The 72,089-nt window shown below is 38.9% G+C and overlaps 2 protein-coding genes across 4 annotated transcripts; one reads left to right on the top strand and one right to left on the bottom strand.

Annotated features, from left to right (window-relative positions):
• Positions 1 to 479: 479 nt before the first annotated feature.
• On the bottom strand, positions 480 to 8,350 carry LOC146384262 (chondroitin sulfate synthase 3-like). 2 transcript variants are annotated; one of them, XM_084936186.1, is made up of 3 exons: positions 6,878 to 8,350; positions 6,085 to 6,368; positions 480 to 5,003 (listed from the first exon to the last, which is right to left on the bottom strand). In XM_084936186.1, the coding sequence occupies exons 1-3, from the start codon at positions 7,320 to 7,322 to the stop codon at positions 3,429 to 3,431; spliced, it is 2,304 nt and encodes a 767-aa protein (XP_084792312.1). In that variant the 5' UTR covers positions 7,323 to 8,350; the 3' UTR covers positions 480 to 3,428. The 2 variants fall into 2 exon arrangements, with proteins under 2 accessions (XP_084792312.1, XP_084792311.1); XM_084936185.1 differs by having other exon boundaries at positions 6,758 to 8,349.
• A 4,968-nt stretch (positions 8,351 to 13,318) lies between these two features.
• Positions 13,319 to 71,393, top strand: megf10 (multiple EGF-like-domains 10). 2 transcript variants are annotated; one of them, XM_084936183.1, is made up of 25 exons: positions 13,319 to 13,571; positions 19,682 to 19,817; positions 24,378 to 24,479; positions 26,521 to 26,621; positions 27,789 to 27,881; positions 38,679 to 38,925; positions 40,990 to 41,110; positions 41,337 to 41,473; positions 44,293 to 44,505; positions 45,390 to 45,564; positions 48,584 to 48,704; positions 49,462 to 49,625; positions 50,023 to 50,125; positions 50,977 to 51,123; positions 52,452 to 52,586; positions 52,739 to 52,867; positions 52,982 to 53,110; positions 56,947 to 57,075; positions 58,980 to 59,108; positions 60,191 to 60,418; positions 63,773 to 63,879; positions 63,989 to 64,112; positions 65,263 to 65,307; positions 65,386 to 65,595; positions 66,970 to 71,393. In XM_084936183.1, exons 2-25 carry the CDS (start codon positions 19,699 to 19,701, stop codon positions 67,134 to 67,136), a joined length of 3,375 nt encoding a protein of 1,124 aa, XP_084792309.1. In that variant the 5' UTR covers positions 13,319 to 13,571; positions 19,682 to 19,698; the 3' UTR covers positions 67,137 to 71,393. The 2 variants fall into 2 exon arrangements, with proteins under 2 accessions (XP_084792309.1, XP_084792310.1); XM_084936184.1 differs by lacking the exon at positions 24,378 to 24,479.
• Positions 71,394 to 72,089: the final 696 nt, after the last annotated feature.

Raw genomic sequence — 72,089 nt, 5'->3', positions numbered from 1 at the left:
AAATAAAATAATTAAACCGCCCAAGTATAATTGCACAGCTTTTTATTATAATAAAAAGAAATAATAAAAACTCTTACTCTATGCAATACTGTACTAAATGCCACTTTAAATCTTGTACTGCTCTAAAAATTTGCACTGCTGCTCACTCTTGCCACTTTATCTCATGTGCAATCACGTTGTCCGACCCCACCTCAATACATGAATATTGAGGTAAGGTGGTCCATCAATACATTTCTATTTTCTTTTATTTCTTGGAACTGTAATTTTAGTGTTATGTTGCATTATAATTTTAACTTGCAGTGCTATATTGTACTATGCTGCTGAGAGACTTGTCTTCTGCTCCTCTAACACATTTCATTGCAATGTTGACCCTGTGCTAACTTGCTTATGACAAATATAGCTGAACACTGAAAACTAATATCAAAAAGGTGATTGAATGATTAAATTTAATTAAAATGAATAACTACATAAAGCATTAGTGTGATTAATGAATTTAATACTCGAAACTGACTGACTGTACTGAAACAAATGATCAAAGAACAAAAGTAAAATTTAGTAAATGCTGGTTTCTACAAGCAGTGCTTTGGCACAGGATTTGAAAAACAAAAACATTCCAACAAACTAAATTTGGGTCAGAAACTTGGGTCACATTTGTTTTAGTCCAGACGCAGTAATGACACACAATATTATCTCTGTGATTGATTGTAGATACAAATTCATGCAAAATGGCTCATGGCTAACAAAGCGTCCTTCATTTAGCCCAACAATTTTCTGTGGCAAAATACAAAGAAAACATACAAAGAGAAACTGCAGCATTATCAGAATGCACCATCAGAAGAACATCCCATGCGTGAAAGACGCCAGCAAAAAATAGCTTTATTACAGGTGCTAGAGGTCTGCCTGAACTGACAGGAACAGGGGTGCCTCAAAATATTTATACTAGAAAGTGCTGCATAATCAGTCAACCAATCAAAAGGCTTGGCCAAGAACTCACCAACTTCAAAAACCAACTGTGTGGAGCTGTGACATCTGGTGGAGAGCTTTGTTTTGCCACCAGTGCAGGCAGAGCCTTTTGGGGCACTCTTTTGAGACCGTGCAAAAACTAGCAAGTTAAACTAACTGATGTAGTGGGCAAAGGAAGGAAATAGAATGACACTCAAATTTCAGTTGGTTCCAGATCACTGTCTTGAAAACTGAAAAGTTGATTTGTTTTTCATTTGTGTTTAATTTTAGCTTTTCTAGAGTCTGTCCTAATGACTTCTGTAGTCACATTTAACAACAACAAAAATAAAAATAGAATCAATAAAGGATAATCACACATATTCTATTAAGAATTAAAAGTCAATCATTTACACTAAGGATAATTACAATAAAAATGGTCAATAAAACAATAAAGATTTTTCAGAGCCAGCTAAATGAACAGCATTCAAACTTTGCATTTCCATATGAACATCATTAAATCAATGTGAAATAATTAAAAATTGAATTTTCAACCAACCCTGTACTAGATTTACCTCAAATGTCTAAATGATTTTAAAGGTCATCCAATCATTGCTTAATCAGTCAGGGGAGAAAGCCTATATTTAATTCAGAAACAGGACTTCAGTCTAAAACAAGATTTAGACATTTGCTTATATTTTACAATCAAATCTCATTTTTATAATAAATACTACTGCTTATATCAGCTCTAGAGTTACAGAGAGCTATAAACTTTATGCTGAAATTGATCTTAAACTGTACAAAAGTTAAAATGTCTGTTTTGAAATGCAAAAACTGTTTGGTTAGCATAGTACTGTAATTCTTCATATTAATAAAACAATACCTCACCATCTGGCTGCATGGAAAACTTAAAGTGCATTATAACACATAATTATCTAAGCTTATAAATGCTGTGTCTGAAATTGTAAGATGTTTTTGATTTGTTTTGCAGAAAAAAAATCTTCTTTTGTACATGAATAAGAAAGTATTGTGAAAGTGGTTATCCTGCCTTTAACTGAGTATTTTATTTATTGGTAGGTAGTGCATTCCACTTTCAAGCCTTTAGATGCAGCGTGTCACTTTACCTTTGGTTTAATCACAGAAATTATTATTTTATTTATTTATAATGTAAAAATATAAGTGTGAAGGAGGTTCAGGGGGTAGTGCCAGGGAGGCTGGCAGGCCAGCTGAGATCAATTCGTTAATCACTCTCTCCCTATTTCAGTGATACTGGGACTTGGAGGTGGCAACAACTGGGAAGCTGCTGGGGCAGCAAAGTGAAAGGCACAGTTGTACATAAACGCACACAACGTGCAACGCTGAGTGTCTCGGGTCCTTCTAGTGTTTACAATAATTTTTAATTTATAAAGCTATAATATCATTTTTCATTGGTATTTGATTTAAGCTGTGCCTACATTTATTGTATGCATCCTGGGTAACTGAGAATGAGGTTCTGTCTTAGTGCATCTTCCTAGGTTTTGATTGAGTAAAATGATGGCAGTGAAGCTGCTGAATTATGATACTCTACAATTAATGAAAGCAACATTATATTTAGACTTGAGACTGGAAATAAGACAGCTGAGCAGGACTTATTTCTAAGTCAGAAGCATACAAGAAATGTGGACAGACAGTAACTACACGGGCTCAGCTTCAGCTTCTGCACGAGCCTATTTCTAAACTGCAGTGGGAGATTAAGGTAGATTAGTTTAGATCAATACAGCAGTACCAAATCCCTCACCTAAACATACATACAGATTGTTTAGCGTAGCACACCATGCTGCTCAATGAGAACTTATGGAGAGAAACAACAAATTATCTAATTCACTGACTCACTGAGTTGTAGGCAACATAATTGTTGTAGGCGACAATTATGCTACAGACTCAAACTTGTAGCAAAGTAAAACATCACTCTATGAATAACTTCCAGCATTTACAAATCTCACTTACCATATCAATAATTTCTGTTGATTTCATTTTCTGATAGTACTTTTTAATTGCCAAGTATTTTGAATAATGCAACTTGTTCTTTGGGTCATTTAATTAATTCCTCAACTTACCCAGATAAGCAAGTAGTTAATTTATACCGGTATAAAAAGGAGACTTGTAGAGAGTGATGCATAACTGTACAAATAACAATCAGCTACATTTAGCTATTACATATAACAAATATTTCTTTTTCTCATTTTTTCCAATTTTCCAGCTGGTTTGGAAGAAAGTAAAGAAGCAGATAGTTGGCCTTGCTTCTGCACTAAATTGGGTGCAGATCTGTTCTATCTCCTTTTGGTGTCTTCAACATTGGTCTATCTCCTGCTGGTCAAGCTGTGTCTAGTACCATTTCATTGGTTAGAGTACACTCAGTTTTAGAGACATGACTGCCTTGGGCACCACAGTGCATAGCTATCTGCGTTTAAGCAGAACAGAAAGTAGAGGAGTCCTGGAAGGTTGAAGTGTCAGGATGAAGTTCTGTTATAGCCTACCTCTATGTGTTTCTCAAGCCACATCTCTGCTAACTGCACAGCTGATGCAAATGCACTTGCTCTTGACCCAAGACACATTTTATATTGCTTCTGTTCAAGGCTTGAATTGCAATTGATAGGATGATAAATGTGGACAATTCCTGGTTCTTGACTGCGTAAAACCTTTAAACCAGAATTAATAACCTTGGTGTAGAAGTCTACATCTTCCAACCCCCAGCCTAGGATGGATGTATCAAAACCTCCAGCTTTTAGTAAATCGCTCTTAAAAACACAGGTGGTTCCAAAGCCATAATCACGCCAAAAGCCACTTTTCTTGGTGAGCACAAAGTTGTTTTCACTTGGGGCTTTTTCACCGTACACAATCTTAGGGCTGTATTGGCTAAAGATAACAGGAAAATAGACCTGTCTCCCTTGAATAGCATTATCTCTGCAGCGCTGCAGAGCATCACCACTAAAGATTAGATCAACATCACAGAGGAACAGTAAAGTGTCATTATCAAGCTGTGACGAACCCAGCTCTAGAGCCAGCCCTCGTGAAAAATTTCCTGTCATGGGGATTACAGACATATCAGCTTTAGGATACTTTCTCTTATAGTCCATTATTAAATGAATATGCTTTTTTATATTCTTATTGTTTACATTGTCCACCAAAATGATGCAGAGCTGAACATTTTGTTTAGGTATCAAACACACTTTCTCAAAGTTCTCCATAAACCGAATAAAAGTGCCATAGCGACCAGACAGTGGGACAAGAATGCTGATCTTTTTCTGGCTTTGCTCCCACATTTCTCTTGTTGACTCATAGAACTGGAAAGGTGACAAGAACTTCAGAGAGTTGGATAGGAATGACAGGGATTGGGATTCAGAGTTGATGGCAGCCATAAGTTCTGAAACATTTAGATCTTCAGCTTCACTAAAGAAAGGTCGGCTGAAGGACTGTTGAAGGTAAGCATGCCGCCTCACAGGCAGAGTTATTTTACGTCCCTTGTGTTTTTTGTACAGAAGCAACAAGTCTAAGACGTATTCTGCACCATGTATTGGATCCACCCTGTAGTAGCCATACTGAATCTCTTTAAAGTCAATTACATGGCCACGTGTCTTTGAATTTTCATTAATCATTTCCATGACCTCTAGTATAATATTGTCTTCAAGGGCAGTCCGAAGCAATTTTCCAAGGCTTTGCCTAGCCATCTTGTTTTCAATGGCAGAATAAATATGTTGGCCTGTCAGGAAATCCCACTCAGTGACATCATTTCTCTCACTGGGCACATAGCGCATGTAGGAAGGTGGAGACCCCAGCTGTTGGTCCTCCCACAGTATTTCTGTATCACTAAGATAACTCATATGTAGGCCTTCACGATGGAGTAGGATCGTGCGGTAACGGAGCCTTGAGATCTCACAGCTGAGCATGTAGTTGTGGAGCCGGTACTGGTAGGCAGGACTTTTGTTGGGATGGAGCGTAATGGCATTGTGGATCTTGCGACTGTGAAGTTCTTCAATGAAGCCTTTTTTGTTGTGTTCATAGTTTTCATAGAACAGTTGCTGCATCTACGGAAAGAATTTAAAAGTAATAAGAGCATGGATGTCCAAGCATCAATACACACAACATTGTTGATTAGAGCTGGATGATATATATCATTAGCAATTCAAATTTGTTAAACAACAAGACAATTATTTTTCTTTCACGAAACAAAATACATTCCATGTCCTAATTGCTTGCTGGCCTTGGTATCTGGGGATTGGTCTGCCAGGGTCTCCGTCCTGGCTGCCACCCAGCACTCATTGCACCTGACGCCTATGGTGCCTCATGCGGGAAGCGGGCCTCCGGAAGGGGGGCCTATGTCCCTTTTTCAGGCTGGGCCCAGCTGGGCTCCATGGACTAAAGCCGGGCCCTCGGGCACCCTCTTCGGTCCCAATTTCTAGTGCGGGGATCCAGCAACCCTATCCCGGGCAGGATCAACAGTTCCCTCAATCCTCTGCACATAGGGTTTTTTGAATTGCTCTTTGTCTGTTCCCTCAACCAGAACTAATTTGCCATAGGAGACCCTACCAGGGCAACACAGCCCCTGGTATCCCTGGGACACACAAACCACTCCACTACGATAAGGTACCATTTCACAGAGGGACAGTACAGTTGGGTGACCTCCAAGAAAATATCAATTAATATCTGTGATATCTGTGAATATATAGGAAAATACTGACTGGAAGGATCACTCACAGATTTTAGAAGTCTGACAAAAAAGAAATAATCCAATATGCTAAGAACAGGGGTGGATCTACATGGGGGTGTGAGGGGCACACTGCCCCTCTGCTGTAGAGGCCCGCCACAACTTTTATGTCTTTAAAATACTTGTAAAAACTAATAGTCTAAACCTACCTACTCAAAAAATGTCTTTGTTTTCTTAGAAGAATGATATAGCAAATAGTTTTAAAGTGTTTTTGTGGATATTTTGTTGACTCCATGTACATATAGGGGATTTTCACATACCCCACTGAAGAAGTGTGTGCCACCCTGCCTACACCTCTGCCCGTCCTTTGCCTCCCCATGTGAAGTTTTCTCGATCTGCCACATGCTAACGATCTGAAACACAATCTCTCACACATACACACACGCAGATTCAAGTCTTACCTCATAAGACCATACACACTGTGTGCCTCCAAAGCGTCGTACACAACGCCCTACTTCCACATCCTCATGGGTGGTGTACATCTCCCTTAGACAGGTACTGATGTGAGGGACCATCCTGCGTAACACCTCTCTACTAAAGATCATCCCAGGACCTCCCATGCAAAAGTTTTCTCCGGGTTCTAGAGCCAGTCGTCCTAATTCTTCAGCTGTGCCCAGCCCTGTCTGGCCAAGGTAATGGGGCTGACTGCTGTTGAGTGACCGCAAGAACAATTCCAGCTTCCCACCTAGCAGAAAGTGAGTTGTAAGAAATAACTGTTATCAAAAATGGTAAAATGTATGTATTCTAGACATGTGTATGTGTGCATGCTTAAGTCTTTATCTTACTTATCTCTCAAGATAAAGACTCAAAGTATGTAAGCATGTAACCCACTGTTTTTTTATTAAAACACTCTTTTTACACTTTGTAGCTGGATGAAAAATATTAACATCTTAGCAACTTGTGCTTGTAGATTTGGTTGCCTAAAATGAGACTACATTAATTTATCTCAGTAATTTCAAAGAGATGTTGTTTTCACTAAAGTGACACAATATTGCATAATGCATAGCATGTTACATTTTACTGTGACAAATAAACAAACTGCACTGGCATCAAATTCACTCCCAAAATAAGCACCTCTTATATAAACATCATCATCTGCCCGCATGAACCACTCGAATTTATCCAGGTAATGGTCATGGATGTACTTTAGCATCATGAATGATTTCTTCTGTGGTGGATAGGAATCATCAACACCTGCCAGTGAAACCACAGGGAGGGGAGCAGGCGCGTGGACGGTCCCAGACCCAGCGCTCGAGAAGAACTCCACCTTCCCGGGTATAGAAGCCGCCCATGTCTCATACGCAGCCTGTGCTCGAGACGTCAGGTATTTTTTGGCTGTCATCACGCCAACATAAATGAAACGCTTTGGTTTGCTTTGGGTTCTGCCTAAATGTCCACTGCTGTTCTTCGTACTGAATAACCTGTTCTCCTGCGGACTGTCCACATCTTTGACTGACACGGACTTCCCGTGGATGTCAGCACCTATAGCAACGGCGGAGTCACTGTAGTACAAACACATGGCAGATCTTTTCCTTTTACTTTCCAGAACCTGAGGTAAAATGAGCCAAGAGGACGCTGTGAATCCGAGAAAGACTCCGAAGATCACGGTCGTCCACGATCTTCTGGACTTAACAGCCATTTTCGTATCCTACGAAGAGTACAGTTCTGCGGTTAACGGGGACCAAATGTATGATTGCTGACGCTGTAAGGGTGGTGCTAATCTGTGAAGCATGCTATCCCTATGGAGCACGAAGTTTCCGTTTTAGTAGCATAAGTCACGGAGCGGGGCATTTCCTTCACAATATTAAGAAACATGTTAGCCTGTCCCCAGCCGTCCCAGGACGTCTGTACTGAATATTTGTATTTTAGTTTCTTTGGGGGTTAAATTATTTTGTCCTCATCTGGGACCGCTATCTTGTCGTCCGTCAACAAAAACAAATCGACTTCCAGTCGTATTTCCTTTCAGAATAAAAGCAAATGTCCATAAACTTGCAGCAATAGTTTTCTTGTTTGTTTGTTTTAATAAAAACCAACTGATTAACCACGACATACAAATTACACCGGTGTATAAAACCTTCAAAAATTAACATTGGTCTAAAGAGTAACAAATATAACAAAATGTCAATACTTTTGTTTTGAAAGTTTCCTTTTCTTTAACAACTTTTAAAATGATTGCCAATACAAAATAAAAGCTTTATCACCGTAGACTGACGAATCATACAAATATATATATATTCTCTGGTATTTGACGTGCATGAGCATTATAAGACCTTACCACGCCACAATTTTATAACCATCTCTTCACAATAAACCCGCAATATTCCAGTTGGTTAGGCTGAAAAATAAACGCATTATCAGCTGTGCTATCGCGCAGTCCGTTTCATTCGTGCGGAACTGGTCGGTTAAATGGAATGGTCGAGGCGCAGGGATCTGGTCTCATTTCAGCGGATCTGGGCTAAAGCAGATCGGTTAAATGGAAGAGTCGCGTCATCTCCGTTTACTCCAATGGACCTTTTTTCCTTTCTTTCTTTCTTTTAAACTGCAATTGCGGATCATGGAGCCTCGTAATAGTTCCGGTGTTCCAGGTGGTCCCAGCTGGTTTTTATATTAACTGGTTAGATTCGTTTACATATTCCACTCTCAGTGTTTCAGATGTTGGATCCGCAGATTCGTCATTTTTACTGAATGGGCTTCTGTCTGTCAGTGTGTCGTGCGGTTTGACAAGATTCATTCCTTTTAAATTCCGTTTGGCATTTTTAAATTAGATCAGTCAGTCTGAGGGAAAACACAAGCTGCTGCAGCTCTGCCCTGACGAACAAGCTACATTTGCTGATTTTGTGCAGAATTTTGCCATAACATCACGTTATATAGAGTAGCAGCTGCCCACGTAAAAATTTTTACATCACCAAGTAACTTTTGCGTGTTTCCTGAGTCAGTCAACTCGTTGGCTCGTCTTTTATGTTATAGAAAGACAGAGGTAGGAGACAGAGCAGAAGATTTTTTGATTTAAAAAAAAATAATAATAATTTCATTGTTGCCTGAAGATAATGTTTGCATGAGCTGGAGACCTCTTGTCAAACCGCATGACACACTAACAGAGAGAGAGACAGAGAGAGAAGACCAGGATCAAACATCTGGAACTCAGAGCATGGAATATGTAAACAAATCAACCAGTTAACCTGGAACACCGGATAGGTTTTCTGTATTTAATCTAACACCTGTGGCTCTCACAGATTTAAATATATTAATCTTTCCACATCGAAAGGAGCCAGTTGAGGTGGTTTGGGCATCTGACAAGGATGCCCCCTGGGCACCTCCTGGGTGAGGTTTTCCGGGCATGTCCCACCGGGAGGAGGCCCCAGGGCAGACCCAGGACACGCTGGAGAGATTATATCTCTCAGCTGGCCTGGGAATGCCTTGGTGTTCCCCCGGATAAACTGGAGGAGGCGGCTGGAGAGAGGGAGGTCTGGGCTTCTCTGCTTGGGCTGCTGCCCCCGTGACCCGGCCCCGGATAAGCGGAAGAAAATGGATGAATGGATGGATGGATGGATAGATAATCTTCCTTACTGTATTGGATTGATGTACAAAAATATAATTATTAAAATATAGTCACTTTATTTTCCACTCAGATTATGCGATTTTGATTAAAGTTTTTGTGTTTTGTTAAGAAAAGCCAAGCACTATGCCTTCCCATAGCTTTTTCTGTCAAGCTATTGACAATCTACAGAACCAATGCAGATGGAGAAAATGATTATACATGTTCAGTTGTAGAATCAAATCTGTGAAACATACCAAAACAAACAAAAAGAAGTGTTTAATTTTTGTTTCTTCTTATAGATTTATTTTATTTCCACAGGTACAAGTGAATTATGAAAAAAAACACTGAAAGTCTGTTGAATGTAGAGTCCATTGTTTTTGAGGTTATTTAAAAGACAAAGGAATGCTGTACTCATAAATATACATAGATTAAATGGTAAGTAGACTGTTTCTCATATAGGGCTTTGCTACTCTCCCGGAGCACTCAGAGCGCTTTATACAGGATGTCACATTCACAGAAGCACATTCTTCTATGCTTTTAAGTGTTTTCGAGCTAACATTCACACCCCGAAAGATACATCAGAGAGCAACTTTGGCTTAGTATCTTGCATGTCCCAAGGATATTTGGCATTCAGCCATGGATCAAACCACCAACCTTCCTATCAGTAGATGTCCTGTTCTACCACCTGAGCTACAACCACCACAGATCAGCATGCAATTACATCATCCAAGAAAATGATGCACCTTCATAAACTTTGAATTAATCCATTAAAAATACATAGCAATGTGGAAGCCGCCACATTGCCCTGCAGTTCTGAATACAGTGGAAGAGATGCAATCACTCTGCATATGTAGCACACAGTACTATTGTTGCAGTTACTTGTTGTTAGTAGATTAGACCCTACAATCTCTGGACAGCTGAAAATGAGTCAGAAAAACACATGGATATATTTTTCGTCATTATATTTTCTGGTCATTTAGATATTTCACAGTAGTTTTTCGAGGTCCTAGCACACACAGGGAGTGTCATGGTCCTGGGTCGTGCGACCCAGTGTTTTGAGTTTTAGTCTATTTTGATGTTTATTGTTTGTTTAGGTTCATTAAGTTATTCTAGCTCATTTGTAATTATATTACCCTTGTGTTAAGTCTCCCTTGCCCTTCATGTGTTTATGTCTGTGTGTCTTATGTTGCCAAGTTCATGTTGTCGTTTCTGTCATCTTCCCCTGTACTCAGTCTCCCTGGTTCGTGCGTCTACCTGTCATGAGTCATGTCTGCGTGGTTATGTTTAGTTCATGTCATGTCTAATCTCCATGTTTCCTGTTTTACTTTGAACGTCTGTATTCAATGTCAGTGTATTTAGTTTCACTTCTCCTGTCCTGTCTTTAGGTTCATGTGTGTCAGCTGTGCTCCCATGTGTGGTCACTTCCCCTGATCATCCCTCATGTGTATTTAGTCTCTGTGTTTCATGCAGTCTGTGTCGCGTCGTCTGTGTTCCCACCTCCATGTTTTCACGGTCAGTCTTTGCAGTTATCACCATAGTCTCTGAGTCTTCTTAGTTTGTCACAGTACTAGTTTTCCCAGTTTAGTTATAGTCTAGTTTAGTCACGCTATCCCTGCTGTGTTTGTACACTTTGTCTTCAGCCATAATAAAGGCTCGCTTTCTGTTAAGTTCACTCCCGTCTACTCACTTGTGTACGCACCTGGGTCCATCACACACACCACCACACGGCCTGTCTCCGCAGACCGTGACAGTGAGATGTTGATGTTTGTTTGAAAGACAGCATGGAATTTAAATCGTACTGTAAGTTTGAAAAAAAAAGAGTCACAGGATAGTTTTTTTTCTGGAAAAGAGAAACACTATTCATCTTACTGAAGTTAAATGAGTGTAATGCCGTAATATTTACTCTCTTTACTCTTTACTCTTGCTCTTTAAAAAAATTTTTTCTAATGCTTGTTTGACTAACTTTGCAATCCTTCCCTAATACAACAAAGTGTGGTATGTAAATATGTTTAAACCAAAAATTGTGCCATTAAACTATGGGCATTCCTGACTATGATTATTGATTAAAATGGATAATAGCTGTACTGCCACTACCTGACTACAGTTCATTACTCCGTATTTATATATATATATATTTATTAAAGAAACAAAATCAGTCATGATAAGTATAGATGTATAGTTGACTAGTTATAATAAAAAAGCATTATGACAATATGTGAAATGACTATTAGTTAGAGAGCCTATCTCAGCTGACATACAGCAAAGGCAGGGTACATCCTGGATAGGTTGCAACTTTATAACAAGGTTAACACATAGAGACAGACAACCTTTAATAAAATTATTTAGCTACAAAATTAGATTTTTGCTTCTAGGATGGGTTAATAACATACAGCTAAGTTAAATTTTAAAGTATTACCTAACAACAAGCTTAGAGACTTGCCTTGCACAGCATAAAAATTAACCCTTTAACTTTTCTGAATTGTTAAATGATTAAAGTAATATTATTAAATTCAGATTTTTCATGTCTAGAAAAGAAAAATATTATCAAATACTGTTGCAGGGACTCTGATTGTGACGCCATAATACGACCCATGCCCCTGAAAGTACAAGGTACTTACAATGTAATTATGTCATTGTTTCCTGTAAAAACCTGACTTGCCACTTGATATTAGGCACAATTACAGGATACTTACGCCTTAGTTGCATGTCTAACAGTGTCATTATTTCAGTGTTTCCTGTAAAAACCTGACTTGTGACGGAAAATTACATGTGGTTATAGGGTACTTACACCCGAGTTGCAGGTTGTATTAACACATGGTAAACATCCAGGGAAAACAGGAGCTGCGCAAATACACAGAAAAGAAGCCAAGGTTTCACTGTGTAGCTCAACAATTCAGCAAAGATTGACTGCCAGCTGAATTGCCAGAGGGGGAACCCTGGATTAGTCATGCCCATAAATGCAGACAACAACATCAACAGACAGAGAGGGAGTGAGAAAGAGAGAGATAACCAAAATGGAGAGACAGAGGGAAAACAAACTGGGCAAAACCAGCCAGGGAGAAGTGAGGGGCTATCTGCTTTAGAGCATTAGGCTGTTATACCTCATGTTGAGAATAGCGTCCTTCTTTCTCCACAAAATAACTGCAGAAAACAGCTTCTGTGTTTACTGGGAAATCTTTTAATTTGAGTTGACAAAATTCCTTAGAACTATAGCAATAATTTAACCTGAAACATAAAAAGGGAAGAACAAACTTTGATTTCCAAAATTGAATGTCTCATTACTCCAAATGATATCTCCTGAAAAAGAAGACGTAGCTATTTTAAATGACCAACTTCACAACCTTTATCTTTATAAAGGCAAAAGCTCATATGTGAGCTCTAGAAGGCAATGGTTAGCAGAGGGAGACCAAAGCACAGCTTATTTATTTTGTCTAGAACAACAAGAAGCACAATTTCATTCCTTCTAATCTGCAGCTTATTGTTTACTAGCAGATTACTGTTTTGCCTTTTACAGCAAACAATGCAATTCCATCTACTCACAATGAGGTTTCCTTTATTTTATGATTAACGTTAATATTTATTTTGAACACATAAATAAATGTGATGCTCCACTCTGATCAATGTCAAAATGCATATTTAAAATCTAAAAAACCAACAACTCTCTAGGTTTAGGCTGTTTAAGTGTTGAATTTTAAACATAATTCTCTGATTTGCTGACAACAGAGACTATATGTACAATTTATTGAGCAAGAAATTTTACCTGGGGCCTTATTACATTAAAGCTTCTACCACTGGGATATACTCCCTGTTATCTTTTGGAATAATTTTATCAATAGAATTAAATTTAAAAGAAAAATAAATCATTTTCTTTTTTTTATTTCAGTATATCGTGTAATTTTTAATTATGCTATTATGAGTCCTTGGTTTGTATTGTATATTCTGTTTGTGTTCCTGTTCTGTGTAGATGAGACGTACTCATCATGTGTTTCTAATGGGATGGTGTTTTGCGGCAGGTGGCAGCAGAGTCAAAGTGTTGCTACCCTCAGAAAGATGCTGTTGATGCCGCATCAATGACGTCACATACTTGGTCACCAGTATTTTGACAATGGGAAAAGTTTATCGTTCTGGCGACGAAACGTTGTAGAAATCTGAGAAAACGATTCGACTAATGCGCTTTCCACTAGTTATTTTTAATTTTAATTTCAGTTTATGATTTATTTCTTAAGCGGTTTCAGGGGGATAACACTTTTTCCTTTTCTTGTCTTTTTTTTAACTACTGGACATATCAACCTCATACACCGAAGGACGGATCGACAGCCGTGGCATGATCGTGTTTTGCTCATAGAGAAGGTAATGTATTGTACTGATCTGTGTGATATTTTTATGTAATAACTGTAAATGACTGGACAAGAATTTGCTATAGATAAAGTTAAAAAATATTTCTGAACAACGATATTTTTGATGTGTGCTGGCCAGCTGGCAAGCGATACAGATGTTAAATTTTCTTTTAAGATCTTCGGGAAAAAAAAAAGAAAAAAGAAAAAAAAACTTTATTCCTGTTGTGCTTTCAATTTGCACGTTTTTCATAGATGTAAATGCTGTTGGGGTTTTGCAATCTTAAACTCTAGATTTGAACTATATCTTGCAAAAGGAGGGCAAAAAATAGTGACCGAGAGATGTTAATGGGTTTAATAATTTGCACCTCTCAAAATCACCCATTTCCACATTTTGGTGGTTTAAACCACCAACTGCAAAGGTTACTAGCTGTAAACACTGAGTAATGGTCAGATAGGAACCGTTTAGAGTTTCAGACCTATTTGTTTACATGCTTATCTTTGACATCTTCAATACTTTCACAGTAGGTGAAATCAAAGTACAAAGCGCCTAGCTTCGAAACTCTCTCTTGTTTTTTTTTTTTGTTTTTTTTTCTTTTGTTTTTAAAGAGTAGCAGACTGAAAATGCAAAAGTACTACACTAGCAGTACTGAAAATATGTTCTGACGACAGACAACTCTACGACAGACTTGGGTGCTATAACTTTAAAAACTTTCTAAATTAATTAGCTTAAAGAAAACTGAGTATAGTAATTGCTCATATTTATACATCTCATTTAGTACCATTTACACCAATTCTAAAAGGAGAGAATTGACGTCAAAATTGCATGTGTTTGCAAATAAATACTGTGCTAAAGCCTGACTGTTTCAGGGATTTCAAGCAGCAGATCTGCTTTTCTGGAATTCCTTTGTGCATAGAGAGAGCCTTCAATGCTGTGCTGCCTGACTGCTAGTATATCAAAGTTATGCAGCCTAGCTTAATCCATTTCATTAGCATTGTGCCTGGAGCTCTTTCACGCATACAGCATAGCCCTTATGTGCATAGCAGTGCAGTTGTCTTGGGGTGGGGAGGATTTCAGCATTGGTCAGTGCAGCTGTGCCCACTTTCAGCAGAATGAAATCAGAGATGACTGGCTCCAGTATCCAATACACTGCCTGAACAGACACAATGTTACTACCCATACAGCTACTAGAGACATCTTGTAGGCTTACTCCATTAGCCAGTATTTTTGAAAGAAGGCTGGCCAGAAGTGTTGACCTCAAAACATTTTGCTTGGCCACCACTGCCATGAAGTGTGATGCGCTAGTCATTTAATGTCTGTGTACTATTAAAAAAGGTCATCCATACTTAATTTGGACTCTTATACAAATTCTAGAAACTCTTAAGGAGATTTTAACCATTGATAATTTGAATGAGTGTTTAGCACAATTTTGGTTCACTGATCTTACACGATTTCTTTATAGTATAGGTTTGAGTTGAGGTTGATGTTCAGTATTTAATTCTAAATTTATTAGTTTAGCTAAACTGACGATACTTTGTGTTATGTGTTTTAAATATAGTTATTGGTGGGGAGAGTTGAAGGGAAGTTTAAGCCTAATTTCAGTTTGACTACAAATAAGTTAAAAAATAATGGTGTGTTTGCAGGCTACAACGCTTTCTCAGGTCCTTCCCATTTGAGTATACTGTAACCCAGTTCTTTCTTTTTTTGGTACAATTTACATATGTCCCCTAAATGTGTCACATGATGTTGAATCATAAAGTTTGTGTTTTGCAAGGTGGGTAGCTATAAAGATCATGAAATATTTGTGATCACTGTGTGTGAATTGTGCCTGTGCAGAAGTGGCACATTTTGAGTTCTAACTTTCTCGAGAACCCAGATAACAGAAGGTAGAGCTAAAGTAATTTGTCATTAATTTGTTTACAGACAGCATTCACAAAAGGAAACATAACAATATGTCGACTCATTTTTTCTGAGAATCTCATTAACTTTTTGTGACATGAATGAGGACACACACACACACACACACACACACACACACACACACACACACACACACACACACACACACACACACACACACAGCTTGCACGTTGCTACATGTTTTATTGTTTGGGATTTTTTGTTGCAGCTTTTCAGCTGCTACATACACACAACGCACCATTTCAGGTCCCAGCACATCTTTTACATGGGAGACATGATCAGCTGATGGAGCTGAGGTGTGCGTCAGCCTCCCCTGACACCACACCCTGACACCACTGCTCCACCCCTCCCCTGCAGCTGAGCCACAATCCACACCCTGCCACACTTTTAAACTATCAGACTGATAAAAATGAGTAAACGTGAGAACTTTTTGCTAACCAAACTCATCAAAAGTCTTTTTTAAATGTTCACAATAAACCCCACTGAAGATGCTGATATGTATGAAAAACAACATGACTACAGCTGTTTTCTATTTTAGTTTATTTCTTTTCATATCTATATTTGTTTGTTAGATTAAAAAAAAGTTACCCATAAACTTATTACCTAAATTCTATTTAGGCATATTTTGTGCATCGGCAAACTTAGCTTGCAAAAGTAATTCACAATTTCCTTCTATCTGTAACAACATGTAATGTTAAAATCTTCTTCTGGGGGTGGTATGTGTTTGATCCTTGAGCTCGGGTCCTCAACCAGAGACATGGGAGTTAGAGGGTTCTGCGCACTGTCTTGGTTGTTCCTAGGACTGCATTATTCTGGATAGAGACCTCCAGTGTTGTGCCTGGCTCTTAATACTCTTATTACCGCAAGAACCAATTTGGACTCTACCTTCTAGACTTGCTCCAGCAGTTCTTTCAGCCCCTAGTACCTCTCTATTTTCTTGTGCTGCTTTTTTTTGATGTTGCTATCTACTAGGATTGCCATATTTATCACAACTGCAGTCCTCTGGTCCTTCTCAACTACCACTATGTCTGGTTAGTTGGCCAGCAGCTTCTCATCTGTCTACAACTCAAAATCCCACAGGACCTTATCCCCGTTGTTTTCAACAAACTTTGGTGGTTTCTCCGATTGAGACTTGAAGACTTCGAGTCTTCAAGCCACACTATCCCAGTCATTTGGTTTTGCCTCTTATATGTGGTCCAAGCTTGCATCATACTATGTGATGCTCGTATGTGCTGGATAGCCTCCAGGGCACCCTTGTACAGTTGGCAGCTTAGATCCAGTCAGCTGTGGTAAACGTCTGGATCTTGTGTTTAGGCTCTGTTCTTGTGCTGCTATTATCATTGCCTCTGTGCTGGCCTCTAAGCAAGCCTTTTCTATCCACTGGTAGGATTTCTTTATGTCAGGGATTTCCTCTATGTGTCTGTGGTACATTTTATGCAGCAGCTTAGTCATCCATGATCATTCCTCTTCCTGTTCTTCATCACCATTTGTCTTCAGCTACCTAAGGTATTCTTGGAGTATTCAGAATCAAAATTTGGTTTATTACCAAGTTTGTGACCAACAAGGAATTTGTCTTGGTCTTGTGGTGCAAAAAAATCAATGGTACAGAAATAGAATATATGGTATTTACAATATATATAATATATACATCTCAAAATAAATATTAATATAAATAAATACATTAGGAATATATACTAACTACCTACCTTAAGAAATATGTATGCGTGTGTGTGTGTGTGTGTGTGTGTGTGTGTGTGTGTGTGTGTGTGTGTGTGTGTGTGTGTGTGTGTGTGTGTGTGCAAAGTGCATGTATTGAGTCCAGTGGGAAAGTTATTGTAGCCTGAGTAAATAAGTGTGTTGTTGTAACATGTTAAGTGAGGGGGTGTTGTTACGTAGTCCGACGTCTTCTTGTGCCATGAGGTGTTGGTTCTGATGGACCACAACCTCCTGTAAAAGGGAAATATCACAATTTATGCCCGGGTGAAGAGTCAGTAGCAATCCTGATTGCCTGTCTCACTTGCATGAAGGAGTACATGTCTTGTAGGCAAGGCAGATTGCAGTCATTCACCTTTTCAGTGGAGTGGCTACATGCTGTAGTCTGCCTTTGTCCTTTGCAGTGGCAGCAGTATGCCAAAGTGTTAAAGGAGGTGAGAATAAATTCAGTGATGGAGCAGCTAAACTGCAATCTGTGATGGTGAGCAGTCCATGCCACATGCTCCGTGTGTCGCCCTGGTGGAAGCGAGACTCTATGCGCTCCCGATACCGGCGTTTGGCATCCCTCACCATGCGCCGAATGGCGTATAAAGCCGCTTTGTAGGCGCTTATATCTCCAGTGGCGAGACCAGCCTGGCGGTCCTGGTTTTTGAAATAGAAATTCTTCAACAAGATTTTGAGCTGTCACTTGTTTTTTTTGTCAAAAACAAAATAAATTTTTAGACTTGAGAAATTTGTTGCTGCTCACAATGTAATAGATTTATGTATAGAACAACTTGTCGGAACACTGACAAGACGCTAGAACTTTGATTGTAGGGTGTTTACCTAACAATATAAAGCACCTTCAGGTGACTGTAGTGATTTATGACAGTATAAACAAAATTGAATTGAATTGAACAGAACCCTGACAGGAATGGATTGTGAAATTGCAGACCAAGAAGAAAAACTTTTTTTTTATACCGGTTGAGACTTCATTGTCATTAAGACTCAACATCTCGTTTACAAGAGAGACCTGTTTCAGACAGCATAATAAAATTAAAATTAAAAAAACACATTAAAATAGCTAAAAGAGTCATATTAAAAACAAGAACAAGTTCCCAGTAATGATGTCAGAAAATCATTTAACCCTTTCATGCATGAATTATGACAACCTCAATCAGGATTTTTTCTTAAGTATTTTTATTCACCTTAAGCCTTCATTTTTTTAAACATGTACTTTTCAAAGAGTTTTTTACATGTCCACTTAGGTGGACAACATCACCTTTGGAGTGGCTGGCAGGGTATGGATTGACGCACCAGTGTCCAATGTAGTGGTTTATGTGCAAGTATACTATCAACACTGACACAAATACAAGAAAACAGCCTTTGAATAGCTGTGCACTGTAGTGACCACTGTGTGTGAAAGGGTTAAATGTATTTTAAAGTCTGCATGTGAAATCAATTGAGAGAGCTGCAAGCCCTTCCTTAGTACGCTAAGAACAACCTGGAGAAAGATGATGCATACTGCAAATGCTCTTTGGCAGAGACACTGCTTATATTTATGCTTAAATAGGGGAGAGGTGTTCAACCCAAAGAACAGCATCCCCACAGTGAAACACAGTAGTGGGAGGATTAGGCTGTGGGAATGCTTTAGTGCATCTGGAACTGGGAACAGGTTCACATCAAAGTGTAAAGAACCATGAGGAAAGAAAATTGTAAAGATTTTGAAAGAAAACCTCAAACAGTGATTTAGCAAAAACTGGGTCTAGGTTGTTTCCCTGCACAAAAGAAATTTTCATAGGTGGGCAAACAATCTTGTACACATCTGTATCAGCTGAAAAGTTCAGATTCTGTATCTCAAGCATTTGGTTGGAATAGCTGATTAAAACAGGATCTATGTTAAAGTCAAATTATGTCAGTTACAATATAATTAATCGTGTCAAATACATGTTCATACTTCTGGTAAATGGACTGTTTCTTATATAACACATTTCTACTTTATTTGAGCACTCAAAGCCTCATTCACATCCATTCACACAAGCACTTTTTACATCTAAGTGCTTTCTATCTACCATTTACACTCTGAAGGATGTGCTATATTTGGTGCCCTTTCAGACATGAGAAAAGTACAGATCTCAGAGAATCTTAACATTGTAGTTGGTTTTGACTTTTAACAATTATGTCGAGAACAAAATTAAACAGGATCATATAGACTACAAACATAGTAAAGCACAGATGTTTTACTTATTTTTTTTTTTTTTAATTAAAACAGAGGAATACAAATTTTTAAATTAATCTTTTTTTTCTTTAAATTTTCACACCTGTTGAATGTATTAGGAATTGACAATGATATTGGATTTGGAAATTTCAGAATGACATAAGTACAAAAATAAGTAATTGCATAAATAAATACCCCGAGGGATTGTTGGTAGCTTACAATCATCAGAGTTTACGGATTGTCTTTCAGACAACAGAAACTTAAATGGTGTTTTCTCCTCCTTCCTTGTCTGAAGGTGCAGCCCTCACAGAGATGACTACACCACTGTTGCTCCACAGGACAGTCTTGCTGACTGTAGTCTTCTGTAACTTGCCTTGCATCGCTTCCTCCCTCAACCTGGAGGATCCCAATGTCTGCAGCCACTGGGAGAGGTTAGTCAAGATAATAAAAAGGGCAATAAAGGCATTCAGCCTTAGGTGTCCTTTACCCACCTCCAGACTATACTAACCATCGCTGTAACATTACGCCCCTGATACTAACACTACATACTAATGCACTAAACAGTGGAAATGTGTTATCAACCTGATAACTTTCTTAAGCTGTGTTTAAAGTGTCAATACTTAGCAGTCTGTTTTTTCCATTTGCAAGGATGAAAAAAACTTCTATGTTCAGGACTATCCCAGTAAAGCTGAGCATCGCTCATTTTCCTAATTATAGTACCACTGAATGCTAAAGACACAGTTACTAGAGCTTGTGCACACACAGACTTACCTGTAGAGGTTACTGATGAGACTTACATGACTTACAGAGAATCTGTTCTGTTCAGCCTCATAACGCAGAAACATATCTTCAAAACAAGGCTGAACACAAAAAGTTTCTCTGTCAAGGTTTGTCAAAACTTGCAGAGTACTTTGTTTGCAGAGTACTTTCAGTTTTTGCTCTCTGCTGAAACCGAAAGCTGAAACCTGAGCTTTTGACTGGCTCACTTTAATATATAAATCCAGCACTGTAACAGTTTGCATAAGATATTAGAAACCATATGCATTTCCATTGTTAAACAAATGACAACTATTTATATTTCTATATGAACTATTTATATTTCTCCCCCAAACCCCTGCCAGGCCATCACCCCCCCCCCCCCCCCCCTTTCTCCCTCCTCCCCACACCTGAAATTCACTGAGGAGATGATGGAGCGGGTCAATGCTGGGCTCAGATCTGCCCAATCCCTTTTTGTCCCCCATAAACCCCCCACCAGAGCAGCCAAAGGTTCGCCATCGAGCCCCACCCTCAACAGAGCAATTGAAGTCACATTGCCCAGCCTCGCCCCCCTTAGTTCCTCCTTACCACCTTCATGCCCTGTCTCCGCAGTCTGATGTGTGATGTGTGAAGGGTCCGGGCTGCGAGGATTATGGCAGTGGTGACTTTTCCCAGGAGAAGCTGAGACCCTGTTTACTTTTAAAATTTCTGTACTTTTAGGTGACAGAAGGAGACATGTGGCCTGGTCAAAACACAGAGAGCTGCACCCTAAAAGATCTTTAAATATAGTAAACATACCTTGTGTGCCACAGACTGCTCCCAAACACGAGGGGGCAAATAATACCTCTAAAACACTTAAGTTGGCTTTATTAAACGTTAGATCTTTAGCTGGGAAAAAATTTTAAATTAATGATTTAATCACTGAGCACAGCCTTGATTTTATGTTTTTAACTGAAACTTGGTTGGACCAAAGTAACAGTGGAGCTGTTCTCATCAAGACGACCCCTCCTAACTACAGTTTTATCAGTGAGGCCAGGGTGAGCAGGAGAGGAGGAGGGGTTGCTGTCTTATTTAATGAATCATTTCAATGTAAGCAGCTATCTCCTGGAAGTTTTCAGTCTTTTGAATATGTGGCTTTACAGCTGAAGGCCCCATCCAAAGTTGTGTTTCTTAATGTTTACAGGCCTCCCAAATACTGCACAGACTTTTTTAATGACCTCAGTGAACTGCTGTCTGTGATCTGTGTTGATTTCGGCTGTGTAATTATTGTTGGGGATTTTAACATCCATGTGGACAACCCTCAGGACAAGGGGACTAAAGACCTGAGTAACACTCTGGGCAACTTTGGGCTGACTCAGCATGTAACAGAGGCCACACATAATAGAGGACACACTCTTGACCTACTGATCTCCAAGGGCCTGAGCATTTCAAAGGTTACTGTGTCTGATGTGGGCCTGTCTGATCATTACTGTGTTTTCTTTGAAAGTACAATCTCAGCCCACATAAATATATCAACAGCAGTGATCACAAAACGGTGTATAACTGAACACAGTAGTGCGATTTTTAACCAGGTCTTCCCATTAACACCTGACCTGTCCAGAGGGTCAGTCAATGAGCTCGTCAATAGCTTCAATGCTAACATGTTAAATGTAATGGACACTATTGCTCCCATTAAGGTGAAGGTTATCTCTGGAAGGAAAAAGTCTCCATGGAGAAACTCCACACTAGTGAAAAATGAAAAAAGAGAGTGTAGGAAAGCTGAGCGCAGATGGAGAAAAACAAACCTCCAGGTTCATTATGACATCTATAAAGAGAAACTTCACAATTATAATTTACAACTGAGGAGTGCAAGAAGGTCCTACTTCTCTGACATCATCACTAAAAACAGCCATAATGCTCGGGTCTTATTTTCTACAGTTGACAGGCTAACAAACCCTCCTGTGTCAGTGGCAGCTGAACTTCATTTGACCGTGGCCTGCAATGACTTTGCCAAATTCTTCACAGAAAAAATCCAAAAGATTAGACAAGCAATTGGTACATCAACAGCAGATCCAGAATATGTACTGTGTCCACCGAAAAACTGTTTAAACACCATGAAACAGTTTCACCCTATTAACAGCAAAGACCTGGAGGACATCATAGGTCAACTGAACTCCTCCTCCTGCTGTTTAGATGTCCTGCCCACATGTTTTTTCAAAAAGGTCTCAAAGACTTTGGAGTCAGACCTGTTACAGATCGTCAACTTTTCTTTAATATCAGGTGTGTTTCCAGAATCACTAAAAACTGCTGTAATAAAACCTATACTGAAAAAGGACAATCTTGACAAGACACAAATGAACAACTACAGGCCGATCTCAAATCTCCCATTTTTAAGTAAGATCATTGAAAAAGCAGTTTCTCAACAGCTCAATTACTTCTTAAAACAGAATAACTGCTATGATGCCTTCCAGTCAGGTTTTAGACAGAACCACAGCACTGAAACCGCTCTGACCAAAGTGTTCAATGACATATGTCTGAATATAGACAGTGGAAAAATGTCAGTCTTAGTTTTACTGGATCTCAGTGCAGCATTTGATACAGTTGACCACAACATATTACTCAAACGACTGGAGAACTGGACAGGTCTTTCAGGAACTGTACTAAACTGGTTCAAAACATACTTAGAAAACAGGAAATACTTTGTATCAATAGGTAACTTCACATCTGAGCAGACAAGTATCACATGTGGAGTTCCCCAAGGTTCCATCTTGGGACCCTTTCTGTTTAACATTTACATGCTCCCACTGGCACAGATTATAAAGAACAACAAAATAAACTATCATAGCTATGCAGATGACACACAAATATATATCACAATGTCACCAGGAGACCGAGGCCCTGTACAGGCTCTTGGTAAATGCATCGAGGAAATTAATGACTGGTTGTGCCACAATTTTCTCCAGCTAAACAAAAACAAAACTGAGGTAATAGTCTTTGGCGCCAAAGAAAAACGATTACAGGTCACCAGAGAACTTCAATCTATACACCTAAAAACCACAAACCAGGCGAGAAATTTGGGTGTAGTGATGGATGCAGACCTAAACTTAGAAAAACACATTAAGACAATAACAAAATCAGCTTACTATCACCTCAAGAATATTTCAAGGATAAAAGATCTGATGTCTCAACAGGACCTGGAAAAACTAGTCCATGCATTCATCTTTAGTAGGCTTGACTACTGTAACAGCATCTTTACAGGTCTGCCTAAAAAATCAGTCAGACAACTACAGCTCATTCAGAACTCTGCTGCTCGAGTCCTCACTAAGACAAAAAAAGTGGACCACATCAGTCCAGCTCTGAGGTCTTTACACTGGCTGCCTGTCTGTCAGAGGATAGACTTTAAAGTTCTGATGCTGGTCTATAAAGCTCTGAATGGTTTAGGACCAAAATACATCAGTGACCTCCTGACCCAGTATGAACCTTCCAGATCCCTCAGGTCATCTGGATCCGGTCTTTTATCAGTTCCCAGAGTCAGAACCAGACACGGAGAAGCTGCATTCAGCTTTTATGCTCCTTAAATCTGGAACAAACTCCCAGAAAGCCTCAGATCAGCTGAAACACTCAGTTTATTTAAATCCAGGTTGAAGACTCACCTATTCTCAGCTGCATTTGAATAAAGCACCAAATCCACACTTTTAAGCTTAAATTTCAAAACTTACATTTAACTACTGATTTTATCTACTGTTCTGATTTTATCTGTTTTGATTTTATATACTGTTTTGTTTGTTTGTTTGTTTGTTAATTAGTTAGTTTGTTTGTTTGCTTGTTTTAATCAATTTTAAATCATGCTTTTTATTTGTTTTTGTTTCTAATGTCTCTGTAAAGCACTTTGAATCACCTTGTTGTTGAATTGTGCTATACAAATAAACTTGCCTTGCCTTGCCTTGAAGGCCAATAACCTCAATTGGTTGCCCTGCAGGCATAGCATAAATATGTTAAGACCTATAATTTTTAATCTTATAAACTATTTATTGTATCATTATCTCTTCTAAGAAAACAAAGCTTTTGGACAAACAGGCAATTAGTTTTTACAGGTATTTTAAGGAGTTGGTTGAGTGTCAATCTATTGTGTGTCAATCTCTGAAGTAAATCAACTAATTGAACAGAGACAATTAATGAGGCAGTCATGAACTATCATCAGCCACACACTGGTTTCATGTCTGATATCCATTTTTTTTCACTTTCTGTGGTTTCAGTTACTCTGTGACAGTGCAGGAGTCATATGCCCATTCTTTTAATCAGATTTATTACACCAGCTGCACTGACATCCTCAACTGGTTTAAGTGCACCAGACACAGGTAAGAACCAATTAAAATGATACCTGATACGCATGGAAATGTGTGATGATAATGGGTTTGATTAAATGGCAGTACCACAGTTTTTCCCTGTTGTTTTTCTTTTTTTGTTTATTTAAATCAGACATTGTCGCTGTATATTTACCTCATTGTGGTCTCATTTGTCAGTGTCAAAAACACGGTCTGAAAGTGGCTTACCCCCTTTACCAAATAAAAGTTGTAATAATAAAGACAAAATTTACAGAAGAATGTAGACATGCTAAATGGACTGGAACTTAAATAGAGCCTTTTATTCACCCAGTTACACTCACATTCATACAGCACTTTTATCTAACAATTAAGACAGTCACATGCCAATGCATGCAAATTGGGGTTCCGTATTTTGCCCGGGGACATGTCAACATGCAGACAAGAGGAGCTGGGAATTAGAGCCTTGAACAAGACTATTTTTTTGAATTCTGCTCCCACCAAATTTCTGACCATTACTGTCTGCTCCCACTGTCTGTCTCTGTCACCTGCTTTTGCAATATTTGTGTCCAGTCCTGCCCGTATCCACAGAAAGCATTGTAAGATGGTGAAAGATGTACCCTTAGGCCCCCTCCTCGATTCAAAGATGGTCTTTCTATTTTCATGTAAACGGTCTTGTTGACTCCCTGCTCAAACCAGCATTCCTCCCTGTCCAGGATGTGGGATACATCCTCATCACTGAAAGAGTGTTCACTGGCCTGTAGTAGTAAATAGACCGCAGAGTCCTGGCCTGATGAGTTAGCTCTTCTGTGCTGTGCCATCCGCTTAGCCAGAGGTTGCTTGCTATCCCTGATGTATAATCATAACAATCCTCCTGGCACTTAACACTGTTCACTATATTACTGTTTGTGTGCTTAAGGGTACATCTTTCAATATCTTACAGTGCTGTAATTGCAGCCATTCCCCAACTCTCGATGAATGGCACTCGTCATCGTGACAGTTTGCATATTAATGATAAAGAAACTGACCCCTATTGTTAGTCAGTGGTGTTAGTTTCAGCTTGTTTCATGCAAATGTACTGTTTAGAGGGTTGGGGAAACCTGCAGTCAGCTGAGACTGAAGAAATCACTTGGATGAGTGATTAAATATTTCTTCCACTGAAAAAGTCCAGATGAACAGAATAAACTTTTTGGGATTTACTTACCTGGATGATTGAGCATGCATCAAGTACTGTGGTCCTAGCAACTACCTGGCATTTTGGCTAATGGATGCACTAATCACCATTTATTTACACCTTTCAGAAGGGAATAGAGTATGGCACCAACACATGAGCACACCTCTCATAATCCTGCCTTACAGGACAAATTGCACCAATCCCTGCTTCTCCACAGCAACCCAGGTTGTCAGTGGCGGCTCATTTAAACTGTAGGAATGATTTACCCAACATCGGAAAAATACTAGGTCAACTTTAGTGTTATGACACAACATCAATGTAACAAATTAATGCTACCTTAACTTCTCTGGCCCTGCACTTTAAATTGTCCAAGTCAACAAAATGTAAGATTTACCTGTGGTAGTTTATTTAAGCAAGTTATGTAGCGCTAACCTTTGCTTTAACAATGAATAATTTCTTGTCCTTCACCTCCTACACGGTGGCATTACTTACCCATCCAAATCCAAAATACATGTTGCTGTCCATACTTTGAAACCTTTCATTCTGGCTACAATGTTAGGGATCCTCTACAAGACACATGTAGATGTGACCAAACTGGAGCTCTGGGAGAGAGGTCACTCTATATACAATACTTTTTGTATATAGAGCTTTTCTAGTCTTACTCACTGCTTTTAATACACAAGCCCAACTCAGACTGGAAGATGAGCTACTAGTAACACTACATAGAGTAGATTTTGCAGTAGTTTTGCTCTCTTTGGAGAAGAGTTAGAGTTAAATGATGCTTTTGGTTATTAATGTCAATGATCCACTTTACACATTTTAATAATATAATAAAAGCTGAAAAACAAAATAATTGGTTACTCAGTGTCTAATTTTGTATGTGACTTAAATTCTTTTCTGCAGGATGATCTATAGAACAGCATATCGTAGTGGGAACAAGACCATGTACCGGAGGAAGTCTCAGTGCTGCCCAGGCTTCTATGAGAAAGAAGAGATCTGTGCTCGTGAGTAACACTAACACACACACACACACACACACACACACACACACACACACACACACACACACAGAGCCAGCCATGTTTCTATCGTTTTAGAGGATTTCAAGCTATTTCCTCATGTAACTGTGAGACAAATAGTGATTTTGCTTAAGGTCAACTTTTAGTAACACTTTCCTTACAGCCATTTATCACACTTATAAAATGCTGTAATGAATATTTCTTTTCAAATATCTTGTCACACTTACCTTCCCAGTAAGGCTATTACACAACCCACATCCCTCCCTTTTAATAGGCAGTGACAGGTGTTACTTTGGCAAAACTAACAATTGTAACAGCAGTAAAAAAAAAAAAAAAAAAAAAAAGCTTTCTGTCAAGACAGCCTGTTCTCATGGTGGAAAGAGTTGGTGATGAAAAAGTTATGTGTGCTGTGGTGGAAGGGAGAAAACAGTTAATGTCCCCCAGGAGTTCATAGGGGAATTTGTTCTAGTGTGAAAATACTCTTCTTTATAAGTAGCCTAAGCATCACATGCTGCTCTGAGAATCACATTTAATTTGCCAGACACTTTAGGCAACATGCCGTTTCCTGTTGCAAGTTGTATTGGAGAAGGAATCAGTTATATTAAGGATTTATTACTTTTTGTTTGTGTAAAGTCAGAGAAGAATCTGTTTGTTTGAAGTGGGTTAATCAATGCAAATCCAGCTTTAAAAAGAGTAATAATCTTTAAAATCATTGGCATTTGCTTGGTATTAGTGAACAGTGAAAATAAATCATAGTCTTGATGGAAGTTGTCTGTTACAAGGACTGTATTTAGAGTTTCTTGTAAAGAAAAATCTGCTTGAAAAACTTTAAATCAGTCTGCTGTAGAAAACACAAAGTAACTAAAAGAAACATTGACATTTTATTGAAAAAGAAAACAATTTCTAAAAGTCCAATTCTGGTTTTGGCCACAAAAACTCTTTAAAGTGTTAAGTCAAGTCAAGTCACAGAGCATTCAAAAAAGAATAGCAAGTCCCAGTTTCCATTTCACAAATCAGATTTATGTCTTAGACATAAACATTTATGTGATTACTACTACATGACTAATTCTAATGTAGATGTGTTTTGATGGGTTATTTTTTGGGGGGACCGTGCTGATCCCTGGCCTCTCTTCCTGTCTCCTCGATGTCTAGCTCATTGTACAGAGAGCTGTATTCATGGCCGTTGTATGGCACCCAACACCTGCCAGTGTGAGCCAGGCTGGGGGGGCTCCAATTGCTCGAGTGGTAAGTCCTCCAGCTGTTGCTGTCTGTTCACAATAATGACTTTGTGAGTGGGATTGGTTTTCTGTAAAAACACTCTGAACTCACAAGAGGAGAATCAGACTGTTCTCATCTTACTGTACCACACCAATGGCTAGACATACTGCAGGGTCAAAATACTGATGTCAGTCACAACACATGCCAGTCAAAAGTTGGAACGTGAGCATGTAGGAACTCAGGAAATTAGTGGATTTAGTTTTGATAATCAGATGTTCTTACATAGGAACTTGTTATAGGATTTTAACTACCTGTCCTCCTTAGACATATATATATTTTTTAATTTCACAGGGAATTGGGTGGCAGATTTTTTTATGTAAACAGACCAGTTTAGCAACAAGACTTTTTGTGCAACCTGGCTGCAGCAATTGATTAATTCTCTAAATGTTGACTTAAAGCAAGTTCCTAAAATGCTAAAGGTGACATGATGCACGGATAATAGTTTTGAGTCAGTTTTGTTTGATTTGGATTTTGCACTCTCCTCACACGGAGCATTTCTTATCAGCAAGACATCAGGACTATATCACTTGCCTCTACTGCACCAACACTTTTTTTGTCTGCACAACACGGGAGGCATTAAGGAAGATTTACATAGCTTACTATGTGATATTTATAAACCATGTGCTTATCATCTTCATTCACAAGAAAATCACAAAACAAAAAACACACAGCACCTGAAATACAAAACGGGTAGTATACAAACAAAAATACAATTTTGCTGCGGTGTATGTCTGTGTGTGTGTGAAAGAGAGAGAGAAAGAACAATTGGAAAAATTGTGAATCTCTGTGTATGAGCATTTGTCATGCAACATATTTGATAATGAGGGTCAGAGAATGCAATACAAACCCCTGGGAGCCAGAAGCAGACAGTCAAAGACTCAGGAGAGCTGCACTGTATACAGACCCCAGAAGTGCTGAAGACCTGAGGTCACACACCTAGACGAAAACCATGGGTCCAACTCAGCAGGAGGAAGGGGGAGGACCTGGTGGAGGACTCGGTGGAGGGCCCACAGCCAAAGGGCAGGAGTGCCAGACAACCAGAGGCAGCAGGCAGCCAACCGCGGCAGAGGCCAGCCTTCCCAGCATCAGCTGAGGATGGGAACCCAGGCGCGAGAACCTCCTGACGGAGCTGACTTGATGAGAGGTCCAAGCCTCCCCATACCATAACCCCAAGGGACCAGGCCAGCCAATGCCAAAATCTCCACCCAGGGTGCCGTTGGAGCGCTAGCTCCAGCCAGCAGTGAACCTGGGACGTAGGCAGACTGGCCCCAGATCAGCAGCCAACGTCACAACCAAAAGACAGGGTGGAGGAAACAGGGGTGTAGGCCACTTTTAACAGTTGTTAGTGTCAAAGGTAGGCCTTTTGGGTCCATGTGTTGGTGCACGTCACAGTACGAGTAAATAGTGAGTAGGACTGTGTGAAATCTAGACTAAACCACTACTGATGAGGGAACAGATGTGACATGAGAATGTGGCAGCTGGTTAACAGTGCTCATCCAACCAACTTTGGCCCATGTGGCACATGTTCCATCCCTCCCCACGACCCTATGTGTAAAAGTGACTGATAATCAGAGGAGGTTGAGGAGGAGAAGGCATGGGATCTCTAACACCAGTAGACTACCCTTGAAGGAGAAAGCCACTTCTGCTGGCTCAGTAAGCACTTCTGTTTCCTCTATGACACTGCAGGGCAACAAAAAGTGAACCAGGGGCCCGTGCAAATGGCACACCCTACCACCGCTGCACCAAAGGCTGGCACACTGCTGACGCCACTATAAAGAGTATTCTAACATGTGCAGACATGCCCCAAATCTGGGGGCCCATCTGCACATGGAGCCAGTAACCCGCTCAATCAACAAGGACAAGAATTATATCCTCCTCCACATGCATTGATAGCCTCTGACGATTACTTTAATGTATTTCTCCATGATTTTGTAAATAGGGTGATGGACTTAAGCTCAAAATTCTCCTTAGGTTCCTTGCCTAATGGGGATTGCCCTCATTTACCTCATTCTGTTCAATTACACTAAGTGACTAAGTTAGAATAATGGTTAAGCTGAACCCTTCATCACCCTCTTTAGGGATCTTGCATCCCTCTGTTCTTTCCGGGTCCTTCGTTGCTTTCTATCATTAACAGCTCACTGAAGCGAGGTTGTGTTCCATCTTACTTTAAGCATGCTGAGGTCATTCCATTACTTAAAAAAACCTAGTCTTGATGCCAGGTCTCCTAGTAATTACCGGCTTATTTCAAAATTACCATTTATTAGCAAATTATTAGATAAAGTTGTCAAATCAATTTATTTATTTATTATGCAAACTACAAATTTCTGACCCTTTTCAGTCCGGTTTTCAAAAGCAGCACTCCACTGAAACTGTTCTTGTAAAGGTCTGTAATGATCTTTTTGCTTTGTGCTTGTGTTGCTTCACCACAGTGCTGCCTTTGATACTGACCATAATATTTAATTACTTGTTACGGTTTGGAGGAGGACTCAAGCGCAGGACTCCGGTTCTGATGCTCACAAGAAGGGTTTATTTACAATTCACCAGGTGTATATACAAGAATGTGCGGGGGGGTGCTATATACAGCTGAGTGGGGGGAGAAGGGGTCTCCAGGGAAGTCCAGGGGAAAGCACGCGTTCTTCAGATTATCCACTCACACGATCACAGGCTCACACTCCGACACTGCCACACGGGAATCACACGGGGGAAAATCCAGGAAGCTCTGTAGACAGGGTTAAGTACGACGCACAAAGGAAAACAGTCTTAACTAAACTTGCTGTAGCTTGACTTCACTAACGCGTGGTAGACAACGATCCAGCGACGAACAGCAGTCACCTCCTGGCTTAAATGCTGCTCCCCTTAATGAGACCCAGGTGTCTCATCTCCCGAGGGCGTGGGCCGAGGGCGTGAACCCACAGTGAGTTCCGCCCCGGCGAGAGAGAAGATGAAGAGAGAGAAACAGAGAGAGTGCTGATCAGCGTGCAGCTGATCCGCCTGGCCGTGACATTACTAGGCTGAAGGTTTTGGTTGGTAACTCTCGCTCACCACTAGATTGGTTTTCCTCCTATTTATGTGAGAGGACGTTCTGTTGGGGCAAGCAGATTCTCCTTCTACACTGCTTGTTTAACCTGTGGCATTCCTCAAGGTTCCATCCTGGGTCCATTGCTATTCTCCTTTCACATGCTTCCTTTAGCTGGTATTATTCGATCTTTCTCAGGCATTTCATATTAATTTGATGCTGATGACATTCAACTGTACTATGTCTTTTAAGCCTCACCAGCTGGATAGGTTGTCTACCCTAGTTGACTGTTTATCTCATTAGTGACTGGCTTTCCAACAATTACTTTGTTTTAAACTCTGACAAGACTGCCATGATTATAGCTCCTCCTGATATACAATCAAGAATCAGTCAAATGATTGCTTTTTTTTACTTGGTAATTTTGGTTTAATATTTGATTCCTCCCTGAACTTTGACTCAAATATAAAATTTTGCTTAAGATCCTGTTTCTTTTACTTAAGGAGTATTTCTAAATTGCAACCTATAGTTTTCTCCTATGAAATGGGAAAAAAGTTTCATGCATTTGTATTATGCGCTTAGATTACTGTAATGCCTTTCATTTTGGCTTAAATCATCTCTGTCACACCTCAAGCAATAAAAAAAGCTGCAGACAGATTCCTGACACACTCTCGTTTTATTTTCTCAATATTGGCTCTTGGTTGATATTAAAATTCATTTTAGGAGTCTCACAATTGTATACAGAGCAATAAATAGAAAAGCTCCGCACTATTTGTCCCAAACATCTTTTTAAACACACTGCTGCTTGTTGCCTCCATTCACAAGCTCAAAATCTATTAGTTGTACCTCATATAAGAGTGAAGACTAGAGTGGACAAAGCTTCCAGGCTATGGAACAGTTTATCACTCCAGCTCTGTTTAGCTGACACTGAGTCTTTTAAGGAATAACTTTTTCCATTTAATCAGTTTTTTTGCTGACTTTCTGTTGTTGTGTGTCTGCTGTGGCAGACATGTGGAGTGGAGAGAGTGTGGACCCAAATGCAGACTTCGGAAATTGACTTTTTTTGAGGCAGAAAAAAAACACAAACAAAAGCACAGTAAGAAAATGACTAAACCTAAACAGGGAGGAAACTAGAAGCAAGTATAAAGAAACTAAAAACCTCATGGGAAATTCAGTGGGTGATATGCAGACAATCCAGCAACAAACAGAGGAAGACAAAAACTACGTGTACACTAATCCGAATAAATTTGAAAACGGCGTTTTAGTATACAAATGCTCTGCGTCCACACTACTGTTTTCAATTGTTTTCATCCACACTGAAAACGCTTAGATTCCTGTACAACGCATGCGTGAAACCTGCGTCATTTCTGCCGTGTATTTACTTTCCGGCTCTTTGAAATGTTGGGGCAAAATGTCGAGGAAAAGAGGAAAAACTGATATTATTCTTTAATAGGGCTGCCAAAATTGAGAGCAAACAAAGCAACTGCTGTACAGTACCAAACGCCATCTTAGTTGAATTGGTCACATGACTGCATCATATGACTAAAATGCGTCATCGTCTTCGAAAGCCTCCGTTTTCGCAGTCCACACTGCGATGTGAAAACAGTGTTTTCAAATGTATCCACTTTGGAGAGCGTTTTCAAAAAGCTCCATTTTCCTTGACCAAAAACGACGTCTCAGTGTGGATTGAAGGTTAAAATGGAGAGAAAAAGATGTGTTTTCAAACGAAAACGTATTAGTGTGGACATGTCCAAAGCGCTTAAATACACAGAGGGATAACGAAGGAATGAGACCCAGGAGGAGAGCAGAGCTGGGAGTAATCACACACAATAAGAATGGAGGAAGCAAAACTGAAAACACTAACATAGTACACGAGACTGTCCTAGTAAAACAGGAAACATGAGACAGGCACTTGAAACAATGCGAAACACAGACATGAAAAAATAACTTGACTAGACGCAACACAAGGACCACAGGGGAAGCACAGAGACAGACACCAAGAGACTAGAAACTATAAATAACAATGAAATCCAAGACATTTGTTTTTGAACATGGTTCACTGTTGATACTGTATCTTAATTGTCATTCAGCGCTTTGTGACTGTTATGTCTGTGAAAGGTGCTAGATAAATCAACTTTACTTACTTGTGGCTCAACGAAAACAACAAAAAGCGATCATCTTTGTATCTCACCGACACCGAGGTCTAATGTATGATTTAAAACACATCAAGCATTCCTATATTCTACTGTTGAAATAATGATCATGATCTTTCAAAAGTAAGTAAAAGTAATCAAGAACTATAACACCTAAATACTTCTACAGTTACATGCTAAATTGATCAACAGGAATGGAAATGTCATAACTGAAAAGACTTAATTAGAAAGCAATGGTTTTGTCATAATTTTTGAAAATCGTGTGTCTGTGCTGCTGCCAAACTCTGAAATGTTTGGCCTGTCTACTTTGTCTCTTGTTGATTTTATCTTCTAACTGTGGAAATTCAGTTTTTCGACAGTGCATAAATTGGGGAAGTATTTGACTCTTCTCTCTTTTGTGTCTTCATCAGTTGACACACCAAAAAAGTCCCAAACGTCATAACAGCAAATGTTAGTGCATCTGGTAAACAAGCTTGAGCTCATCACTATTTTGAGACTGTTGTTTGTGTTTGTTGCCTTTAACAGTCATTTCCCTAAATTATTTTGTTGATGCAAACTTACCAAGAGGTGATTTTTGTTCTTGTGAATCTGTAAATGTGCGTTCAGACTGAAATACTGAATACTGAAATGGAAGAGGGCCTCACACAGTGTGTCCCATCGTCTTCAGTTTCACCCTGTGATAAAAGAGCTTGTTGTGTCTGTCCCTTAGGGCAGGCCTGTCTGCTTACTGCTCACACACACACACATTTTTCTTTGTGGATAGAAAGTGTGAACAAATTACTTCAGTTGTTAATTATTATTTCTTTTTCTATTTTTTGCTTATTCATTTTTTAAATCTTAAAATGTATCTTGCACAGAAAGGCAAACTCAGGTGTTATATTTGTTATATTTTATTTGAAAATAAAAGCTGTAGGAATGACTTGATAAAAAATGTTGCAAACCCAGGAGACAAGTGAGGGAAAAATATGTGGTTAAAGTTACTGTATTGAAGGAACAGTCAAGTTCAAACACAGTATCTTGCTTTGTTTTTATCACTTGCACATGAATTAGGTGGTTTTTGTGCAAAGCCATTTCTTTCTTCCACAATTAACCCTGCAGTAGTTGCCCTGCAGTAGTCCTTCACGGTCCATATCCATATTAAGATCTCTTTCTGAAAACCATTGAGCTCTTTGGGACTAACCCTTAAATCTATGTTTGACCTTCTTTTACAGCTACACAGTTAAAAATTTAAGGCTAGAATTTCTTTGTGAAGGCCTTTTTGAGGCTCAAAATGTGGTTTTAGTGTCAGGGGTTAGGTTTAGGGTAAGGGTCAGGGTTAGGCATTCATTTTTAATGGTTAGGTCAATAATGTCCTCTGATACTCAGATGAGAGTTAGCAAGGATATTTATGAACTCAAGTTTTTTCCAGTTAATTCTCAACCCTATCTTGGATGAAATAGATTCAAATTACACCACCAGTCACCTCAAGGCGCTCAAGATTGAGGGAAATATTTTCCATCAGTAATGACAGCTATTGTTAGAAAATGATTTTATGTTTTTAATATCTGATGGACAATCTGTATTGCATTTGGGAGACATCAATAATCGTATCAATAATCAATAAACACTGACATGTTTGACTTGAAATGGGTGCTGAAGTGGGGACTAGGTTTTTCTGTAAAATGTAGCAAAAATAGCTCAGTATATGGAACTAGTCACTCAGTTCATATTCATGTGGCTTTCTGTAATATGTATTAAATGGCCTAAAGATCGAAGAAAGACTAATCTGTTGACTGTCTCATACAGGTCAGTGAACCACAACAATATGTCTGAGGCTCAATTTGACATACCAAGAATAGGAAATGGCAAAGACAATATGTGCTGTGTGTGCATGTGCGTGTGTGCGATTATGGGTGGGGAGGAGTGGGTTATGGTTAGGAGTAATAGCAGGAGGAGAAAATTTTGTGGGAGGAAATGACCTGAGGCAGTGGAGCTTGTGATTTAGTACACATGATAATAACACAAGATCCTCAGGAGGGGCTCAAATTCAGCTGTGAAAATCAAAGTAACATCAACATTATGGACTATATTTCACTGTCTATGTAAAAAATATTCTCTTTTGTGTTTATATCGGTAGATCACTTTGAACTCTTAGTTGTCAACAAAGACTCTCAGTAGTCTGCCAATGACAGAAATTATTAAATACAAATATTTTGTATAATACCCACACATAATATGATCTGAGCCCTAAAAGCCAACAAAATGCTTTATAACTAATTACAGTATTGCTGTTATTTAAATTATTCAAATATTTAATTAATATTTAAATCATTAAAAAACGTTGCTGTTACTGTTTGAGAAATGGCCTCACTTTGGCTCAAGAAAACTTTGGTATACAGTATAGTTCATGGTTGGCTTTATGACTGCAAAGTGCCCAGGTGTTGTGGCCCTAAAACAAGCCCAAATCATCCCCTTTTAGACGTTTTATCTGATTTAGTGCTCAGCTCAGATAAAATAATTAACTGTAGGTGATTTTTAACATTCATGTAGATACTAAAACTGACAGCCTGTAAAGAACCCACCACTTTAATCACACTCTAGATCTTTTTTAACATGTGGCATAGAAACCGAACATTGAACAGTGTTTCCTAAAAACCCTCTCTTGTCTGATCATTTCCTTAAATTGTGAGCATGTCTAATAACTGGTTTGATTTACCTGTCTACAGACATGTTTAACAAAATAACGTGACAATTAAAAACTTTGGATGATGACACACACACCTCCTGAGAGAGGAAAACTGGAGGAATGCTACAGCTGTTTCTTCTCACTGGGAATCCTTCGTATTAGTGTGACAGTGCTTTCTGTTCCCATGAGTGCACCATTTTTGGCAGGCTGGGTAATCACTAAATAGATGGAAAAACATCCAGGCTCCCCAGTGTGGAGAGTAAGATCTGAACCCACTCTGAACAACTGGCAGTCACTGGCTCCCAGTCTTTTCTCTACTCACCCAACTCTTTTATACTCTTTCTTGGTTTGTGATTAGAAGAAGCTTTTAAAATTTATCTGATGCAGATTCAATTGAATAAAACAGTCGAATTTACTGTGGCAGAAAGTGAGAGCTCAGGATAACAATGTGAGGTCTGACAAATTTTTCTCATGTTGAACATTTTAGAAATAAAAAAAATCCTTAGGATCCTATTTGAGACTGTGATGCAACCAGCGTTGTGACAAAACCGTGCCACAGTATTTTTTCTCTGTGTGTGTGTGTGTGGCTGTTTTGAATAGGCTGATGAAAGAGAACAATCTGTTCTCCGGGAAGTAGATGAAGAGCCCTAAGCTCCTGGACTTGAGCTTTTATTCAATCTAGGTCAGGTTTCAAAAAGGTATCGTGATAGTGGACTTGAATGGCAGAGATTTTTATATGTACATGTTAGTATCTCTATTCTCCTCCTCCCCCTTCAGCCCCGCTGCTGTTTGTCACACAAGGCCAAACCGCCAGAGGTAAGAGAGTATGTACATTTTATCAGGCCAGAGTGAAGCGCACTAATGCAGAAGGAAGAAAAGGAGCCTTTTAATCACTTGAACAACTTCAGAATAGTGGAGTAGCTGGAAATGGCAGCATTACTCTGCATGCTAGGCATATAAATGCCAAGCTGTTTGTGGTAGTCGAAAGAAGGAGCTCGACCTTAAATAACATTTATTGCTAATAAAAAAAAAAAATAATTATTTATTTTGACTTAAAATGTAACTGAGAGCTATACCTTCTCACCATCAATTCAAGTTGTATTTGCAGTATTACTACCTTTTTATTGACATTTTACACAGCATCCTATATTTTTTAAAATGTCAATGTTCAGATTTGTGTTCAACTATTAAAAATTTTAAAAAGAAAGTTTTGACTCTCAGTCAAACTCTCTGTTATTTTTTCTGAAAATCAAGCAAGATGACACCAAAGACTTTCAATTTTATACTATTGGTGCATCTACTAGGAGGCTACGATAGCACTGGAAACCACAAGTATTTTTGAGTCACTGAGTTTTTTGCGGTGCTTCATTGCACTACATATTAATACATGCAGAAATAAAGTTGCTTGTAAAAGGATACAACTGCAATCAGTGTGTTTTACTGTGGATTTGTTCACAGCCAGCAGCTTTTCATTAGTTAGCAGATACACCAGGCTTTAAGAATAAAAGTTGAAGCCCAAAAAACTACAGCCAAAATGTATTAGCCAGTTGCTTATGTTTAAGACAAAACAAGATTGCACTGAGGACATGGTGTGGAAGGTCATGCACTGGACAGTTCTTGTAGGCAATTATCAGTCTTTAAACATAAATTAATGAGAGCTTGACGGGATGGTGCTTCATCCGTAGTGGATATGTTGTCTTTTTGTTCATTTTTAGTTGAGACTTTCCCTCTGCAACATTATATGCTGCCAATCCTCAGCTCCTCCTTTTAGCAGTAGGCTGAGGACTGTGCAACATTTTAACAGTCCTTAACTTTGCAGATGTAATTTACATGTATACATCCTGGTGCCAGTACTCTTAAGCCACTTGATTCTATACATCACAGTTCTTAGACTTCTAATAACTGTGATGTATAGGACAGATAGAACAAGATTTACTAAATCAGTCATAGGAATTGACAGTGATAGGAATTAGAGCAGGCACTGCAATAAGGCACGAGGGATGTTGGAGGCCAGGAGAAAGAGGTAGGGAACAAATAACTTGAGAACAGAAGAAGAAATGTGAATAAACAGAAAGACTTTGACACCAACACCAGCTATATGTCAATTTAGCAGGACAACCACAGGAAAATGGATGATAATAGACAAATCATGGATATATTACAATGAATAAGATGAATAAGTTACCGCTAATAAATACTCCATGTGTTGACAAATGCAGAAAAGCCTTGCGTAGCTGAAACGGCACCTATTTCTTTCTTTCTTTCTTTAAATTTAGATGTGTGTGTATCGTATACAACAAAAAATTAATATCTTCCTGACAGCAGAATATACAGAAAACTCCAGTGTTCCACCCACAAACCATGTGGCCTGATAGAAACCCCCAAAACCTGTAGATGGTGCTATATTCATGAAGAACCAAAGGCAGAAGACTATACTATGACGTGCCAGAAAAGGATATTGTGTTCCAGTATAGAGGAGCAAAGATTACACTTACAACTCAGATGGGGGTTATAAGGAAGGATGCAGAAATAAAGCTGTGCTGCATTTATTTATTTAGGAAAGCAATTAGGAAAGGAAGTAGTTATTATTATTATTATTATTATTATTATTATTATTGTTATTATTATTATCTTGGAAGTATTTGGTGGCACATCACATATTGTAAACATTTATGTCACTTATTTTCTCTGCTATTTTACTCCTAGACAGCTTTTAAAGTAATAAAAAATAAGAATTGCAAGCCGAATAAGGTGTTAACTGCCTATAATAGATTTTACTTGCAGACTCTTGCATCTCTAACTTAATGATCTATTATAGCTTCGTATGCAATTAGAAATGACAACCTATGTCCAGTTCTGTGACACATGTCAAGTAAGATAAACATGAAAGATAAAAAAGATGTATTTAGATTTTTTTCTTTCTTTCTTTTCAGCTTGTGACAATGATCACTGGGGTTCCCACTGCAGTAACAGATGCCAGTGCCAGAATGGAGCTCTGTGTAACCCTATCACTGGAGCTTGTATATGCACTCCTGGATACAGAGGTTGGCGCTGTGAGGTGTTGTGTGCAGTAGGCACCTATGGGAATGGATGCCAGCAGAAATGCCAATGCCAGAATGGTGCTGCCTGTCATCATGCGACCGGAGAATGCAAGTGCCCACCGGGATACACTGGTGCTTTGTAAGTCAGGAGAGATCATTTGTTAAATTGGTTTCCTGCTTCTAATACCCACAGTGACATAAAAGAAAAGGTAGGCACCTATAAGAATGGATACCAGCAGAAATCGTAGATTGGTGCTGCCTGTTGTTATGCAACTGGAGAATACCAGTGCCCACCTCCGTCTAAAGCCAACAGTGACAACATTAAAAGCCTAGTATCTATGGTCATGGCAATTTCATTTATACAGCACATATCATTATTCTTAAACATTGTGTGCACACACTGGACGGTTCTCTGGACGGTTAAAAGATTTGCACCAGATGAGAAGTCTGACATGGTTACAGTGCAAGTCAGAGACCAAAGCACTGAGAGCTTTACAAATTAATAGAAAGATTTTAAAGATAATTCTGAAGTGACTTCAGTAATGATGCTAAAAAACTAGTTCATGCATTTACTATTTCTAGGCTGGAGTATTGTAATTTATTATTATCAGGTTGTCCTAAAAACTTCTGCACTGACAGTACTGACAGGGACTAGAAAGAGAGAGCATATTTCTCCCATAGTGGCTTCTATTCATTGGGTCCCATTTAATCCAAAATCAGATTTAAAATCCTTTTCATCACATACAAGGTCTTGAATAATCAGGCCCCATTTTATGTTAAAGACCTCATAGTACCGTATCACCCCAATAGCGCACTTTGCTCTGAGACTACTAGTTTACTTGTGGTTCCTAGGATATTTAAAATTAGAACGTGAGGCAGAGCCTTCAGGTTTTAGGACTTTCTTCTGTGGAACCACATCCTAGTTTGGATTCACTAAAGACACACTCTGCATTGAATCATTAGTAAATATTAATCTCTGGCTCTCTTCCACAGTATGTCTTTTGTCTTGTCTTTCTCCCCTCACCCCAACCAGTCATGGTCACCCCTCTCTGAGCCTGATTCTGCTGGAGGTTTCTTCCTGTAAAAAGGCAGTTTTAACTTCCCACTGTTACCAAATAGGGCATCATAGGGGTTCATATGATTGTTGAGTTTCTATCTGATCTACCTTACATTGTAAAGCACCTTGAGGTGACTGTTGTTGTGATTTGGTGCTGTATAAATAAAACTGAATTGAACTGAAATTTAATTGAATGTAGAAATTATGAAAAAGATTAGAAAAAAATGTGTGGCAGTGTTGAATAAATAACTACAAGAAATATTCTTCCTTTTACTAGAAACTTTGTTGTAGTAATAGAACATTTATTAAGTTCAGACACTAGTGTTTTGGAGGAACTGATTAGTTTATTAATGGATGACAATAAAAAGGAGTTATACTGATCATTTTTTAATTTTATGTCATTGTTGAAGCACAGAATTTTCCATTATATAGATAGATATATAGTATCTACAGTCAGGGGAATAATTATTTGATTGCCCACTGAATTTGTTAGACTGCTCACTTATGAATAAATTAACAGTCTCTCATTTTTATTTGATCACCAAGCAAAACCTGACTTACTAACTGATAGAGAAACCCTAGTTGGGATGCTTCCCAAGACATTACTTCTAGTTTCCCTAAAGGTTTGCACAAAGGACAGATTTTGTCCCACTTCTCTTTACAGAAACTAGGACACACTGTGACTTAAGTGTGGTTCTACTTTTACCACTCCTTTGTTGCCTTGGTGGGATTTTTTCCATTATTGTCACGCTGGAAGACCCATCCACATGTTCTGGGAAAGGGAAAGAGGTTCTCGTCCAAGATTTTACAGTACAGAGCCCAGGTCTATTGAAGTTGTCCTGCATCATTAGCAAAGACTAATACTACTCAAAGTACAGTCTTTCCATCTCTGTGCTTGACTATAGGGATAGTGTTCTTTTAGGTAATATTCAGCATTTTTCTTCCATCAAACACGGCAGGTTGAGTTGATGCCAGAAAGAGCAACTTTAAAACAAAGTTTTAGTGAAACAAGGGTCAGCACAATTTTACTTTATACTTTATAATTTTATATCTATAAAATTACTAGTTGTCTATAATCTCAAAGAAAATTCAGAAGTGCAAAGATGTACCAAGTGTTGTTTTCTTCTTTTTTTTTTTTTTTTGAAGGTGTGAAGAACTCTGTCCACCAGGTAAACATGGGCAGCAATGTGAGGAGAGATGTCCATGTCAGAATGGAGGAGTGTGTCACCATGTAACCGGAGAGTGCTCCTGTCCAGCAGGATGGATGGTACAAACACTAACTGTTCCTTAACTCTTTAAGAAAATTCAGCTCACTAGACATGCTAGTATTTTATGGTAATATGCAAGCATGAGCTAAACCAGAGAGAAACTTTTGATACAGGAGCTCTGTGGATATTTTCTAGGAAGAGAATTTATTTTTGAAGTTATAATTATTGAAGTTATTATTGCAGATTCTGTATACGATAAATACATGTTTGTGCTGTTATCTGCAGGGAACAGTTTGTGGTCAGCCATGTCCAGAAGGGAGATTTGGAAAAAACTGTTCCCAGGAATGTCAGTGTCACAACAATGGTGTTTGTGTGTCATCTACTGGACAGTGCATCTGTAGCCCTGGATACACAGGAGAACGGTAAGAGAGACCTTTACAACAAAGCCCCACAGTACAGTACAGAGTTTTTTATACCCAAAAATCAGGATATCCTCAATACCAAACATCTCCATAACTAATAATTAAAGCTCAGAGTGCATAGAAGGGACCTGCAGAACCTTAAGTATTTGAAGACTGTGTGGAGGAATGGGCCAAAATCATACCTGAGAAAAGTTTCTCCATACATGAGGCATCTTGTCATCACCAACAAAAGCCTTTTTTTAAGTATTAAATAAATTTCAGTAAGCATGTTCAATGCTTTTCCTTGTGCCATTTCTCATTATTAAACAATTTAATTTATGCACATTTATTGTTTGATTTCTTTGGATGTGTGGATTGGATGGGTTGCTGTTACAGACATCTGGTGAGAATTTCATGTCACCTTTAGAAATATATTTACTTGTGTTCAATACTTATTTTACCCGTTGTACAAACTTGACACAGACAAATGATAAACAGAGACATGACTGACTGGGGAGAGAAGACTAATTTGACACAACTGAACAGGGAGAGCAGACAAATACAGACAGAGAACACAGAACTAGACAGACATGGGAAACAGAGAGGGATCAAAAATGGGAATGACCAAACACAGAGGAACAATGATCAACTACTATCAGAAAACTAAAAAAGCTAAACATAAGTTCTTTATCAAAATCAAAACAGATCATGAGCTCACAAAAAACTCAAAACCCTCGGTCCAAAACCCAAGGACCCTGACACCACGAGGCAAAGCAGGATTGAAATGCAGGACTTAGTGTAAAAATTTCATTGAATTTATTTAGATAGTAAAGAATAGGAATACTCGAGGACCTCCTTAATCCCACTGGCACGTCATCGGTGGAGGAAGCGGAGTATCCGGTCTTTAAGTGATGACGTGATGAATCCTGCTTCCGGGCCCAAAGTAGTCTGCATTTAATAAGGCTGTTGTGTTTTTAACATGTTTTAATGTTACTCCCACTAGGTTTATATCTGGGACTCTCCACCATTTGACCTTAGAACTGAAGAAGCTTCTCAGATGAGAGGTGAAACGTCTTCAAGTAACTTAAAGAAGTCCAGACGCTTTTCTTTGCAAGCTCCTTTGACTACGATGACCTGGATGACTGAGAACCTTTACAGACATGTTTTAATGCTTTGTATCTTGTTCTATTTAATCTCAACAAGCCCCTAAAAACTGTCAGTGATCACTGTCGGCTTCTCTCGGTTTTCATTACCACTAATCATTTTAAAGCTCAGTTTTTAAAACCTTACGATGTAACTACAGCCCAGCCCATGCAGCAGTATATTAATGACTAACCTCGTATTGTGGATGGATTATCTCAGTTGTTCTCCTGACTGAGGTTTGGTCAGTTTACAGCATCCTGCCATGCGATGGCATTTGCCCCTAACCATTGGAAGCCCTCACATTAACTTTTATCGAGTGGGGAAAATTCCTGCGTTCGTTAGCATTTGTCCTCCAGATTTACTGTTTAAGTAATGCTTACATAGCTTTGTCGCGCTAGCAATCACGTAGCACATCATTATATACCAGCTAGCCCAACTTCAGTAACCTTACAAATGTCGCTGCTGTTTAGTTTTCTGTCTTCATTTATGTTGGAAGTGATAGCAGAGCTGTACGTTTGAATTTGTTTCATAAATCCCTCAGTCAGAACATGGTTAATTATATTTAGATGGAAGCTAGCAAGCTAACTCCCTGCTAACTTCTAAAGCCGTTAAATGTCATAAATTCTGTTTTCATGGATGCCTGGATGTTAAACTTAATTGTTACACCTGGTAGAGCAGCCACATTGATCATTTTATTAGAGAGGAAAGAATTTAGACAGTTTTTCTCTCTCTCAGTAATGCTGCAGTGATCATTTGACTTAGGGACCTGCAGCGGAGTTTGTGCCCAGAAATATCTAATGATGTCAGACTTAAAGACCGGATAGGGACAAGGGGTACAACTTGTCTATCTCTGGGGGTGAGGTCCCTGAGGTAGTTAAATAACTCCTTGGTGTCAGGGCCCCTGGGGTGGATGAGGTTCACCCTGAGTTCCCGAAAGCTCTTGATGTTGTAGGGCTGTCTTGGTTGGCACGCCCCTACAATGTTGTGTGGAGGGGTCAGGGGCGGTACCTCTGGATTGGCAGATTGGGGTGGTTGTTTCCATCTTTAAGAAGGGGGACCAGAGGGTGTGTTCCAATTATAGGGAGAAAACTCTATGCCAGGGTGCTGGAAAGGAGAGTCCCTCTGTTATTTGAACCTCGGACACCGGAAGCACATTGTATTTTTTGACCTAGTTGCTCGTTATCTAGTGGTGGTTTAAAAAAACTGATTTTAGTTTGAATAATGAAATATCGATTCATTACATCCTGAATCGATTTTTTTAATATAAATGTATTCTGCCAGAAACAATTTCAACAACTGCCAAACAGCTAAAACAGCAAATGAGAGCAGGTAAATGGATTCTGCAAAAAGATGTAAACAAAAAGCACCTGAGGGGCATGGACATGCGCGTGCTGAAAGCCGAGATCTCACAGAATCTGAAGCTGCAGGTTTCATCACTCTTTGTTTTTATACATAGATATAAAATATGTATATGTACTGATAAATGATCTGAATTATAATATTTCTGACTGTCGAGAGACAGACAACCACACATTCCAGATTTGCAGCCAGTAAAAAGCAAATTAACCTTGGGCCTCTTTCCATAGTCACGGAGCTAAATACGCAACAATTCATATTTCATTTGAGAGAATGGTCATTGATCACCACCTCTTTTTCCTAATCACTGTCTCTGGATATTTCTGTGTCTCTATAAACAGGTGCCAGGATGAGTGTCCCCTTGGTACTTATGGTGCTGCCTGTGCAAAGACATGTAATTGTGAAAACAACAGCAAGTGCTACCACAGCAATGGAATGTGTCTTTGTGAGCCAGGATACACAGGAAAGACATGTGATGTCCGACTGTGTCCTGAAGGAATCTATGGCCTGCGTTGTGATAGGAAATGTCCGTGCTATGTCCAAAGCACTCGTGGGTATGTAGTAAATCATGTTGTCATCTTTGACAAACGTTGATCTGCAGATCAGGGTCAGTTTGAAGCCATTTGATTAATGCGGCCTCACGGTTCCCTGAATTCCAAAATATAACTCTGTGTTTCCTTTGTATCTTTTGGGTTTTAGCAGTTTGACATGTTGCGTGTATAGATTTGTGTATATGACCGCTGTGTCTGTAGACAACTGAGTGTAGTGATCAGTTAGCCTAGCACAGCTGGTGGGCTGCATGTGTCATTGCAGATAACAGCTGTTCTGCTTCTTTCTCAATGGGACTGCTGTGTCAGCTACACCATCTGTCAGTCAAACTCTGTTACTATCAAATATAGCCACATTTCACCTGTATTACTACAGTTAACCCACACACTGAAAAATGAAAAAAAGTCTTCCTCAGGTATATTGTAATTCATTTTTAGATTTAGATTTTTGATAGTTTGATTAGGTTTTTTGTTTTGTTTTTGTTTTTGTTTTTTCAGATTTAGACCAAGACAGCTAGAAGAAACACTTATGGCCTGATTTGCCTGTTGCCACTGCTGTTAGGCTTTCAGTATGTTTCCAGTGAGCACTGTTTGGATGTAGAGAAATTGTACAAGCTAAAAGAAAAGCTAAAGCTCAGTCCCACAGGGAAGCATGACAGTGCACTTCATATTTGTAGCTAACTGCAGAAATACTACTAGTGTGTTAGCTAACTTTTGGGATTAAATACTAGAGATAGTCACTGATCTTAAAAAAAACAGGTCATAGAAAAATTTGTTTCAAGCACACTAAATACTTTAAGTAGGAAATAGTACTGACTAGTAGGAATCTTGACTGTAGGAAACACCTCAACAAAGTTTATAACTATTATCTTTTTCTCTCTTGTCACCAGCTGCCACCCGATATCAGGGGAGTGCACATGTCTGCCTGGTTGGTCAGGTCTCTACTGCAATGAGACGTGCACTCCAGGATTTTATGGCGAGTCCTGTCAGCAGGTGTGCCAGTGCCAGAATGGTGCTGATTGCCACAGTGTGACTGGAGAGTGTATCTGTGCACCAGGCTTCACGGTAAACCCATATATTAGTATGTGTAAATGCCAGTGAGTGTTTTATGTCACAAATCATAAATATGTGATACATGATATCAGACCTAAGTATACTGCACATGGTACATGCAATATTGTAAGACATTGCTGTAATCACATTGCATGTTTTTTGAAAAGCAGCAATGTGATGCATTACTGTCTAAATTCAGTAATCACTGCAGTTAGTAAGCAGCATAAACAGAGCTGCAAAATGCAAAACCGTCTGTTTCCAAATAATAACACATTAATAACCTATAAAGCTAGGCTGTGCTAGGATGCCACCTGTCATGAAATTATTCACTTCTAAGTATTCCACATAACTATTAGAACAAAGTGTAAGTGATTAGGAACAACAGCAAAAAAGTGGTGGGCCACATAAAATACTGAGGCATATGGATCACCACTTTTAATAATAATAATAATGATGGATTGCATTTATATAGCACTTTTCGGGCCCCTCAAAGCACTTTACGATTCCACTATTCATTCACTCTCACATTCACACACTGGTGGAGGCAAGCTACAGTTATAGCCACAGCTGCCCTGGAGCCAGAAGCGAGGCTGCCATATCGCGCCATCGGCCCCTCTGGCCATCACCAGTAGGCGGCAGGTGAAGTGTCTTGCCCAAGGACACAACGACCGAGACTGTCCGAGCCTTGGCTCGAACCGGCAACCTTCCGGTTATAAGACAAACTGCCAACTCTTTGAGCCACGATCGCCCTGCAGAGTCAGTAGCTACTGACTCCAAATTTCCTCTGGCCTTTAGATTAGCTCAAGAACAGCAGATAGAGAGCTTCATGGAATTCCTTTTTCATGGCCCAGCAGCTGCATCCAAGCACAATGCAAAATGCTGGATGCACACTGCCACCGGACTCCAGAGCAGTGGAGACATGTTGTCTGGTGTGATGAATCGTGTCTCTTCATCTGGCAATCCGGTGGACAAGTCTAGGTTTGATAGTTGCCAGGAAAAAATGTATTTGGTCTAACTGCATTGTACCAAGTCTAAAGTTTGGCAGAGGGGAATTATGGCTACCTTCACACTGCAGGTCTTAATGCTCAATTCCGATTTTTTGATCAAATCCGATTTTTTTGTCTGCTTGTTCACACTACAAATAAAATGTGACAGCAAACACGCTCTAGTGTGAACCCTCAAAGCGGCAAAAGAAGACGTCACACACAATGCGCTCTGTTTAGACCCATACCAAACAGTATTGTTTGACTGATGGCCCTTAATATAAAGACTTGTTTCGGACTTTACGTTTCCCAATTTTGCTTTAAGTTATAAAGTTATTTTGTTATTTGCAAGTGGCTGTTTTAGAGAGGAGCGGTGCTTCAAAGGATATTTGCAGATTTCTGTCAGAATCTGCAGATTATACAGTACAAATGAAATGTTCACGTTTCTCCAATACACTGGATGGCCAGGAAGCGTTCATGATGTCTTCTCCACCGCTGATAATTGGCGTCTGTCTTGTGTCAGTGATGTAAAAGACGGATTTAATGCGACATGACCATTCAAACAGCAGTCGCTTTCTAAAACATCAGATATGCATCGGAAAGTGACCCAGGTCGGATTTGAAAATATCGGATTTGTGCTGTTCACACTGTCATACCATGATCGGATATGGGTCGCATAGGGTCAAAAAAGTCGGATTTGATGCGCTTTCGCCTACAGTGTGAACGTAGCCTAAGTTGTGGGGTTGTTTTGCAGTAGTTGGGCATTCCCATAAACACCTTCCCAGAGGCGTTGAAGCTGTTATAGGTGTAAATATCAGCTGTTATAGCTACTGTAAACCCTATGCATTAAGAATGGGATGTGAAGGCAGAGGCATAATTCTGGCAATTTAAATGGGAGTTATTTGGCAATGAAGGAAATGTTGCAGAGTAATGCAAGCAGTATTTTCTGCTGGGAATTGTTAATGCATGTTGTTCATGGGAAATCTATTTGCCTTTCTTAAGTAAGATACATAATACAAGCACAAGCTATACTTCCAAACACTGTGTGGGCCCATTAACCCGCCTGACTGCCTTATTCACAACCATCATTCCAGTATAGATTAATGTTTCAAAAATTACCAACAAACAAATGGATAATGTGAGGCTCTGCCCGTACTGTCATTGCATATGTGGCTTTGTAGAAAGATCTAGTAGCAACAGGTTGAAACGTCGACAAAATGTGCAATTCTGTTTTCAGAAAAAAGCTTTTAATTATTTTCCTTTTTCACACACGTACACATGATAGTTTTGCTCACTGTCTGGACACAACTATTTTGGGACTGTTGAAAATTTTAGAAAATCTAAATATTTGCTTCCTTTCCTAGAGTTAGGTTTCCTACTTACTTGTCTCCTACTCTGTAAGTGAAAGCAAAATGGGTTAGCTTAGCAACGAGTGTAGTCAAAGCTCAGAATTATTCCTCACAACATCAATTCCTTTGAATAATGTAGCTTGTGAGGCTACATTATGTGCTTAAAGAATTGTGTCAAGGCAACCAGTTCTCCAGCCACAGTAGTCGTATCCAAATAGATTCAGTGAGCAATTGTTTGCATTTTGGGTTCTATATAGATGTGGCAATATGATCCTCATCTATACAGAATCCAAAATCTTAAATCTCCTGCTATTCTAAGAAGCTGACAGGAAATAGTTTGTTTCATTTTTGCATGTATTACACTGCCATGAAAAATAACATCTGAGAAGTGTTTGGTTGCCTCTCTTTAAGTGGCTATGCAGCTATACTCAAACATTTTAAACAGCCATAATGAAGCTATCCAAAATTACAAATGTTCAGCTATAAGGCATGCAGAAAAGAAACAAGAGTAAAAGAAGAGTGGATCAGAAGTCTATAATGTGCTGTGTGACTATGTCAAATACAGTTTGATGAACTGTCCCTTCAGGTCTGTTAATGATCAAACTTTACACAAAAGACAAAATCAAGCAAAGTTACCAAAAAATGAAACTGTGTTGTTTTTATCGTCACTTTTAGCATTTTGTCTGTTAACCTTCTCAGGGTCCCATATGTTCAGTGCCATGCCCAGCAGGAACATTTGGTGTGAACTGCTCCTCCAGCTGCAACTGTAAGAACAAAGCTAAGTGTTCCCCCATAGATGGATCCTGTTCCTGTAAGCCAGGTTAGTTACTATTAATATAACCCCTGCATTTGCTACAAGTTACAGCCATTTCTCTATATAGTTCCCCTGGATTGATTATTAATATCCTTCTGATAAACACTTGATGAGTCAAACCTTTGACTCATCACATCTAAAATATCCCCAGGTCCATAGTGCACTGTTGCTGAGATAAAGCACTATTTGCTCTGAATGATAACTGAATATAGGAATCCAAGAATTTAAACTAAAGTCAAAGGATTGCAAAAGTTAAATAAGTATTGTCTAAATTCATGAGCACTGCCTGTAGAAGCCTAGAATGAAAATGCCTTCCTAGTCCAGCAACACCTTTATCTCCTCTGCACACACATTAGAGCCTGCAACACATTTTGTGATGCTCACCTTGCTTCTCTTCACTAACATTTGTTTTATGGATCTTTTTCAATAGTCTCTTTTGTCCCCACAATATAAAAAATAACCTTCATCGATGTCCATAGTTATGTTTTTATTTCTATGGTACAGTATCATTCTGTATAGGCTTTCGAGTTTTCTCTCTCCCTCTGTCTTTCAAAACTCGGTCAAATGAAGTAAATATTCTACACTATATTTGAGCACTAGTTCAACTAGTTCAGTTTATCAAATTGATACAAATCTCAGTTCGTGTGTTATATTAATACAGAAATATTTTGATCTTTGTGCTGCACTAAATAAAAATGCTTTCATAAGTTAATCAAAAGTAAGGTTTACATGTGTTCAAATATAAATTACCTTGTCTAATCAGGGTGGCATGGGTTAGACTGCTCCATCAACTGTCCCAGTGGCACCTGGGGTTTGGGATGTGGTTCCGCATGCATTTGTGGGAACGGAGGAGCATGCAACCCACTGGATGGTCACTGTACCTGTGCTCCGGGCTGGAGAGGAGAGAGATGTGAACTCCACTGTCAGGTGAGTTATAGGATTATATGGAAGCTCCCAAAGTTTTTTGAAAAAGAAAATCATTGTTCTATGTTTCATCACTACTTTCAAAAAAGTGGTATCTTATGAAATTTGTAAATAGAATTCACACAACAAAAATACAAATCATTTGAATTTTATATTTGAATAAATATAGTACAAAGACAAAATCTGATATTGAGAAGTTTGAACTCAGCTTTTAATAACACTAAACATCTGAACAACAACAACACACAACATTTGAAACGCAGCCAAACCACACCTCAGTTGGTTTTCAGACCATACACCATATTTTTGATTATCTTGATAACCAAATGCCACATGTCATATGAGTGAACATGTTTCTACATTTCTTCATGGATTGCCTTGTTTGTTTTTTTCCCTTTAGGATGGTACCTATGGTCTGGATTGTAAAGAACGCTGTGACTGCAATCATGCTGATGGATGTCACCACGCTACTGGTCACTGCCGCTGTTTGGCTGGATGGACGGGTAACACCTAATTACAATGTGCCATGTGTCATAAACTGGCTGTGAAGCAGGCAGCGTAGACCCATTGACCCAAATGCAGACTCACATGCAGAACTTTAACAAAAAAAACCAAAACACAGCTTTTATTATAGGATATAAAATAATACTGTCACGGCGAGTGAGATGAGCCGTGTGGAGATGATAAAGGAGGATCCAATCGCAGGCACTTGTAAAGGTGTGAAGGTGGTTTATTGAACACAAAGTACAAAATAGAAAAATGGGACTGCAGACTGTCTAAACTGAGAACAACTAAACTACAGGACACGAACCAGAACACGAACATGAAGGAGGATGGGCAGAGGTAAGTGACGATGGACAGCAGGGAGAACACACAGATGAAACACGGTGGATACACAGACGGACCAGCGGCTACTACAACAGAAGACACGACTTAAATTAAGTCTGCATGCTAAGATTGTATTTAAAATGCGGAGGTCTGCATTTAACATAGTTATTGGGCTTTAAAACTGACACTCTGTTGGGTCTTTGCCTTCTTTAGGAAGAACCAGTATTATGGCCTCTGTCCAGGATGGGGCCATTGTTTTTACTGTAAGGCGTAATTAAAAGCTTATGATGCCTTACTCTCCCTTTTTTTCTTCTTTTTGTCATCTTCACCAGGGGGGGTTGGCAGGGGGCTTTGCTGCTGATCCTCAATTAGACCTTCTCTAAAACATAGCCATGGACTCACTTCTCCTTTAGCATCAATAGATGTTTTGGTTTTTTTCGTTCACATTCAGGATTGCAGTCTTTGATAGTCAAATTAATGTAAGAATGTACTGCAATGATGGAAACACATCTGTGTGTGTGAACAGGTATCCACTGTGACAGCGTGTGTGCAGAGGGCCACTGGGGTCCAAACTGCTCCCTCCCCTGTAACTGTAAGAATGGAGCATCCTGCTCTCCAGATGAAGGAACCTGTGAGTGTGCTCCAGGATACAGAGGCCCAACCTGTCAGAGAAGTAAGTCCTACATCAACACCACACAATACTGTAAAATCATCACATAGGTTGTGGTGAGCTAAAATGATATATAGGTTTATTTAACCTCACTCTGATTTAATAGTTATTATAGTCATCAATAGTCATGATTAATATCAGCGTTGTTAAAAAAAAAAAGTCTGGAACAGAAATAAACCTTGTTTTCACATTTGGAAGAGAAAATGAACATCAAAAGCAAAATGTGATATGATTAACCTGCATCTGATGATTTAAACTAGGGGCTTTAAAATATTTTGACATGGTTCAATTAAAATATTTGTACTTATTATCTTAACTCATTTAATGTTAAAATATATAACAGGAAGGTCCATAAGTATTTGGACAATGACACAAATGATGACACACAAGTATTTTAAGTCAAACACGTAAGATGTAGTAGAACTACAGATTTTCTGTTTTAATGTAAGGAATTTAACTAAAGTATTACACTAACTGTTCAGGAATTGCAGCTTTTCATATACATAGTCAGATATTTTTACAGGCTCAAAAGTGATCTGAGCAAGCAGTTTCATGGCCAAGTGAGGCCTGTTGGCTTATTATTCCATGAGAAGTTGAAAGATGTGGAGCTGAGAGGTGTCAATGCAAATAAAGTCAACATAAGGTGGAAAACCAAATTTTATCAGAAACACCAAAAACTTTAGGGGCGATCAAATGATTTAACTTTAGTTAATAAAAGCTAAAGCGTGAATGTCTGCCAGGCTTCACAACACCTACTTGAGGAGGTAGGGTATCATTGTCAAAGTCTATAATCAAGAAATACCCTCACACAGTTAAATACAGAAGACAAACAACTAATATACAATCACTTACTTTACTTTACTGTATTGATTTATATAGCACTCTTCACTGGCTATAATCAAGAGTGGGAAGGCTTGGGCACTGTCCCAGAAAGTAGAGTCAACAAAGTCAGAGAACAGCAACTCTTGAGTAAGGTGTGTTTATTATGCTTGAATGATTAATGTCAAATGATTAAATGGCCTAATAGCATCACTCAGCAAATGGTCAGGTGCAAGGCCTGAACTAAAAATGGGTGGAAAAGAAGCCAATCTTCAAAAAAGACATTTAAAAGACCTTCAAAAAGCGTGGAGAAGATAACTTCTCTGGCTCCTTTTAACTAAAATATAAATACATTTAAGGTGGCTCAAGAGTTTTGCACAGTACTGTAAAATCCACTAGGACGGTGAACAGAGGAATAAAATTACCACAAAAAATATCCCCTCGCTGTCCACAAATATATGATCCAACAATTTTATAAATTGCATGTTGTGTTTGCTCTGTTTTGCTCGCAGTCTGCTCGCCAGGTTATTTTGGTCACCACTGCAGTCAGACCTGTCCACAATGTGTCCATAGTAATGGACCATGTCACCACATCACAGGACAGTGTGAATGTCTGCCAGGCTTCAAGGGAGCACTGTGTAATGAGGGTGAGTGACAGGCCACATACTGTTGCTTCCAAGAAACAAATGCTGGTCAACTAGTGTAGGTAAAGGGTTAGTGATCAAGCTTCCTGTTAATGTTAATCTTTGATGTAATATTCTGAGTAAAGTATGACACATGTTAACACATGTCTATACAGTGTGTCCCAGCGGTCGTTTTGGGAAGAAGTGTGCCCAGAGCTGCAGCTGCACAAACAATGGAACCTGTCATCCTATTGATGGCTCCTGTCAGTGTTATCCAGGATGGATTGGCAGTGACTGCTCTCAATGTGGGTTTACTCTGGAAATAATTATATATTGCAATTTATATATGCTTGATAATGTTACCGTCCTGTATTATTCTTGGTTATGAAGCACTAACATTTGATTATCACATTTTGTAGCTTGTCCAACTGGTCACTGGGGACCCAACTGCATCCACACATGTAACTGCCACAATGGAGCATACTGCAGCGCTTATGATGGAGAATGCAAGTGCAGCCCAGGATGGACTGGCCTCTACTGCACACAGCGTCAGTCAAATTGCAAACACACATACACATAAACACACACCTAAGTTATGTCATTTAGTCCAAATTGTAAATGGTTAAGAGAAAGACAAATTTTTGTTCTGCCATTGTCGAGCATTGCCATGCTCAAACTGAAAAAACAAACGATAAGAAACAATCCAAGGGCGCAAACCTTTCTTGGCAGTTTTTACTTTTTTTTAGTATTTCTATATATTAATTTCGCTTTCTTTTTTTTGTTTTGTTTTTTTACTTTAAGAAAATATTTTAAGTTTGTAGTGCAGTAAAAATCAGATAAGGGTGGCATGACAGATGTTTAGACAAACATTATGTAGGAGTAAGTAAAAAGTATTGATTTGTAAATAACTGGACATGGAAAAGTTGTTATACATGTATATAAATATAACTTGTTATATAATATTATACTACAATTTTTCTAACTAACTTGCACCTCATTATCTTTCTCTTAGCAATACTTTCTTTAAAGATTTAACACATTTTGTTGTCAACTTGAAAGAAAGGTTATGTATAGGATGTGTACTGTAAAAATGAGATCAGAGGTCAAATGGGACAGGATATTTGGATGCAAACTCTAATGTGATATGTCGAATCCCCATATACCAGTATCATTTCCTAAATGTTTCCAATACAAACAAAGGTAGTTTAATAAGGAGAGATAATTTGGAAGAAATGAACATGATTTGTTGCAATAGAAAAATTTATGCATTTGGCAATTAGATACGATGACTCATCATGGCAGAACAGAATCCCAGTGACAACAGGATTTAGGACAGGACCCCTTGGACTTAAGGAGCTTTGATGGTGCTCTGAGTGACTCGGGTGAGGTGGAAATTTGAGGATGCTGGCTGCATGAATGAGAGCATGAGAGGGAGAATGACAGGGCACTGAGATTTAAACCACACAAAGTGGAAGCTAATACGCCTAAGCTTCATTAAAATTTTAAGCATAGTTTAAAAGATAAAAGACATTTTAGAATTTTTATGAAACTTGCGTTTATTTGACTTTAAAGAGGAGTGACCTTAATAAGAAGTGGGCTACCGGAACAAGAAGGCAAGGGACGAGAATAAGGAGCTGTTGGAATGCTTCTATGCAAAGAATTCCAGCAAAAGGTGGTTACATGAATAGGATGTGGGATCTATGGCTTCTTTGTCACCCAACTTCTAGATTAAGAGCGAATCAACTAATAGCTCAGTGTTCCAACATCCAGAAGAAGCAACTGCTACAACTAGAGATGAGAGATGAGGTACAACACAAATGCTATGGCAGGACCTCAGGCCATGGGGGAGATATCATCATCTCTCTGAGATTGGGTACCAAACCCGATGAACAACTGGTCCATTGAAGGCTTTGAGTTTGAAAGAAGCTGAGCTGAAAGAGAAGACCATGGCTAAGCTTGAAACCTGGACCCTCCGTGGCCGATTACCAATCCTTGGCTCCCCACTTGGAATGGTATACCAGAGAGATAGTAGCCAGGAGAAAAAGCCAGCTGTTCTCCACTAAATAATTCAATCTGTACTGTCAGTGGCAGAGGAATGATATGAGCAATGCACCACCAAGACTGGAGGCGGAGCAATACTGGAATAGCATATGGAAGAAAGATGCTCAGTGGCTGGTGTAGCTAAGAGCAGAACTGAGGGGATTGTACTACATGAACAGTTAAACATTACAGTGGCAGGCATACAAGAAAGATTTTAAAGCATGAAGAGTTTGACAGCACCAGGCCCTGACATGATTCGCACCTACTGGCTAAAACTAACTGGAATCCATGAGTTTCTGACAGCACAATGGAAAAAGCTGCTAAGTGATGAGATGCACCCAGACTGGCTAACTTAAGGCCAGACAGTCCTGATCCCCAGGGGGGACCAGTCACATCGAAATACGATGGGACTGTTAGAAGCCACTGTCATCAAGACAAGTAAGGTCCTTACTGCGAGGGACCAAGCAGCCAAGGCAAAGAGGACACAGGAAAAAATGTCTTCAAAAAGGGTTTTCTTTATTTTAACCCTCAAAAAGACAAAATTCCAAAACATAATTAGCAGGCCCATAAAAGAGGTCAACTAAATATAACTCTACAAAAAGTAATTTTAAGAAACTTAAACAAACAAAGTGGACACAACTTAACCCACAAACTGACCTAATTACAAAGACACATGAGGGTAGCTTTTAAAGTGGTTTGGCCAAACCATTTACACACAGTAGGGGGGAAAACAAAAACACACACTAATATTAACTAAGCACAGAATAACATAAGTAAACCTAAAACACCCCTGTTCCTGATAAGCACATGGTTGGTCCTGCTGAGCAGGCATTTTGTTCTCAGAATCCTGAGCCAAGACAGGAAACAGCCACTGCCCAAAACCAGGTAACTCAAATAAAGAGAAACATAATTAAACAGAAAACATTTTTAGAAAAACCCCACAATGCTATTATGCGCGCGCCTCATAATATCAGTGTTAGATTTAAATAAACTGATTAATGAATTATATTAATGAAGAAAACTGCAAATCAAACTAATAAAGTGAACAAATGGACTTGATTTACCCATGTGTGGCTGATGCCATTACACTTACCATGAATGGGGGCTTTCATCCCAAATCCAGCACCCTGAGTGACCTTAGTGTTAAAGGTCACTCAGGGTGACCTTTAACACCCTGAGTGAGTGTTAAAGGTCACCCTATAGTACTCATAGTCCTATGAGTACTATAGGATTACCCAATAGTACTCATAGGACTACTGGGTAATCCTATGAGTATTACCCAGTAGACGTGCCCATGAGTAACTATTGTCTCTGAGGAACTATTGTCTCTGAGTAACCTTGCAGGTCAAGGGAAATTTCTCAACCTCACCTGTTAACAGCAGAGTCTATATTCCTCATATATAGGCATATAGTCCATGCTATTGGTAACTGACTGGGTTAAGATGGAAGCACTTTTTCCATTAGTACCTACTCGAATCGACTCGACGCAGCTCGAGGCAATACAACTTGGCTTGACTCTATTTCTATTACAATCGAGTACCATCTTATGTGTGTGGTGTCCTTATAGCAACACGGTCAAACGTCCTGTGAGGTCATTTGTATGCAACACAAATGCTACAAAATAGGTGGATGTCGAGGCGATGTTTGTACCAGCTGCTGGGTCGATGGCTTTTTGTCAGACTCCGGAAACATGGTGTTGTTTTTGTGAGAACATTTTCCACGTTGACGGGTTTCAAAAATTGCAGTTTTGGTTTTTGTGAAGAAGACGCTTTCATGACTCATTGAGTGACACAACTTTCAATTCAGTTTCATTTATACAGCTCCAAATCACAACAACTGTTGTCTCAAGGCACTTTATATTGTAAGGTAGACCCTATAATAATACATACAGAGAAAAACCCAACAATCATATGATTCCCCCATGACCATAAGACTGACTAGCCAATTGATGACATGCATTCTGTTGATGTCATACTTTTGGATTGCTTTGGATAGCTAGCTTGTAATAATACTCATCGTTCTTATATTGACATTTGTGTCCCAGTGGCAGGCGGGTCACATGTTGGCCATAATACAAATGACTAGGTAGCATTAGCAATTTATAGCCAACAGCCTGTGTTGTTTATTTATTAACAAAATTTTGATTAGAGTGAAAATATAAGATTAGGTGGGCCCCATGTGATTTGTTTGGATTTTAAGGGGGGTGCAGCACTCTTCTCTTTGGGAATGGCTGATCCAGATGATACTGGTATAATCTTGGATAAATTTGTCAAAGGTACTTTTTTAATTTAAAAAACTGCATATTTTAAAAGTACAGAATATAATGACGATAACTTCTTTGCAGGCTGTCCGTTGGGTTTCTTTGGGAAGGACTGCTCTCAGACTTGTCAATGTAGGAATGGAGCCGACTGTGACCACATTTCTGGACAGTGCACATGTCGAACTGGTTTCATGGGGAAATACTGTGATCAAAGTAGGTTGCAAGATATTGCTGCCTGTTTTGTTTGCTTTTTTGTGTTATGTTTTTTTTTTTTTAAGTTTCAGTTTTTCTTTTGTTTTTGTTTTTGTTTTACTTTAATCTTGTCTTATTTTTCAAGTTTTTAAACAAAAGTTGGAAGCTGCACTATCCTGTCCTTTGGTGGCACCTTTAGTCAGTCACCTTTGTATAAATACCTCCTGCCTTATATCCCCCATTTTCCAGATTCTCTTTGTTCAACTCACTTGGCAGGTTTTAATTATTTTCTTTGTGCATTCTTGATTATCGATATATCGATATAATGCAAAAAGTATTTGCTCGTTTGCCTTCACGTGCATATGAACTTGAGAGACATCTCATTCTCTCATCCATAGGGTTTAATATGCTGTCGACCCACCTTTTACAGCTCTAATAGCTTCAACTTTTCTGGGAAGGCTTTCTACAAGGTTTAAGGTTAATGGGAATTCTTCCACAAGCGCATTTATGAGACCAGACACTCATACTGGACAAGAAGGTCTAGCTCTGCTTTAATTCATCCCTTTCTGTTCTTTTGGGTTGAGGTCAGGACTCCGTTGTAGAAGAGCTTGACTAACCTGCACAGAGCTTGGCCTGGCTCGCAGTCTCTGCTCTAAATTATCCCTTTTTATCAGTTGAGGTCAGAGCTGAGGTCAGGACTTGCTCAGCCATGTCTTTATGGGCCTTACATGTGCACTGGTATGCAGTCATCTTGTAACAGGAAGGGGCAATCCCCAAACTGCTCCCACAGAGTTGGGAGAATGAGATTGTCCAAAATGTCTTGGAGTTTCTTTCGCTGGAGCCAGTCCCAATTCCTAAAAAGCAACCCCACACAATAATCCCCCCTCCACCAAATTTTTAACTTTACACTGCTCGGCCAATTAAATTTCATTAGCTAATCTAAAGGCCAAATGAAGTTTGAAGGTCTGTAGCGACTGACTGCAGAAAGCTGGCGAACTCCGCGCCTAAGCATCCGCTGATCCTGCTCTGTGATTTATTGTGTCCCACCACTTTGTGGCTTACATGCTGTCATTCCTAATCACTTCCACTTTGTCATAATAATGAAGTTGATTGTGGAAAATTTAGCATTGAGGAAATTTCATAAGTATTTCATATCTAGTCTTGTTGCACAGGTGGCATCCTGTCACAGTACCATTCTGGAATTCACTCAATTCCTGAGTTAGTTTTATACACCTGTGGCCATGGAAGTTTTTGGAAAACCTAAATTCAACTCGGACAGCACGGTCGCACGGTGGTTAGCACTGTTGTTTCACAGCATTAAAGTCCTGAGTTCAGTTCCACCATCAGGGTTTCTGTGTGGAGTTTGCATGTTCTTCTCGTGTTTGTGTGGGTTCTCTCCGGGTACTCCGGCTTTCTTCCACAGTCCACAGACATGCAGTTAGTGTGGATAGGTTAATTGGAAACACTAAATTGCCCATAGGTGTGAATCGTTGTCTGTCTATGTGTTAGCCTCGCGACAGACTGGTGACCTGTCCAGGGTCTACCCTACCTCTCGCCCTAAGACAGCTGGGATAGGCTCCGGCGACCCCGCGACATTGAAAAAGGATAAACGAATGGATGGATAAATTCAGTTATTTTGATGGGTGGGCGAATATTTTGGCAGTATAGTGTACATTGGACATTGGGGGTTTTTTGGATCTTGCCCTTTTGCCTCCCTGCCTTGGTAGATTTTAAGGTCCATGTCTGTTGTTAGTTTTGACAAGCCACAAATGCAGTTCTGCAGCTTCTTTCCTACCATCATTGATGGTTCATTATTTGCAATACTTATACCGATTTAGAACGTGGCTAAAGTCAAACCAATCCTAAATAGCACTACATCCAGATGAACAGAATTAACCTTTTTCTTTTCTTTTTCTGTTTTCCAGAGTGTCCTCCTGGTTTATATGGTTATGGTTGCCATCAGGTCTGTGACTGTCTAAATAATTCCACTTGTGATCACATGACTGGTTCGTGTTACTGCAATTCAGGTTGGAAGGGAGCTCGATGTGACCAAGGTGAGAATGTACTTCAGTAAAAATGGAATCAAACGTTGTTTAATGTCACAAACTACAAACCTAATTCAAAAAAACAAAAAAGTTGTGATGCTGTGTAAAATGTAAATATAAACAGAATACAACCATTTGCAAATCAGTAATGAGCTTATCACTCAAAGACTTAGATGGAGTTTTACTTCTTCTGAAGTCCTTAACATTAGCCTTGTCTGTCCTAATAGGAATAGGCCATATTGATGTGCTATAGACCTAAAAACAAAATGAAGACTTTGGAGTGGCCTAGTCAAGGTCCTGACCTGAATCCAACTGAGATGCTATAACATGACCTTAAAAAGATGGTTCAAGCTCAAACACCCTCCAGTGTGGCTTAATTACAACAATTCTGCAAAGATGAGTGAGTCAAAATTCCTCCACAGCACTATAACGATAAGGCTCATTTTCATTTATCGCAAATGCCTGATTGCAGTTTTTGCCGCTAAGGGTGCCGCAAGCAGTTATTAGGTTTAGGAGGCAATCACTTTTTCACACAGGGCCATGTAGCTTTGGATTTTTTTCCCCTTAATAATAAAAATCTTCATTTAGAAACTGCATTTTGCATTTACTTGTGTTATCTTTGTTTAATATTTACATTTTATCCCAAACATTTAAGTGTTCAAACATAGGAAAAAAATAGGAAATCAGGAAGAGGGCAAACACTTTTTCACTCATCAATAATTCAGTAGTTTTTTTCAGCTAGATTTCAATGTGTTTGTGTAAATAGTGAGTCTTCGTCACTCAAAGGTTAGTCACATAGTTCCACAGGGTTCTGTGCTGGAACCAATTCTGTTTATATTATACATGTTTTGCTTAGGCAATATTATTAAAAAATACTGCACATACTTTCATTGCAAATTATTGCTTTCTGTTTTACTTTACATTTTACACAGTATCCCACCTTCTCTGGGATTGAGGTTATAGAGGTTTAATTTAATCAAATTTACTGATTTCTCTAATCACTCTCCATTAGAAAAACTAACTCATTTAAACCTAACAGACTCAAAAACATCTAACTATTATTCTACATTCCCTCCCCCTCCTGTGTGCAGCTGGTGTGATTGTGGTGGGCAGCCTCAACACTTTGACTAGTGCAGCGATGCATGTAGACTCTTACCAGATTGGAGCCATTGCAGGAATCATTATCCTTGTGCTGCTTGTGCTCTTCCTTCTGCTCCTCTTCATTATCTTCAGGAAAAAGCAGAAGGGCAAAGAGCCCACCATGCCATCTGTGACTTACACTCCTGCTGTGAGTGTTGCTGCTGATTACAATATAACAGGTACATTTACATATTTACTTGTTTTAAACTGCAACTAGGTCTCATTGTGCTGTACCAGCATTATTTCTTCTAATATTTATACTGTTTTCCTTGTTTGTTTTATTGATTTCGAATGGTTAACCTCACTACAAATTTACAGTTCTAAACCTTATATTGCTAAGCTTATATTGTTAAATACCAGAGGTGTAAAATTCCTTTCATAGTAAGGGAAGGAACGCTGGTTATGCGAAGCTAAAATAGCAGGAGTTGACTTTCCTTGTGGTCTTAATCATTTTTGGGAAGGTTTTTCTTGCTACGTGGTAAAGGAATTACATTTTCACAATGCACTCTAACTCTTCATCATCACACATGTTGGACATGGTGACAAGCAATAACATTTTAGCTGTTAAAAGTATAAATGAGGTTTGTTTGTTTTGTTTTGTTTTGTTTGTTTTTTTTTATCACTTAAGAGTTGAAGCACCTCATACATCTCAGGGTTATGAGATAACCCCGACATCAGAACTATATTCCAATGAGAGCCTTCCAGAGGCAATTGCTTCTCCTTTCCTAAACCCTGTACTATAATGCAGGATTTTGGCTTATCGGGGTGTAACTTCAAGGTTAACCTTGGGGTTTCTGTACTATGAAGATGGGTCACTTCTTCAAGGGGTAATTTAGGTTGTAATTTATACTGTGAAACTAAACTGCTGCAGTGCAGGTTAGATTTGCGACACATATTAGGTTAGGTATAAAATCACTGCCTACTGACCAGTGAATTTCCCACAAAACAGCACCACCATTCCTGGAAGATCCATAGACCTCTGCAGGTAGAGAAAGAGATCTAAAAAATGTTAGTATCATCTTAATGTTTCCTTCATGCGTATCATGAAAGAAACATTCCTTCATGATGTATGTTGTATGAACAATATCATGAGAACAATACAACAATTGTATTGTTCTATAAGCATTAATATATGATCCTAAGCAGGACACCTACACTGTCCTTGCTGATCTCATATCAAATTTGTACATAAAATAGCTGTACTAAACTAAGCCTATATGAATGTTGAATTTTGTTTTATATTAATCTTTACTCAACATCACTGAGTCTGTTGCTGAGAGAATCAAAACAAAAAGTGTTAGTAGAAGGTTATGTTTCAGTTTAAAATAGGATGTGTGCCAAGTTTTCATTTACAACATCTTTTTTGGCCTTTTTCAGCTTTATTTGATAGACACAGTGAAGAAAGGACAGGAAAGCAGGAGCAGAGAGAGACAAGGGGGAAGATGCAGCAAAGGGCCAGACTCAGCGCACTGAGCTAAACCAGCACCCTCTTTCACAGCATAATTTAAGCACATTGGAGATTCTCTGCCAGGGGAATGCCTTTTATATGTGCAGATTATTAAGCCGTAAGAATTACAAGAAGATACAAATATAAATAATAATGAAGCCAAAAACCAAATAGAGAATATTTATCAATAAACAAGAAATCAAAGTCCAAGAGTTAAGAACCCTGGGGTAAAACCAAGGACTGCGACATGATTTACTTTGCTCCTCAATTAGACAGCTAACAGGTCTAAGTTAAGTAAGCTGTCTAAGTGAGCTACATGTTCTTCAAAAGAATCTTTCCACTCCTTCCTTTCCGGAGTCCGAGTCATTCCGGCTGAGTTTAAGCCACTGACCCACTGGCCCAACAGTGTCCTGAAAACTTGTTTTTACTGGCATGATCATCGCCAGTGACACTCTCCCTCCTCCCACGCACACAGGCAAAACTGTTTCAATTACCTCTGTCTTTGAGTCTGCTGTAACTGTTACAGTTGATTAGAGTCAGTGTTTTTCTTTTCTTCAAACTTTCTGTCTACAATGTGGGCTATAAGCACAAGCAACCTGTAATTATCATTATTGGTGATTTATTGTTGAGATCTCTTGTGCTATCACTTAAGCCTTGGTTATACTTTATCCACAAGTATGAGGTGGATATCCATGGCCCTGTATTTGTCCCAGATAGTATACTTTAAAATATGGTCACAATCAAAATGTTTAATTAATCCCAGAAGAAATTATGTAATAAGTAAGAGACAAAGAAAAGTATGGAGAAAGAAAAACAGGAGTAACCGAAACCGGCTGCATGCCAACTTACGCATGCGCATTCACTTGTGTACAACAGGGATCTCTCCAGCTGTCTGTATCTGTGTCCACAGAGTATTATCAAGGCTTAACTATCTCCATGGTGGCAAAGTGGCAGATATGATTGAAGTGCTGCCATTATTCACAGACTTCTCTCTACTCAGACACTAATTTTTCCAGTTGGTACCAATGACATCATGGATGAACAGTCTCTTCACTCCATGACTAACCAGAGTTTTTGGCAGTAGCAGTCCTGGAGCCTGAAGAAGAACATGTGTTTTTCTGTCCCTAACCCTATACTTTTAAAAGCTCTGAACATTTCCTTATGCATGAATTGCTAAAATAAATTTGGTAAAATGTGTAGTATTGTTATAGTATTTCATTCCTCCTTGAACTTTGACTGGAAAAATTATTTTTGATATTCATCAAAAGTCAAAACTATTCACACACCAGATTTAAAAGAAGCCATTCACAGGTTTTGGTCCTGAAGTTTCTTTCTACTCACAGCACTACAATCCACATTCATCCATTTACTCTATACACTTTAAATACTTTATTACTTTTATAAATGTTTTCTAAACTATATCCATTTAGTTTAATATCATGCACATACGCAGCTCAAGAATATTTCAAGTGAAGTTGATGCACCTGAACATAATCCAGTTTTTCATCACTAAAGGTCTTCAGTACTTTTTAAATTAACCTCCTAGGACTGGGCGTCCACATATGTGGACATCACATTTTGGGTCGTATAGACCAAAATAATAAATTATGCTCTACAAGGGCCTGATGTCCACTTACGAGGACATTACACTGCCACTATTCTATTGAAATTTAAAACAAATATTCTCATATGTGAATCACAGTTTTCTCAGAAGCAAAAAAAAAAAAATTGAAAAAATCAGGTAATTCTTTGTTCTTACATTCATCAGGTCCCAATCAGCCCAAATAGCAAAGAGAAATTAAAAATGCATGCTATGAAAGAGTTATGAAAAAAATTAATTTGTCTTCTTGATTCTTGAGGAAATGAAGCTTTCACATTTTGTAATGTGAGATGTATTCTATGAATAAGTGTGAATGCATGGTAAATGCAAATAAACAACAGACGATGGGACATATGTCTCCTACATTTGAGTGAAGCTTAACCAAAGACATGACTGTTTTACAGACTGCCCCAGACAGCAATGACATGAAGAAATTATATATATACATGACATACTTTGTATCTAACAGCTCCTATAACTTTTCAGGTGGTTATCCAGCAACATGTGAGCCCCATCTAAGCAATTATTTCTCCAACCCTAGTTACCATACTCTGACCCAATGCATCAGCCCCCAGCGTGGTCCAAATGGAAAGGTAGAGATTTAAATCCTCTAAGACAGAGGGACAAGGAGATTGCAGAGTACAATTTCTGTTGACTGTCTGTAAAAGAACATACTAAGAGCTATTTTTGTGCCATTTTTAGGCGAAGAACAACCAGGTTTTTGTAAACGTTAAAAATATGGATCAGAGAAAATGTGCTCTTCTTGTTGATCATACTGGCACACTACATGCAGAGTGGAAACATGGGGACTGCTTAAATCAACTGGGTGAGTTGTGGACTGCAAATATTATAATCAACTGGTGTGTGTGTGTGTGTGTGTGTGTGTGTGTGTGTGTGTGTGTGTGTGTGTGTGTGTGTGTGTGTGTGTGCACGCTCATTATCAAAAAAACTAAAAATTAACATTGCATGATTTCCTACTCCACATAACTATATTTTGACAGACACGAACAACCTAGGGTAGGCTAAATTATTACATTCACTTTGAATGAGGCTGCTGTACATAGAGGATCCAGGTTGTGTGATGTGCATTTTTGACCTACAGTGAGTAGATTCTTGCTTGTATAGTTCTGGGTGATCACTTACATATTATGTGTGTACTAAGCAGGTATAAGGTAAGAAAACATGTTAATTTCTTTCAGTCTTGTCTATGAATTCAGTTTTATGTTGCTCGCTTTAGACATAAGATGATAGAATTATATTATAATTTGTAATAAATTTTACCAGTTTAGGATGACTGTGGAAAAATATTGTGGTCTACCACATGTGTAATATGATGTTTCTGTAAGTTAAGGTGTTAATTGCTGCACCATCAGTGACTAACATACAATATCTGGTTAATGCCACCAGGTGGGGCTATATTAACAGAGAAGTCTGAGCTAATATGTCAATTTTATGAGTTTGTTTTGTGTAGATGCTTATTTGAGTTGGACAGTTGGTCAGTGTTATGTGATCAATATTTTTCTTGATCTAATATTCAACATTTGTGAAAATAATTTAGATCTTGCTTGGTACTTTCACTCATTGTCTTTCTAAAGTCCAAAGACACAACTATTGTGAGAATTCTAAGTTAACAAGTTAAGGTGTGAATGTGAGTAACATTGGTAGGATAAGCCCCAGCTGCTCTGTAACCATGAATCAGATAGGAACTGAATCGATGTAACACAAACACTGTCACCTTACAGTCACTAGTCCACATACCTAGTGCTTGTGGGTGGAGTTATGTAATAAGACTTTATTAGCATAGTGTTTGTATTGACATTAAAACTGGTAAAAAATAGAATACTTTTGCTCTACTTCAGCCCCAGCTCTTAATATTATAAAAGATTTTTGCCTAATCTATTTAATAAAATCTCTCACGTTATTTTTACTTTTACTGTTCAGTTATTGATCTACTGATTTAGACTTTTTGGTTTCAGGAGCCTGTGGAGGTGATAGAAGTTACATGGAGAAATCTTTAAGAGGCAAGTCCTATACATAACTATGAACTGTCATTTTTAATGCTGATATTTAGTTGTCACTGGATCCTTTGTGCTGTGCAGATCTGATGAAGGGCACACCCTATCATGCCAGCTCCTGTTCGCTCAGCAGCTCTGAAAACCCATATGCCACAATAAAGGATCCTCCCATGCTGATAACCAAAAACACAGAATGTGGCTATGTGGAAATGAAATCACCAGCTAGGCGGGATTCACCATATGCTGAGATTAGCAGCAGAAGCCCAACCAATAACCAGAATGTCTATGAAATTGGTGAGGACTGAACTCTGTTTGTTATCGCTGTCTACTTTCTTTCTGCGACATTAACTGCATGTAGAACTAGGGATGGAGAATATGACGTAATCTTCAGAGTATAGTATTTATATTACACTATTTTTCTACTGCACTATGTTAACATTTTAACACTTGAAGAGAATTGTAGATGTAGATTGCAGATTCATCAGCTATCAGTTCATACAATGTGCAATAAGAAAACATGGTAAATTGATTTATATCATGCTAATGAACATTTTAAAAAAACCCATTCAGAGTGAAAATAGCAGAACTATGCCCTTGCAGGTAGAACAAAATTGCTGGTTGTACAGTAATTGCACTGGATTGTTTCACATTTGGTGACTGACTGCAGCAACCTGTAGTTTTAAAACACAATACCCTCAACCCTCGACTCCACAGTCTTGACATTACATTTTCCAGCAATGCAGTAATATAATGCATTACTATAGTTAATTCAGTAATCACTTTACAGCATAATTGGAACTGTAAAGGTTCTTCAGTTATCTGTGCACCAGGCAGGTAAAATAAATATTTATTTATTTATTTATTTATTTGGGGGGGGTTGTTTTATTGTTTTTTGCTACGATCTGCTTATTTTTGCTAATAACAAAAAAGTGATTGCTAATGCAAAGCTAGCCAAGAACCCAGTGTGATGATGAAGCCGGGGGAACCCAGCCCAGTTGCCAGACCCTAAATTTTGACAGGCAGTGATGAGCAGTCAGATTTGTAGCCTCCATTTCTACCTGTTCATGTTTCTACAGTAGAATAAGCATAGCAAACCTGGCACATGGCAAACATGGCAAACAGCAGAGTCACTTATATGATGGCAACCAGCTCTGAGTGGCCACAAACCTGGTCACACTCTTTGAAGCAACAATTTGAAAGATTGCAAGTTGGTCACAGTACAGCCCAGTTTCCAACCACTATTTTACTTAGTGTGGCTGTACCATTAAGCACATTCTAACTATCATGTATGAACTTATCAGGGGTAAGGAAACTTTAGCATGCAAACATAAAAAACATTTTTCATGTGCTGTGAGTTTTCACAATACTTTCATGGCTGACATTTTCATTTACACTGTGTCAAGAGCCTGTGGAGGTAAGAAATACATGAATATTGTCCCAAAAAATAGAAGAACTGAATAGACAAATTGCCACAGTTCCTCTCTGATTTAGACTTTCTCACTGTTTCTGCGTTTTTATCAGACGTTTTATTTCTATTTGTATAAATGTTCAATCAAATAAAAATAGAGGTACATAATTAAAAGTAAGCATCTTAAAATAGTGTTCTGGTTCTTTATATCAACAGTTTTGTACCTTATACTATGCCAACTGATATCTCTTTGATTACAGATTCAACGGTAAGCACCATCCAGTCCACAAGAGATGGCAGTGGTCATGTGAAGTTCGGGCAGGATCCATATGATTTACCAAGAAACAGCCACATCCCCTGCCACTACGATATCCTGCCATCCAGAGAGAGTCCTTCCTCAGAGCTCAAGAAGCTGGACAGTGAATAATACCACAGAAACTCTGAACCAAGATTAGGCCTTACCACAAGGCTGTAGCTTCAGCACTGTGTCTTCTACAAACTGGCACACTATGTACTCATAAAATGCTAGTCCTTATGTGTTATTTTACAATATTATTATAACTATGGATTATGACTACAAGTTGGATATATACAATTGTGGTCAAAAGTTTCACTCGTCATTGTAATTATGGTCTTTTTATTATTTCTTTGAGCTGTCCTTTTTCAAGGGTAAAATTATCATACAGCATAAATATTTAATGACTTTAAAAACAAGACGTTGGTTCACAAGTTTGTATTTATTTGGATTTTTCTCAGATTCACACAAGGTCAAAATTATACATACAGGATCAAATATATAAACCTCCTTACCAAGTAACACCTTGACCATTTAAATTGGTTGGTTTCCTGGTACAGAACTGACCTTTATGTGTAGTCCACTGTTTTCAATAGGGTTGAGTTTGAGGCTTTGAAAAGATCATTCCAGAAGCTTTGATGGAGTTTTGAAGAGATTTTGTTTGGAATCATTGTCTTGCTGACATACCCAGTGGAATGTGGTGAGGGCGATAGCTGAAGCAAAAACTCACGAGTGGGAGCAGTTTGGTGAGGGCACAGAAACAGACTTTCCGTCTGCATTTTTGGGAAACCACCAGTTGGAGAAAGTGGTATAGTGTGGGTGGGTTGTTGTTGACTTCAACAGGTTACGAGACATAGTTGGGTGGTAAGATACCTTCCTTAGTGGCCAAACTGCCAGGAATCGATGAAGTTTGCAGTGAGTTCCTAAAGGCCCTGGGTATCGTAGGGTTGTCCTGGTTGACTTGCCTCTGCAATGTTGCATCGAGATCTGGGGTGGACTGACAGACCCTGGTGGTGGCCCCCATGTTTAAGAAGGGAGACCGGAGAGTGTGCTCAAACTACAGGGGTTCAGGCCCACTAGGAAGATCTATGCCAGGGTACTGGAGAGGAGTGTCTATTAACTAAATCTTGGATGCAGGAGGAAAAGTGAGGTTTTTGTCCTGGTCATGGAATGCTGAACCAGGAGTTTGCCTAACTAGTTTACATGTGTTTTGGACTTGGAGAAAGCATTTCACAGTATCCCTCAGAATGTTCTGTGGCGGGTGCCTTGGGAGTATGGGGTATACAAGGGGAGGGGAGAAGCTGGTCTGGGAACGCCTCAGTGTTCTCCTGGGTTGGCTGAAGGAGTTGGCTGAGAAGACGGGGGCATCCTTGCTTGGGCTGCTACCTCCACAACCCTAGATAGCACTAGATAAGCGGTGATGAAAATACACTTCACTGTGGATAGTGACACTAATATTCCAGCTGTTTCCAGTTCATGGCAGGTTTGTGTTTGGTGGCTCCTGAGTTTTTCATGAACATTCTAACCAATTTAATTTCCTCTGAGGGTGACAACTTGGGTCTTTGGTGGTTACACATCGAAATGATTTGAATTTACCTATTGTTGTTTGAAGCAATAATCTTGAAACCTGCAGTTATTTAGAAATGACTCCAAAGATCTTTCCAACTTGTGTAAATCTACATTTCTCCTCCTTAGATATTCACTACGTTTATTGGTTTTCCATTTGTCTCAGTATTTTGTTGCCCAATGAGTACAAATCCTTTTTGTGCTATCAAAGAGAAACTATCTGTTGTAGTCAATTATGATGACCAACAAGAATTTAATTGGCCTTTGACTTGCCAATTAAAAAAAGCATTGTAGAACCTTCAGCACCACTTTTGTAATTTGTGTGGTACCTGCATGCGTGTATGGGTTGGACAATGGATCCCATGATTTCACCTTAATACCCAGTGGCAGTCATGGTACTGTTGCCTAGCCTGCAGAGGTCTGTGCATCCCTCCACGGAAATGACTCCTTAAGACAGTCAGTGACACACCCCCAAATTGGTGATGTTAAACAGTGTTACAAGTAGCAGCATAATGTTCACATCTACTCAGGGTGAACCTGCTCTCATCTGTTGGAGTTGGTCTACCTGTACAAACTCTGTAGGGTTCAAATATCACCTCAAGCGACCAGTAATGACACTAACCCCAGCCAAATGCAAAACTAGTGAAAAAACAGTCAAAAGTTGAAAAGGGGAAAAAAGATCTGACCTCCACCTGTAAAACCATTCCTGTTTTGAGGTTTCAATGTTGTCTTTCTAGTGCACCTGAAACTGATTAACAACTCCCTGTGCTACTTGAGTAACTGGATCAATATGCCATAAGTGTAAATGATGTGATGCTATATTCTCAAGTGTTCCTTTATTTTTTTTTTAGCATTGCATTTCACCCTATATTGGAGGTTGGTTTTCAGGCTTTTTTGCAGCTGTCGCTGTAATAACCAGTGACCTGCAATCATTTTAATTAACATAGGCCTTCCCATAACTTTCAAAATCTGATGTTCACAATTCCAGGGTACGCTGCTAAAAAATGTGAGCACTTTGTTTCAAGCTTACTGAAGTAGCTGAGCTGTAGCTCAGGAGGTAGAGCAGGTCACCTGCTGATCGGACAGTTAGTGGTTCGATCCTGGCTCCTCCAGTCCGTCGGAGTATGAATGTGTCTGAATGTGGTTAGGAAGCAGTATAAGTATAGAAGAAGGTGATTGTAGCATGTTGTATAGAGTGCTTTGAGTTCTCTGGGAGAGTAGAAAAGCACTCTATAAGAATCAGTCCATTTACCATTGCATATGACATGGGATACCAATTAATTCTTTTATTTTATTGCAATAGAATTGTATATGGGTTATTTGATTGAGTTTAAGCAAATTTCTGAAAGGTTACATGATTGTTTTTTAGAAGATGAAATGTTGAAGATTATAGCAGCTGAAAATGTATTTGATGTTTTTATATAGAAAACTGGTTCTTGTAGAGAACCTGCTCCAGTAGTCCAATTCATTAGAATTGTTAGTCTGCCTGCCCATCGATCTCACTTACCGGTTCCAGTTGCACTTGCACTACAATCAGCTGATTTCAGTTTCTGTGTCAGACAAGGAATAGCAGCACAATCTACAGCATGGATGTGGACATTTATTTTTATTGCACAAAAGGACAAGAGTGTGATGGTAAACTTTAAACTGCATGAAGACAAAAACAACCACAGTATGCTGCTAACACAACTTCGGCCTGCACAAAAAGATCTGCATGGACAGCATGCTAATGCAAAGCTAGCCAAGAACCAAGAGTGAAAACTGAGTGAATGCCGACCCAGTACCAAGACCCTTAACATCAACAGTAACATACAAATGAGCAGTCAGGTTGCAGTCTCCATTTCTACCATGTTTGAATCACTGTGGTCATTACTTTAAAGTCTCTTCATGCCGGTTTTCATCTTTGCTTTGTATTCATCCTAAATACTAAGAGAAAGATCATATGTGTGTCCTCATTAGAACATGTATTTGTGTTGCTGTGTTGAGTTGTAGTATCAGGTTTATCTTGTTAAATGGTAATTATGAGAGAGTGTGTTTCAGCTATTTTACAGAGAAAGTAATGTAATGAGTGGTACAATGAATTACTCTCTCCTGGGAGTAATTAAGTAACGTACAGCATTTTTTTTAAAAGTGTGAAAAATGTTCTGTGTAATATGTGTAATAATTACTTTTTGTAATACTGAGCTGGGAAAGGCTCCAGCCCCCCCCTCCCGCAACCCTGGCAAGAATAAGCGGAAGAGAATGGATGGATCCCAAAACTGATCACAAAAAAGAGCAGAAATATCTCCAACATGCACAAACATTTGCGACATGCGCACACTGTGTGGTCAATAGTGCACACGTGAGATGTGATATATTTTTATATGCTAGCAATGGTGGTGACTCTCAAAGCAGAGCCGATGAAAACATATTGATACGTTTTGAACTAATTGAACTGATAAGGAATTGAATCGATAAGTGTTATCGATAATGAAACAGGGATCACTAAATTCTCAGCATTCCTATCCCTAGTAATCCTAGCAAATGCAGTCAGTGTTGTATCAGTACACAAGTAAACCAAAGTGCCATTTAAAAAACATTTTGTTTTTCTGTTTGCTTTTTTGTTTGTTATTTTTTGTACATAACATATGAAGTTTTGAGATTCTCATTCTAACAGTGTTTTGAATACTATGATTTTCAGTAATTTACCACTAATTATAGGATATTTTCTTTATGGTGATTAAATACAGCATGTAGGAAAAGGTGATTGCATTGCATTTAATTTCAAATTGTAATGATTCATTTGTGATTATTCTACTTCATAAATACCATCAGTTATACATATTGCACAGCAGTCACTTTCATTACTCTGTGGCCCCTGTTGTCATTTACAACTTTTCTGAGCTAGATACATGGCTATTTTAGCTGTTATACACAGTTTTATTTTAAAAAGTAACATGTTACCCACCCTGCTGCTTCAGGGTCCATGTTCAATGGGATGTTTTCGCTTGCTTTTAGCATGTGATGTTTAGATATCTCAGCGATAAAATATGATTGATTTTGAATGTGTAACAACCTTCTTAAACCCGACACTTTTTTGCATCACTTTATTGCATTTGTACACATAACCATGATTCTCATTGTAAGAAAATGTAAATAGAGGAAATTATTATTCCAACACTACAGGTTTGATTGAAAACCTTGACTTTGATGTGATAGTCTGGGTCAGCTCAGCTGGTTCCTCAATAACCTTGATGGAAAAAGGCTGTATATGCAAAACAAATGCGATTTATTTCTTACTGGCCTCTCTGCTATTTCATGCTGTGGGGAAATAAATGGAACCCATTAAAGGGAGTCATACCTTTGGCCCATCACATGACACATGACCAAAATTATTATCCTGTAAAATAAACCCATTTTTCTTATATAAGTACACTATTCAATTCAATTCATTCCTATAAAAACAGGTGTAATTTCCTGTGTAGTAATCAACATTTGGAGGGGTTTGTGGTTTTACAGGTGGGTAAAGATAGTGCAGCA

Source organism: Perissodus microlepis, chromosome 7, assembly GCF_051167445.1.
Source record: "Perissodus microlepis isolate ML-2025 ecotype Zambia chromosome 7, ASM5116744v1, whole genome shotgun sequence".
In the NCBI taxonomy this organism is placed as follows: domain Eukaryota; kingdom Metazoa; phylum Chordata; class Actinopteri; order Cichliformes; family Cichlidae; genus Perissodus; species Perissodus microlepis.
This window is presented reverse-complemented; position numbering and strand designations above follow the sequence as displayed.

Coding starts and splice junctions, on each gene's coding strand:
- LOC146384262 (XM_084936185.1), bottom strand. CDS start 7,322: ATGGCTGTTAAGTCCAGAAGATCGTGGACGACCGTGATCTTCGGAGTC. Junction 6,369..6,757: donor TGATGATGTTTATATAAGAG/GTGCTTATTTTG, acceptor ACTTTCTGCTAG/GTGGGAAGCTGGAATTGTTC. Junction 5,004..6,084: donor AGTGTGTATGGTCTTATGAG/GTAAGACTTGAA, acceptor TTCTTTCCGTAG/ATGCAGCAACTGTTCTATGA.
- megf10 (XM_084936183.1), top strand. CDS start 19,699: ATGACTACACCACTGTTGCTCCACAGGACAGTCTTGCTGACTGTAGTC. Junction 52,587..52,738: donor GGGAGCACTGTGTAATGAGG/GTGAGTGACAGG, acceptor ATGTCTATACAG/TGTGTCCCAGCGGTCGTTTT. Junction 57,076..58,979: donor GGGGAAATACTGTGATCAAA/GTAGGTTGCAAG, acceptor TCTGTTTTCCAG/AGTGTCCTCCTGGTTTATAT.